The 71,285-nt window shown below is 41.7% G+C and overlaps 2 protein-coding genes across 2 annotated transcripts; one reads left to right on the top strand and one right to left on the bottom strand.

The window, feature by feature from the left end:
- Positions 1–3,305: 3,305 nt before the first annotated feature.
- HSP90AA1 (heat shock protein 90 alpha family class A member 1) lies at positions 3,306–9,409 on the top strand. The gene is made up of 10 exons (XM_062627906.1): positions 3,306–3,494; positions 3,590–3,956; positions 4,414–4,547; positions 5,050–5,358; positions 6,000–6,165; positions 6,446–6,636; positions 6,741–6,888; positions 7,567–7,835; positions 8,154–8,487; positions 8,667–9,409. Exons 1-10 carry the CDS (start codon positions 3,336–3,338, stop codon positions 8,774–8,776), a joined length of 2,187 nt encoding a protein of 728 aa, XP_062483890.1. The 5' UTR covers positions 3,306–3,335; the 3' UTR covers positions 8,777–9,409.
- A 12,021-nt stretch (positions 9,410–21,430) lies between these two features.
- DYNC1H1 (dynein cytoplasmic 1 heavy chain 1) lies at positions 21,431–69,504 on the bottom strand. The gene is made up of 79 exons (XM_062627905.1): positions 69,165–69,504; positions 66,536–66,623; positions 65,752–65,925; positions 65,283–65,538; positions 64,489–64,675; positions 64,037–64,308; positions 63,679–63,906; positions 62,089–63,165; positions 61,625–61,804; positions 60,849–60,998; positions 60,448–60,594; positions 60,161–60,301; positions 59,849–60,025; positions 59,626–59,736; positions 59,424–59,543; positions 58,977–59,216; positions 58,288–58,443; positions 57,804–57,917; positions 57,125–57,235; positions 56,833–57,042; positions 56,316–56,462; positions 55,937–56,103; positions 54,944–55,117; positions 54,057–54,222; positions 53,790–53,978; positions 53,515–53,706; positions 52,559–52,841; positions 52,203–52,303; positions 50,799–50,958; positions 50,275–50,518; positions 49,909–50,092; positions 49,248–49,460; positions 48,830–49,068; positions 48,567–48,723; positions 47,935–48,162; positions 47,470–47,700; positions 47,198–47,338; positions 46,715–46,948; positions 45,940–46,146; positions 45,723–45,844; positions 45,185–45,350; positions 44,793–44,956; positions 44,406–44,535; positions 43,557–43,690; positions 43,156–43,270; positions 42,868–43,029; positions 42,575–42,789; positions 42,283–42,487; positions 41,970–42,143; positions 41,751–41,870; positions 41,513–41,633; positions 40,690–40,885; positions 39,922–40,039; positions 38,748–38,963; positions 37,982–38,194; positions 37,654–37,781; positions 37,084–37,237; positions 36,165–36,311; positions 35,933–36,083; positions 35,473–35,726; positions 35,167–35,301; positions 34,978–35,072; positions 34,711–34,885; positions 29,704–29,779; positions 28,564–28,724; positions 28,191–28,302; positions 28,048–28,108; positions 27,540–27,663; positions 26,650–26,763; positions 26,199–26,369; positions 25,778–25,995; positions 25,489–25,592; positions 24,984–25,195; positions 23,984–24,137; positions 23,042–23,184; positions 22,746–22,914; positions 22,296–22,423; positions 21,528–21,842; positions 21,431–21,490 (listed from the first exon to the last, which is right to left on the bottom strand). Exons 1-78 carry the CDS (start codon positions 69,433–69,435, stop codon positions 21,714–21,716), a joined length of 13,953 nt encoding a protein of 4,650 aa, XP_062483889.1. The 5' UTR covers positions 69,436–69,504; the 3' UTR covers positions 21,431–21,490; positions 21,528–21,713.
- Between the last annotated feature and the right edge of the window lie 1,781 nt (positions 69,505–71,285).

The following is a 71,285-nucleotide window of genomic DNA, read 5'->3' as shown; positions in this document are numbered from 1 at the left end:
CCAATGCGGATACTGATCCAGATACTGCAGAAACTACAATGAAGCAAGCTGTGATTTTAATTCCTTGACAGGTCCTACATTATGTTTTACATGCATACTTAATGTATTTTCTTGTCAGATAATGAGAAGTACTGAAAACTCCCTAAAATACATTAATGCTGCAACAAAACCAAGCCTGTAAGTCCCAATTCAATCAGATTTGCTTGTCCAGGCCAAACTGCAGGAAAATGGATGCTAAGAATGGTAAATTCAGCCTGAGGATCTTTGGTTAAATACATTAATGGACCCAAGTATTGATGTATCTAATTCACAGGGCACACTACCCAGTGTAATTTAGTAGCAGAAGGGCAGTTAGGCATGTAAAAATTTCATTCCCCCAAATCAGTCAAATGTTGAAGTAGACATCACTCTGGGGTACATCTAAGAGCCAACAGAAAATGCCAAGAAGTTGCACCTGGTATGAATTCTTGCTACAGAAGCAACATTTTTTGTTTTACTCAAGCAAGCAAATAGCTATTCCTTAGAGCAGAGAGATTGTCTAGATTCATTCTTACATCAGTGTACAGTTTTAACATGTGGCTTCACTTGATATTTATATCCTCAAAAGTGGATCAGCTCCAACAACGAAGTTTTAGAAGCCTGCTCTGGAACACTGGTGATGCAGATCACTTTCCCAAGAGATGGAAAACCTGCATTTAACTCCCTGCTCTCAATCAGGTCGCTCAGGTTATGAAAATAACACCCCTGCTACAAGCCATAATCAGAGCTACTGGGTATAGTCAGACATGTGCTTTTCCTTTATGCATGATGTATGAACTTATGTATGAAGACGCCTGTAGCTGTGCCCTTTGAAAATCAACTGAGATTTCCCACAGATTAGATAGCCATATCCAGTAAGAGAATCCCAGCAGGCTTCACGCTTTGGCCTGTTAACTGAACAGCATTGGCATCTGACGGCTACTATTAGCACTTAAATCCATAAGTAACTGCACAGCTGTGTACGTCTTCTGAGATTCTTCGATTTGATCACTCGACCTTGCACAAAAATACAGTCTAAGACGTTTTTGTTTAACTTGCAGACTGACATTGCTGGGGGAGACGCGATTGAGTTTTTCCCCCGATCAGGCGAAACGCTTTACCACAGCATCCCTACGCCGTGATTCATCCGGCTACGCCCAGCAGCACAGACAGGTCTGGCCCGAGGAGGGGAGCGAGCACAGCCGCAGCCATCCGCACAACCGGCCTGCGGGGAGCCGCCTGGCGCCACTAATCCAACCGGAGCCCAGTGGGCACAGCCCGGCCGCTGCGGGTGCCGCCCCGCACCCAGGTTCTGGGCCCTTCTCCCGGCGGGTGCAGCCGAGTGCTTTCCAAGCCCTTCCCGGAGCGCCGCGGGGGAACGGTGAAGAAAAGGCTGCGCGGCGCCGCCCGCTTCTAGGACGTTCTGAGAGGCGCAGGGCGGTGGATGACGTCACCACCGCTAGCGCAACCCCCCCCGGACCGCTTCCCCAACCACCACCATAAGCGGCCACTTCGCATGCGCCCTGCCCTCCCCTCCCCCCTGCTCCCGGGCGAGCCGGCGGTTGGACGGGCGGCAAGCGCGCCGCTCATTCATCCGCTTGCCCATGCGCAGAGCGGGCCCCCCGCGGGACGGGTGAGGCAGCGGGAGGCGCCTGCGCGAAACCCGCGTACCCACAGACGCTGTTCACGAACCGCTCCCATTGGCTGCGAGAGCCTCGACCCCGCCCCGTAGCGGCGTGGCCGGAGGTCTCCGCCCTACCCCCGGTCGCCCCCCCTGCCCGCAGCACCGCCCCCTCCCCCTTCCCTGTCAGTGAAGGTTCCCGATGGTTCTGGAAGGAGGCGGGGCCTGGAGTATATAAGCCTAAGCGGGCGGCAGGGCGCGCGCACTAGTGAAGGTACGTCTGTGAGTGTGGTTGCGCTTGCAGTTTCATTGAGATCAGCAGCTTTTCCCCTCTGCCAAGGTGAGCCGTGGGGGAGTCTGTGGTGACAGTCGGTTATGTAGGGGGATGGTTTTGTTGAGGGAGTGTTTTTTTTTTTTTTATTCCAGATCGTAATGGCTGGTGGATGCTAATGCGTGTGCAGGGGGTGCAGGGTTGGGGGATGCAGGCGGCCGCGTGGTGCGGGACGTCTTCTAGTCGTTCGCTTTCTAGTGCTAGTTAAAAGTAAAACGGGTTCTGAGGTTTTTTGGGGCCCGCAGTCGGGGTATGGTTGGAAGGGGGTGATTCATCTAAAGCGTGCATCGTTGATGGTTCTGGTATTTCTGTCCTTAAGGTGGTAAAGAAAAAATGGCGGGGGGGGGGGGGGGGAGGAGGACGGCCATTTTTCGCTCCCAGAGTCAGGTGGGGGATAACGGGTGAAGCAAATTGTTGGTTTCGGAGGGCGCCAGCGGCAGTAGTAGCTCACTCTTACCAGTGGTGCGATGGGGGTGGCCCCCTGTCGCTTTGCTGCGGAGTGGGGGTGGGTCGGAGGGCGAGGGATCGTTCGGCGGGGAAGGCTCTGGCAGTTTCTAGAACCTTTCATGCTTCGCCGGGAGCCTGCAGGGGGCGCTGGGCGGCGGCGCGTGGGGAGGCTTCTGCCGCCCGCGGGCTTGGCTCGGAATCGTGTAAAGGGCATCGCGGTGTTAAGTGCAATAGCTTATTGTTTCTTGTTATATTAGCGTTGTTGCTAGAGATTGCAGTGCTGCGCTTGGACTCGATTCACTCCATAGCGATTAAAGTCGGGTTGTGGTTTGAGAAGTTTTCGGTTTTGAGTTCAATCGCCCGTTCTTGAGCTTTGGCTCATACAGAGGGTAGCCTAGGCAGCAGGTCCACTTCCGGTATTTGTGTAGAATGGGGTAATGAGCTCGGTTGGACCCTGTTGGCACTGGAATTGTGTGGAGAGTGTCTGTATCTAAAGATACCAGTCGTATGAGCAAAATACGAGGTGGGTAAGAGAAAAGGGAAGTACTAGTCTCTGAAATGCAGGAACTTGGATAAGTTTTTTTTTCGCGATCTCTGCTTCTTCTGTGATAAGGGCAGCACGAGTTGTATGTTACTTTCCAAGCTAATGGAGGAGAGGGGAAAATCTGTGTTGCATCAAAACGGTGCAGATCTATAATTAAAATCTCGTTCATGTGTATCTCAAAATTTCTGATTTTTTTGCTGGTGAGAAATCTGATCTAAGTGTTGATTTTTTTTTTTTTTTTTGGTGTTACTGTGCTGTTACAGTTGAAGCAACAGTTAAATGTATTTATCTCTAAATGTCGTTGTTGCTGCTTGCAAAAGGGTAAGTGCACCAAGCTGCTGTGGATGGTATTTCAGCTTGCTCTGTCCTTGTAGATGCCGGAAGCTGTGCAAACTCAAGACCAACCAATGGAGGAAGAGGTGGAGACATTCGCTTTCCAAGCTGAGATTGCTCAGTTGATGTCTCTGATCATCAACACCTTCTACTCCAATAAGGAAATTTTCCTGAGGGAGCTGATTTCCAATTCATCAGATGTGAGTATAGGTTCCCAGCCTGTTTCATGTCGGTAGGGATGCTGGATTTTTTAGTAATGGTCAGGGAATGCTAAAGCTTGTCTCTTCTCTTACAGGCTCTGGACAAGATAAGGTATGAGAGCCTGACTGACCCAAGCAAACTAGATTCTGGAAAAGACCTGAAAATTAACTTGATCCCAAACAAGCATGATCGCACTCTGACGATTGTTGATACAGGCATTGGGATGACCAAAGCTGACTTGGTCAACAACCTTGGTACAATTGCAAAGTCTGGTACCAAGGCGTTCATGGAAGCACTGCAGGCAGGGGCTGATATATCTATGATTGGTCAGTTTGGTGTTGGCTTCTATTCTGCCTACCTGGTTGCAGAAAAAGTGACAGTAATCACCAAGCACAATGATGATGAGCAGTATGCGTGGGAGTCATCAGCTGGAGGATCTTTCACTGTCAGGCTTGATAATGGTGAGTGTCACATTTTTTTTTTCTCAAGCAGCTTTCTGAAGATTTCTGTCAATCAGATACTTAACTCTGTGCATTAAAGAAGATAAAAGTAACACCAGATGGGTAGTACTATTAGTCTTGTATTACATCAAGCACAAACACAGCTGATTCCATTCTTCCAGTTGGGGTAATGTTTGATACATAATGGAATGTGTAAGTAAATCATAGCAAGGCAAGTTAGAAATTTTCAAAGAGACATAAATTTTCAAAGCTTTACATAAGGAAATCCCTGCAGCTATTCTACATTGTGCAAGTTTATCAAAGTACATATTGGGTACAACAAGGCTGAGGAAATGTTTGTGAGGCTGTTCTGTACAGAAAATTTTACATTTTTTCTGATAGAGCAGTGGCTGTTTAAAGAGCAGTGTGTTCCAGAACATCTGATCTGCACAAGTAAAGCATGTAAACTCCATTCTAGGTGAACCTTTGGGCCGTGGGACAAAAGTCATTTTGCATCTGAAAGAAGATCAGACTGAATACCTGGAAGAACGGCGAATCAAAGAAATTGTGAAGAAGCATTCACAGTTCATCGGCTATCCTATTACACTGTTTGTATGTATCTTGCTTGGATTGCTAAACAAGTATTGCCAGCTTAGAGCAAGTGAATTTTGAAAGGGGAGAGTAATGTCTGTAAAGTAGAATTACAGGTGCTACATAAATGTAGCATTTAAATTCTGTTAACTCTGTTTTACAGAGCCATTAATTACAGATCGGTAAAGTTAAGCTTAAATAACAAAAACCCTAGAACTGGATGTGTTTTACAAAGCTGGTACTTACACAGCTTCTGAATTACTGAAAACCTAACTCTGCTGTGATGTATTATTAGTGGTAATGAAGTATGATGAAACTAAATGGCTCAAACTACTTAACTATACAGTCACATGGAAACCAAAATACCCATTGTCGTCGTGCCCAGAAAGGAAGTATTCAGTTGAATGTAGGAGGAAAATCTGATGCCATGTTAGTTCCTAGCTTTGAGACTACAAGGGATACTTCAGGGCTGATGGTAATAGAAATTCTGGGTTTCTGCAGTAAACTACTAATTTCATTATAGGTGGAGAAGGAACGTGACAAGGAAGTCAGTGATGATGAGGCTGAGGAAAAGGAAGAAGAAAAAGAAGAGAAGGAGGAAAAGACAGAGGATAAACCAGAGATAGAGGATGTTGGTTCTGATGAAGAAGAAGAAAAGAAGGATGGAGACAAGAAAAAGAAAAAGAAGATCAAGGAGAAGTACATTGACCATGAAGAGCTGAACAAAACCAAGCCCATTTGGACCAGGAACCCAGATGACATAACCAATGAAGAATATGGGGAATTCTACAAGAGTCTAACAAATGACTGGGAAGACCACTTGGCTGTCAAAGTAAGTCCCTGTCAGTCTTGAGGTACAATTCTGTTTGGCCCTAACTCTGGAGGATCAGTGCAAATGCTGCTGAACTGGATGCGTTGTCCCATGTCTTACTCCGATAGGTTGCTTTGCATTTGGAGTGTGATGGTATGTAAGGATGAGACCTTGTGCTGCAATTATTTTGGCTGCTGTTAGGCTGTGTTCACAACCTTGATCAAATTAGTGCTAAATAAAACTTAGGCTGCCTTCCTAGTTTGTAGCTTAGTTGTTACCAAGTCTAATTGAAAAAGTATGTTTCAGATAACCGTAAGTGGAGTTACTTGGCTTTATAGCACAGTTTTGAAAAGGCCCATGGCTAAATGGGGTGAGTGAGTGGCCTTTTTCTGGGTCTAGTGAGAAGTACTGTAAGAACACCGCTGCTTTCTGAAGCTCAACATGTAGTATACGGAACTGTGTCTTCAAGTTCATCTGCTTGTATGGTAACAGTGGAATAGGACTTGGATATGTCTGGAGAAAGTGCTTGTTCTGACCCATGTTTCATCTGTCTTTCTGAGATCTCAAATAGTTACTGCTTCACTTAGCATTTGAAGAGCTGTTAAATGGTCATGCAAGTGAGAGCAGTGTAAATAGACTAAAATGACATTGTTTCCTCACAGCACTTCTCTGTGGAAGGGCAGCTGGAATTCAGAGCTCTCCTCTTTGTCCCACGGCGTGCACCTTTTGATCTGTTTGAAAACAGGAAGAAGAAGAATAACATCAAGCTGTATGTACGCCGAGTTTTCATCATGGATAACTGTGAGGAGCTGATCCCTGAATATTTGAGTGAGTATATTTCTGAGGAAAGTGTTGCCCAGAATGTCAGAGGAAGTGCTTATTAGACTCGCTGTTCCCCTTTGTGTTTAAAGACATGTGGAAGGGTGAAGGCCAAGTCCTTAAACCTGATAGGATTTTAAAGTACTGCTTGGTGTTGCCTAAAAAGGTAGAAACCAATTCATTACCTCAAAAATACAGAGCTACTTAGGTGGTGACAGTCAATTTCCTTTTCTTTGAGACCTACAGTACTCATTGTCTACAATGTTAAAGTCCCACTGTAATTTTCCAGATTTCATGAGAGGTGTGGTGGACTCTGAGGATTTACCTCTGAATATTTCTCGTGAAATGCTGCAGCAGAGCAAGATCCTCAAAGTGATCCGGAAGAACTTGGTGAAGAAGTGTTTAGAACTCTTCACTGAGTTGGCTGAGGACAAGGAGAATTACAAGAAGTTCTATGAGCAGTTCTCCAAGAATATCAAGGTTTGTAGTAGTACTTCTGCTTTGTAATACTGTTACTTGTTAGATAGTGCTAACACAGTTTAGTGTTTATCTGAAGGAATCGCTAGTTTTTATTATTTTTGTAGCTTGGTATACATGAAGACTCCCAAAACCGCAAGAAGCTGTCAGAGTTGCTGAGGTATTACACATCTGCATCTGGCGATGAAATGGTGTCTCTAAAAGACTACTGCACTCGGATGAAGGAAAACCAGAAACATGTCTACTACATCACTGGTGAGTTGGTAACAAATTGTTCATCTTTCGGGGGGGTAGAAAATGCAAAAAAACCCATGGCAGCTCTTCTTGGAGGACGTGCCTTGTCATTACTTGGTTTGGTAGTCAGGGGAACCTTAAGTACAGTATGATGTCCATGAGGACAACAGAACTAGCTGCCTGCTGTTCGTGCAGGTAGTTTACACATGTGCTTACTCCTAAACATACTTTCTAAAGTATACTTTAGAATCTTTGTGGTGGCTTTAAGATCACTTTGTTCAGGCTTTAGCTATTAACAGCCAGGAGTCTGAATTTTTAACACTTAATGATCAATCAACTTAACTATTTGGGCATCAAATAATTTTTTTTTCTTAAGGTAGATGTTGTACAGGGCTCCTCAGATTATTCCTTGGCAGAAATGTGAAACTTCTGTCTGTCATTACAGGAAATCTTGTTTATTTTCAAACCAGGAAGAAGTGTGTTTACAGGCTGTGAGTGTCAGTTTGGAAGGCTTGGGTCTCTACAGGCCAATCTAATCTTTGCAGTAGCTTGTGATACTGGTTTTGTGTCTGCCTTTTTCCCTGGGCTGCGCATCACATGGTGAAAATGCAGCATAGGCTCTGGAGAATAAACAGGCTGCTATGTTACAGTATAGTGTTGAGGCTCAGACCACAACTGTGGCTGTTTCATTGTGTACAGGTGAGACAAAAGATCAGGTGGCTAATTCTGCTTTTGTGGAGCGTCTTCGCAAGCATGGCCTGGAAGTGATCTACATGATCGAACCTATTGATGAGTACTGTGTGCAGCAGCTGAAGGAATTTGAAGGCAAGACCCTTGTTTCTGTGACAAAGGAGGGTTTGGAGCTTCCAGAGGATGAGGAGGAGAAAAAGAAGCAGGAGGAGAAGAAAGCCAAGTTCGAAAACCTCTGCAAAATAATGAAAGACATACTTGAAAAGAAAGTAGAAAAGGTAATTAGCAGTACTTGGTTTGTCTATATGTAGTAAGTTCAGTGGTCTGAAATGAATTTGCTGCAGCAAAGGCTCAATGTTACAGTTGCCCTTCTGAAGGAGAACAATCTGTGCAAAATGCAGTATTACAGATAACAAGGCATCTTTCACTTCAGCGAAGCTAAGTGGTTCTATTAATTGGCATTGCACGTTTGTCTCGTGAGTCTTTGGACTTACATGGCCTGCAGCTTAACCTTAGTTAAATTGGGGGATAGTAAATCAAAATACACAAGTTCAAATACTAAATTTCAGATATGTTCTTTGTTTGCACCTTCCTAGGTGGTTGTGTCCAACCGTTTAGTTACTTCTCCATGTTGTATTGTAACAAGTACATATGGCTGGACTGCCAACATGGAGAGGATCATGAAAGCACAGGCCTTACGAGACAACTCCACAATGGGATACATGGCAGCAAAGAAGCACCTGGAGATTAATCCTGATCATTCCATTATTGAAACTCTGAGGCAAAAGGCAGAGGCTGATAAGAACGACAAGTCTGTGAAGGATCTTGTCATCTTGCTGTACGAGACAGCGCTGCTGTCCTCTGGCTTCAGCTTAGAAGATCCTCAGACACATGCTAACCGTATTTACAGGATGATTAAACTTGGTCTGGGTAAGTTACAAATGTGTCTTGTCTCCAGTGAATGCTGGGCCTTTGGGGGGCGCTGACTGTCCAGAGATAATCTTGATGCTTGTGGGAAACGGGGAACTCTCTAATCAGTTCAAATTGTGCAAAGGAAAAAAAGATTTTGCATCCTGACCTTGGGAGTAATGTACCTGTTTCCTGCACAGGCATTGATGAAGATGATACTGCTGCAGAAGAAGCTAGTCCAGCAGTTACTGAGGAGATGCCACCTCTTGAAGGAGATGATGACACATCACGCATGGAGGAGGTGGATTAAACGAGTTCACAAGAAGTCATGAATGTTTCGTTGGCTAATAACGAATAAGTTATATTTTGTATATTATGAATGTTACCTGCCAAAAAAAAATCTTAGACACTTTGTCTGCATTCCCTCATATTTATTTTCAAAGATGTTATACCTTTATTTTTGTTACATTGCTTTTTCAGCTGATGTGAGATACAAATGCCATTGAGGGAATATTTTCTTTTAACACTGTACAACCCTAAACAGGCAAGTAAGGAGTAATTTTTGTCTCTATTAGCTGGCTGCAGGTGGCAGGGTTTTTGACTTATTCTTAATTGCCAGAAATGTGGGAAAGAGGTAACAAAGACAGTATGACATCAGGATGTTACAGTTTATTGTGTTACACAGCTCTTGAACTCTAAATCTGTCTTAACATACAGTACCTAGTAACTAGGTGTCTAGGAGAGCTGAAGTAATTTGGGGAAGCTTTAACCCTTTTGCTCCTAACAAGGTCTTGATGTTTAAAGTTGTTTTTTATACTGTTTCAGGATTCTGGATTGCACTCTACCATAGAATAGAATCCACTGTAAATCTCTATTGTGACTTATGCAACTCTGCATGTACAGTTCAAACCTAGAACTGTAAGAATAAAAGTGTTAAGAATGAGTGACGTCACAGACTTGTCTGTTAACAGTGGGAGCTAAATCTGTAATGCTGCAATGCCACTGCAGTGCTACTGCAAACTGGTACTACAGCAGTTCTCAATGTATCTTAAGCCTGTGCTAGTCTCTGAAGAAGTGATTGTTAGCCTCAACTTTGGTTTACCTTGTGTTGATAACTCTGGCAGTTTTCCAGTGGCTCCACAAGCCTGCCTGCTGGTGTTGTACTTACTGAGGTGATGGTATTATGTACTGAATAGTGTTCAGCACAGGCTTCTGAAAAACTACTAGGTTGTGCGTGCTTACGTACTTACGCCATTGTCTTTGAAGCAGAAATGGTAAAAGGAAATGGAGTTCTTAACAGCAGTTCATTCCACCAACTTTCCCGTCAGCTTCTTCCATGCAGGTCACATCCTCTTCAGTGCCTTTGGTATTTACAAACTTAAGTTCGGTGAACTTGAGGAGGGAAGGGGGGGGGGGGCAGGGCCAAGTTCTAGGCATCCTGCCTTGTTCTCTGGCAGGTAATGATATAGTTTCCTGGTCCCCCATCTATTTCATGTCATTTATATATGACAACTGTGTTCTGTTTTGTTGTTCTTTTTTTTTCTCCTGTATAATTTTTAAAAAACATCAGGTTATAGTGGTGGTGTGCAGGTATTTAAAACAATGGCTTCCTACAGACTAAAGCCTGTTGAGAGCAGCACTGCCTTGGGGGTGGGGAGACTTAATTTGGGCTTCATACACACTGGGAAGTGGATACATGGGCACTGGTTGGGTGGGGTATGAGGGGTTTTCAAGCTGATGTTTTTGTGTGTCAGCTTACTATACTGGTGTGCTCACACGTTTACATCTAATGCTGAATTAATTCCTCCAAAATAAATTCAGGGACTGGATATGAAAGTCCTTCACTACTGCTTACTGTATTTCCAAAGGCCTAACAAATGTGAAAGCTTCTGGGTGGGTTGGTTGGGTTTGGGCCATTTGTTTGCTTAAGGCCTTCAGGTGCTCTGCAGAAGCTTTTCTCTGGGTGTTAAGCCACACTTGGATCAAGTGACTCTTGAGAGTGAAGTGAAGTAGGAAAGGGAAGGAAATAGAGACCTCTCGCATTTTGTTTCAGAATCTACATTTATGAAAGCTGTACTGAAGAGTCTTTTGGGGATGAAAACCACCAGAACTTCATTCTCACGGTTCTCAGTGCTTTATGTGCCAAAAGCTTGGGGCCAGGTGCAATGAGCTTACCCACTCAGCCATAAACCCAACTCTCACCCAAGGTGGGCTGTCTTGCATGCGTTTTGTGGCCTCCCTGTTGCTATAACAATGAGTATGGCCTCAAAAAATGCACTCTCATGGCTCTCAGGAGTACTGGCTTGTGGTTTGGAGGATGGATGATAGTAGCTGTGAGACCTTCTGTCTTGGTGATAACCCAAATGGTGAAGGCTCTCAAGATGCTGGAGCTCAGTCTGCTTTAGGTAATTTTTCCAAGGCCTTGCTAGTAACAGAAGCTACTCAGAAGCACGGTACTAAAACATACAAGCAGGTGGATTTTAAAGATACTGTGTGCATTGTGACTGAAACCTAAAAGATCTTTTATAATACTAAAATACTGAGAAAATACCTCCCAATTAGTACTTTGAGATTTAAAATTCACAGTGACAGGATGCTAAGGACAGATTTCCAGTTGGTTAGTGAAGTGATGGCACAAGTCTGACTCGGGTCTTTATCTCTGCTTAAAACATCTATTAGAGAAGAATTCGGGTGAAACTTCCTTTTAATGAGAACATACTGGTGTTTGAGTTGTGCCTGCGTTACATGGGGCAGTTAGACTGTAGATCTTGCAGAGAAGACGAGTGGGTTGTGTTTTGGCACCGAGTGTGGAGTTTGCCTCATCTGCCAGGTTTTTCCTGAAATTTTGGGAAGTCGGGACACTGTTCTCAGAAGTTCTCTTGCTCAGCTACCTGTTGTAGCAATTCATGGTCTTGTTTCTCACATTTTGTGCCAGTGTAACAGGAGATGAAAGCGTTGAGATACCACGGTGGAGTTCAGGGAAGGCTGGATGCCCTTGTAACAGCCTTCTCTTTTCTTGGGCTTTTTTGACCCTGATGGGTGCTTACAGTATCACAGTTGCTAAGCTGGGATGCACAGCAGAGTTCAGTAAAGAGTCAAGTGCTGACATTAAAACATGTTTCTCCTTACTTGGGCTGCAGGACAGTGGAGCCAGCCATTGAGTAACTGCAGTAAAACTTGGCACAGGTTGGTGGTCTGTTTTTTCTTTGCTTCCTTAGAGCCTTTACTGCTGATGGTCAGGAGGTTTCACTGCAGCTCAGTGGAGCATTTTTCTGTTGACCAGTCTTTTGTTACTGAACTCAGAAATACTTAATTCTGCTACTCTTTTGGGAAGGAACCGTGCTCCATACATTACATGGTTTGGGTTTTGGAGCCTTGGGAGCAGACATGCTGGTGCCCTGTTGCTATAATGAAAAGCTCCCACCTTTGCACACTGTGCAGTCTGAATTTCAGGTGGCAGCAGAAAACAGCTTCCTTTGTCCTAGAAATTGGAGTACAACCTGATGAACTTCCAAAGGTAACAAGGAAAGGAGCAGAAAAAAGCAGCCCAAAATACATGGGTAAATGCTCTGCTATATGAGGGGAACTGTTGCATTTGGAAACAAAGATGCCTCTGGAATGTGCTATTGAAAATCCCCACACATAAACACTGTTGTTAAGAGTGGTCATGGCTAATGATGTGTCTTGCTGAGGAAGAGGGGTTTTTTGGGGGTATTTTGCATTAATTTACAGCTGACCATGAAATGTCCATTTATCTGTGGTCTGTATTTGGGGGTCTTAATTTGATAGAAGTCTTGGCAAATAGTTTCAGGTGCTGTCATGGTTTAAAACCAGGCAGAGGGCTTTTTCACTCACTCGCCCCGCTTCTTGCCCTCCCCCTACTCACGGAGGGACGGAGAGGAGAATCGAACTCCCACGGGTTGAGATAGGAACAGTTTAGTAACTAAGGTATAACATCACTACTGCTCCCACCAATAATAATAATGAATAAAAATATAAAAAATAGGAAAGAGAGTACAACACGTCACCACCAGCTGACTGATAACTTCCCCCCTCCCCCCCCGCAACCTGACCAAGCACTGACCCATACTTCCTCCAACCCGCAGTCTCAGCCCTTCCGGCTAACTCCCAGTTACCTCCTGGGCATGACGTGCTGTGGTATGGAATACCTCTTTGGTCAGTTTGGGTCAGGTGTCCTGTCTCTGCTTCCCCCCAGCTTCCCCTCCTCCGTGGCAGAGCATGAGGCTCACAAAGTCCTTGGCCAAACCAAAACATCCTTGTTAGCAGCTTTGTTCCCAAGTCAAAAACACAGCGCTGCACCAGCTACCACGAAGGAGAAAAATGACTGCTACTGCTGAACCCAGGACAGGTGCTTTTCTGCCTATGTGTAAATCTAACTTCTATCAGAGTTTGCTTAACAGTGAGGGCACCCTAAAGAGTGAGAAATTTTAGCTTTATTTATAATTTCTGGTACTTTGTTATGCAGATCTTGTTTAAATGTTCTGCATTTTCAGTGAAGCAAGTGATTTCAGACAGAGATTTGCTTTTCTAGCAAATTGCACAAAATATTTTTTCAAAATGCAGGCTAAAAAAAAAAGACGGGTGAATAAAACTCCATCCAAAATATGGCTGGTCCTAGGAGGAGCAGAGGTAACTGTATCAGGGGAGAGTTCAGTGCCCTTAGCAGCAGCATAACGAAGAGAAGGAGATGCACATTCTTTCATACCAAGGTGCTGTTAACATGGGTGAGGAGGAAAAGGAGGATGTGGGGTTTGGGGTTTTCAGCTTTGCACTGCATGGGGTTCTCCTGATTTGAACTGTTAGCCAGGCAATTTAATTATTAGGGCTTTAAAATACACAGGGATGCATCCCATGTGTATTTCCCTGTGTCATTTTTATCTTGCCTATTTAAAACTGGTTGTAAATTGTTGAGTTTTGTATTAGAAATAAACATCACATAATAGTTTTTAAAGCAAAAAAAAATAATTCAAGTACTCTTTCATTAGTTTTTCCTGAAGCAGTATTTAAAAAGCTGTTAATAGGCTTCTGTTACAAAGAATCATAGAATAGTTGGGGTTGGAAAGGACCTTAAGATCATCTAGTGCTTCACACTAAAGCATGTTGCCCAAGGCTCTGACCAACCTGGTCTTGAGCACTGCCAGGGATGCAGCATTTACCACTTCTTTGGGTAACCTGTCCCAGTGCCTCACCACGCTCACAGTAAAGACCTTATTTATATCTAACCTGAACTTCCATTGTTTAAGTTTTAACCCGTTAACCCCTACAGACCCTGATGAAGAGTCCTCCGGTAACCTTATAGGCCCCCTTCAGATACTTGAAGGCTCCTATGAAATAGTTACATAAAAAGATGTGTTTAGTGATCTATGGAACACTTAACAGTGACAGTCTCCCCTGCAAAGAGCCGCTGGGGTTGTGGTTTCCTCATTGTGTTCTTGCTTTGCTTTTGCTGTTCCGTGTGGCAGAGAATTTTGTGTGCAGGAAGTCTGTGGGAAACCTCCCACCCTAATCTCTGTGATTCCTTTGGTGGGAAACCGACCTGGCAAACCAGAACTCACCTTGCTCATTTGGACTAATTTTAGCTTTTAGATGCTTGTTGTGGCGTCCCAGAATCGCCCAGAGGGATCATTTCGCCCAGCCTGCAGTGTGAAACGCACTTGTGACCATTTGAAAGGTGCAGTAGATATTTTCTATTTAGAAGATCCACAACTTAAACCTGAAAGCTCAGTCCTGCCGGCTACAAAGGCCCATGATGATGTTTGTATGGGAGTGGAAAATGATTTTCAAACACCAATGGAAATAGCTGATAATGAGACAGTTGCTTTTGCATCAAGGCTAGTAGAATCATATGAGCTGTCTCAGAAATCTGGAACTACTGCAGAGACCAAATGGCCCCAGATGCTTGAATGCCCTTCAGCCATGGAGATCAAGCCTTCAAGTTCAGTGGAATTTCTGGAGAACTCTTACAGCTGCTCTGCTATAAGAGGGACAGTGACAACTGAACTAAGAGCAATTCTTTCTGACGCAAGAATGGACTGGTGAAAAAATACCAATAAAACCCTTCATGTGGCCTGAAGTAGGTATGGTGTCATGATGCAAGACCTGAGCCCAAGACATATGGCAATAATAATAATACCCACAGCACTTGGTCATGTCATGAATGTAGTGTGAGATTCCCAGGTGCTCCCAGCTGACATACGAACTATTATTTCCAGCACGCTTTGTCGTAAGAGGTGGCTAGAACACTCATGTTACTCCCTAGCTTTTTAAAGAATCAAACTCCGGATAAAGGCACCAGGCTCCATTCCTGCAACTATACTGTGCAAAGCAAAAAGGGACCAGGTTCAAATGCAGTGCAGCCAGTCCTTGTACTCACCTGCCATGGAGACATGGTCCTGTTCTGCTTGAGAGGAGAGCACGATGTGCATTCCTGACAGTACAAGCAGGATTTCAGGAACTCCAGGACCAGGACAGTATGAAGCTAAGCCAAATGTTAAGGCTATTGCAACGAAGCAAATTCATAAGGGAAGGTCATGCCAGCTCAGCCAAGACATTCCTTGCAGATGCTGACGTAATGCTGTTAATACTGTCAGCATGCACTGTAACGCTAGTGACCAGCTGCACCATTTCAGTCTGAAATTAGATCCAGAGCAGCAGATGATACAGACTGTAACATTCATTGAATGGAGTCATGAGAATTGCTAGGGAGAAGCTGCTGCCTGAGCATTCACACACCATTCCAGGCACACACCCCACCTGAGACTTTAGTTGTTTGAACTGGTCTCCCTGCACAGTGGGTGGCTCAAGTGAGCTACCGGTGCCCCTTTTGCCTGCTCACTCACTTTCAGGGGCACATTGCTGTCCTTTGGACTCAACCCAAGGTTTCCTGCAGCAGAGTCTCAGTCATCTGATTCCAGGTTTTAAGCTGCCTGTGCTGCCTGACCCTACCCATGCTGGTGCTGGCAGCGGGTTCATTGTGCAAGGCTTGGCCTGGTCTCAATTACAGTCAGAATTTCATCCACAATCCATCACAGATGGACAGTTCTGTTGAGCCCTAGTTGCTGGGGCTATGTTGCCAACAGCTGTGGCCAATAAAGCATCTGGGCAGGCTTCTGTGGAAGTAATGACTCCAAGCCATGTGTTTTGATTAAGGATGATGATCATACGTGGTCACTCAACTGGGCTGGCACTGCAGGTACTAACACAGCTCCTTATCTCCCACTTCATGGGTGGGGAGGGTGTTGGATGAGGCTTTTGGCTGCTCTGGTTTGAAAGAGGCTGGAGACTCCGAAGAAGGGAAATAACCATCAGATGGTCCTGTCCTGGGTAGAGAAGGTAAGGAGATGTCAGGGAGGAAAAGTGTGTGTGCTAGGGCCTATCTCAGCTGGGGGCAGAAATGGAGTGTAAGGAGTTTGTGACCTGCTCTGTCACCTCCCTGAGGGTTTCATGTTGGTGCCTTTTCAAAGCATAACCTTGCTGCTGGCTCCAGAGTGATGTCCTTGATTTACTGAGGCTTTTACACTCCTTTTAAAATTATCTAAACCAGTAGTGCCTTCTGCACTCTATGAGAAGATGCAAGAAAGCCAGTTAGGAAGAAAATGGGAAGAAAAGGAATTTCATTCAAAGAGTTCCTGTTTCCCTGTTAAAAGGAGAAGTAAGGGAATGGAGACGTTGCCTTTAAAGGGTGAAATCAGATCTGCTTCTTTGTGAAAAGTGGACCTGATTCATAGTTCTCTGGTAAATCTGAAAACATACAATTCTGGGTGTTTAAAAATTGCAAAACTGTTGTTCCTTTTCTCAGCAAGCAACGGCAAGTAAGGGTGGTGGTATCTGAGTCCTCCAAATCATGAATGATGGATTTTAAGTGTTTAAGCAACGCTTAAAAGTGCTGTGTGTCTGACCGCAACTGTCCACCCAACAGATGGGAGATCCTCTGCTGTAGCAAAGGGCAGGAGGAAGCCTCTGTGACTGTCCTGGCTGCCTGTGGTCGAGTAAGGTGTTTTTCCTTTGGCTGTTGACCATCTTCTGTCAGCCTGAAGGTTGCATGGATGAAATAGAGCTACAAGAAAGTAAATTTCCAAGAGCAGAGGGGGAACATTGTGTTTCTGGCCACCAGGCATTGCAGGCCCAGCTGTGGATGTGTGTGCTTGTCTGTGTATGCATGTGCTTTATACACATAGAGAAATGTAGTGACTAGAGGACTCGTGCTGCCATGCCAGTTTGTGCATGCTTCTGCTGTAGACCTCCATGCAGTTGGCTCTGGTGAACGCATTGGGAAGAGCAGTCCAGAGCCTCTAGCAGTGGCACAAAGCACTTTTTCTTTGGGACTTTCCTCTCTTTTTCCTTCACTCCCATCTTTTTCAACGGAGAGAGGCAGCCAAGCAGAGCATGTGTGAGAGGCTGGGGGGAGGTGGGGCCAGGCTATAAAGCTGTTGGATGGTGAAGGTGCTGGGAGAAGGATGGCCTCCGAGAAGAGGCAGTGGTGGTGGAAGCAGCCTGGGGCTGGGCAGCCCATAGAGGGTACAGGAGGAAGGGAGTGCCCTGTAACAGAGCCTGGGGGGGGTTGAGGGAAGAGGGGGTTATGGAGACTGAATGCTGGGGTGGGGGGCTGGGACAGCTCTCAGTATGGCTTTGTGTTGGAACTACTCTGGTCTGGTTTGATGTCTTGAGTAGCAGTATTTCCTTAGGGGCTCAGAAGGCTTGTGGTTGCTTTTAAAAAAGAAAAAAAAAATCCACTTTATGGAGTATGAGCTTTAAAAAAAAGTATGTATTTTTCTCATGCTGCATGAAAGGCCTGTGAACCAAGTCATTGTTCTGGTAGAAGACAGTGGCTTCTTGTTTGTTTTAAACAGAAGCTGCCTTTGATTAAGAACTTAACCGACCAACCCCTCTAGCATAAAGGGAGTTACCCTATCTGGGCAACTTATCTATGAGAAGATTTCCCCTAATGTGCTCTCCTACCTTCTACCTGTTTTAGTAGACGCTCAGGCAATGAAGGATTCTGTTAAAAGCCCAGACTGCATAGAAGGACTGGCACATAAATACATGGTAACTTTCTTCTAGTTGCTGCTTCTCTATCTATTAAAATATAAATTCAGAAAGCGTTAGTTGCTTTGTCTTCAGCCTGCAGCCAGCTGTGCTGGAAAAGAGGGCATGAAGAGCAGGTGTGAATGCATTAATTCAAGTGGTGTCACCTGCAAAGAGACAGGGAGTGAGGAAGCTCTTCCACTTCTGTGCTGCCACCTGGGGAATTCGGGGGCTGTCCTTTGGTGAGGTTTCTGTAAGGGTGTAGTGTTAGTTATTATCTGTAGTTACAGTTCTGAGATGTAGGGCCACCAAAAGCAAAGAAACAACCAAAACCTCACTGCAAGTCAAAAAGCATTTTGTAAAGTTACTTACAAACTTGGAGTAAGCGCTCCTAGCAAATACAAGGTATGTTCTGGCTAGCTTCCTTTTATATTTTTTTGGGGGGGATGGAGATGAACTTCTATTTTTCCCTTGTGTCGCACACAACCCAACCAGCAGCACAAATGTGGGAAATTTGGAAGGACAAGCTGGTTTCTGATGGGAAAGCTTTGGAGAAACAGTGTCTGCAGTTTGTACTAGGATTTCAGCTTCAATCTGGAGCCGCAGTAACTTCTGCTTGAGTAGCATTTCTTTTCCTTCCTCCTTTGCAGCAGAAGTGCATAGTAGAGTCAAGTACAGAGTCGGAGTCTGAATCCCGTGTGGAGGTAAGAACTGACTCCCTAAAGCATTTTGATGGTGATGAGGTTCCCTGATGGGTATCCAAATCTTCCTTCAACCTCAGCAGGGAGTCTTGCTCTCAGTGTAGCATCAAAAAAATAAAATCTAGGTGGGAATGTGTGGATAAACTGAGAAACTTCCATAGCATGTCTGACTTCTGTTGAAAATGGTTTTAAAGGCCAGTGTATGCAGCCTCTTGCTATTTTTTATGGACTAATAATCACCCACCATATTTAGAGATCTATTTTAGTTTTTAGATCCTTATGATGGTGATTCAGAAGATGAATCCATTCCTTCTGACTGCAGCTTGAATACTTTAAATAATCTAGAAGTTGCACGATGGGCAAAATGTGCCCCAAAGGCAGCTGCTTTGGAGGATGCTGCTACTTCGGAAGGAGAGTCTTTCCCTGAACCTCCAGACTGGATCTGCCCAGAAACGAAAGTGATTGAAATTCAGGCAGTAAATGACTGTAAAGCACCTCTGGAACTTCCCTGCCAAGAGAAGGATTTCCCAAGAAGCCTGTTGCAATCATCTGAATTGCCTAGAGCCACAGAAACATTTACCTCCATGAGGCTAACACATGAAAATTCCCTGATGAGTATTAACCCTTCAGCCTCTGCAGATGTCCCTGCAAGCTCAGATAACAGTGCTCCACAGCCCATACTAGAAGCTGACTGTGATGGCACAGTGGCCAAACAGCCCCTACTTAAAAGAAAACAAAGGGTTCCCATTCCTGAGGGTGCTAGTGAAAAACTAGGAAGAAAGAAATTCTGTGTCTCTTGATCTAAGGTATGAATAAATCATTGGACAAGCTGTTCTGAATAATGCACCTGGTAGAGATTTCTTTTGCAGATGTTACCAGACCTGCACAAGCTTTAAACAAAGAAGCGCAAGCCTCGCTGTGTTCTGTAAGCTACAATTTATGAAAGCATAATGATATCAACCTTGAAATACGTTGGTACCAGCTACTTGGGAAAGCATTAATTCTGTAAGACTGTTTTTAACGTGTAGTTTCTTTCTTAAGGTGGAAAGCCACCCAAAATACTACTGACCACCTAGCCTTGCACCCTTCCACCACCAGCAGCGTATTTACTTTATTAAAACAACTTTGCTTTCATTCGTATCACCTATGCGGAGATATGGAGATGTTTTTTTAATCATCTTGGAAAAAAAAGTGGGTAGAACAGTAAAATTAAGATGCCTTTGTTTTAAGCCATAAGCTGCTGTGGCTGCTTACTGACTTGTCCCAGTGGCAGAGAATGCTGAACACTAAGAAGCTAACTGCAAAAAAACCTCCTTGCAGGTGTAGATGTGGGTGTACTGCAACAAGGCCACGGGTCTTGCTGGAATTAAGACTTATGGAAAGCTTCAAAAATACAATATTGTATTGGCCAAAGCCATGTGTCAGGGAGGTCATACCGTGTCTGCTGAATGGTCTTCAACTACCTCATCTGAGGCTAACTAAAACTGAATTACTGCCCTTCAAACTTCAGCCAAGAACCCTAACCTCACCTAGTGAGGCTTTCACTTAAACAGGTTAACACAGCATAATGAAATATATAATTCACTAGGAAAAAAATAATACAGGGCAGAAATAAGTGAAGCCCCAGAAGACAGTACATTCTCAGACACTCAAAGTTTCCTTATTTGGTATGAGAATCTAACTGTAGATTAGTCACTGGACTGAGAAGGCACCTTAATTCAGGCCTCGTGCACAAGTTAACATTTAGATAGCTGAATAGTTTGGGAAGCTCTAGCTACTTCAAGCATATTTAAGACTCTCTTGCTCTCATCACCAGTACTTGCTAATAGACAGAACTGGTTTAACTGAAGTTTTTATAGTAGCTGTAAGCTGGTCCCACATCCCAGGTGCTGAGGTATGCATAAAAAGTAGCTACTGAAAGGTGCACTCGGCTGAGCAGCTAAGAGCCAGATCTTGTACGCATTTAAGCTAATGCTTTCCCTTGCAATTGGTATACAGAGCACACTGCTAGCAGGAGATTTTACTTCCTTACTGTATAATGTCTGAATGTATGAAGTTCTGGTGATGGAAAGGGCAGCAGCTCCAGGAAGCTGAAACAGAACAAGAGCATTATGTATGGTTAAAACTCATCTTGGACAATGGATGTTGGATATAGTTCCCATCTGTTCCTCACAACTGGGATATGAGAGTTACAAGCAGCAAAGATTACATGATGCACCAGTCTAGGATTCATTCTTTACAAAGTAATAAAACCAGCCAGGACAGTTCAACCTACACGGATTAACTATATGAACAGTATGGTGAGAGTAGTGAGCAAGAATTCTCTATTTCAGTAACTAGTAAGTATCAGCTGAAACAAGTATGTGGAGTATGTAAAAACAGTCTTTCCTCCCAGCACAAGTGTGTGCTCTAGAACCGCTTACCACAGAAAAATTAGTTGATGGGGGTTCAGGAAATCACTGCTTTCATAGGAGAAACCACTAGAAGGACGAAGCTCTTGAGATTTTAGTTTTCAGGTTGAAAAGCTACACACCTGTATTCTTTGAACACTTGGTATTAGCCACTGCTACAGTGGCTGATAAAGGTAAACTCAGTTGTTCTGACAGGCTTGGCAGAAGTTTTTACCCAGTTAATTTAGGATCAGAGAAAGCAAGCAAATATCCAAACCATTACACACTGGTGCAAGCAATTAGCAGAACTCTCAGCTCCTCTAATTTGGTAACAGCTGGTCATGTGTGTCTGAAATGGCATTGTAACTCCTTGTTCAACCATTTAATACTACCCTCCTGGGTTTAATGAGACATGAAACTGGAAACTTGTTTTGTCACAAAAGCAGCTTAAGCAAGAGGAAACCCCGTGTTCAACAGGATGAGAGAGTCTGGCTTGGGATACTCTGGCTTCTGAGTGCATCTCAGCAGCTGTGTAAATGCAGGTTACTTGAAACAAGAGGCAGTTCTTTGAAAATAATTCATGCAATGGCACCAGATGTCATAGCACATGATGTCAGGCTTTGTGTGTTACTTCACTGAAGACTTACATTCCAAGGTTCTTGTTACTAGAGTTTAGTTGAACCAGCTGCTGAGCTGTGTGAAGGTTAACAATATGCTTGAATACTAACTTCTCAGTTCTTATTCTCTGAAAAGATCACAGGTATAGTTTTTCCAGACCATTGAAATAAATTACTGTAAGAATTATATTTCCATAAACAGAGTCAACAGTCTTGCTACGAATTTTATTTACTATATGATGACCCATCAAATACCACATCTACCCATTACCTTCTAAAAATCTTAGCCAAATACATCTACCCATTACCTTCTAAAAGTCTCAGCCAATTTTCCTTAGAAGAAATCTAGCCTATTGGCTTTCCAGCACACTGCTCCCTTTCTTTTTACTCAACGCAAATCCATCTAACAACATAACCAGGTGACAAAAGTACAGGTGAATACTACACAGAAGACTGACAACTACTGCAGCATTAACTAGTCAAAACATGTATTTTCACTCAGTGCAGAGAACTGCAACACCACGTTCATAGAAGCTACGGGGGTCTTCCTTGGTAGCTATTTCGAAGTCAACCGTGAAAATCAGATCAGCACGAGTGAAGTTCAGATAAACTGGTAAAGTCACCTGGGGAAAAACATAAATATAGAAGAAGAGTTATGTAAGGCAGCTGAAGAGTGTTAAGAAGTTTCTGTACTACAACATAGTACTTACGAGATAGGATTTTAGTCTCAGATAACTCAATACTCAAAAGAAGAGCAAAAAGCCCAGGCCTCATATATCTACCTGAAGTGCAGGCACCTTTAGAGGTGTAAATTCAACTTTTGGCCTGAACAGCATTAAGACTTCTGGATACCTGTCATCCTCCTTTCCTTATCTAACTATAAAGGAAAGACCTAGTCAAGACTAGGTCTGTTTGCTGCTAGCCTGGAATTCAGGTACCAGCTGTCTCTGAGAATGCCAATAAAAACCACAGAATGTGGTGCACAACAGAAGTATTCATAAAGCTTCAGGAAAAAGTATTGCTAGGTATATGTAATTATGAGAATTATTTTAAAAATTGTTTTTATCAATACTTACAACATTTGCTTTTTTATCAGCGTTTGTCTGCTTGATCCAGCGAAGCTGTGTAATGGGCAGTACAGTTGAAATAGCATTTGAAAGGGACAGCTTGTTGTTACTGCATGTAGCTCCCTGAAGCTTCAGGCCTGGAAATTGAAACACACTTTAGAGTTCTAAGACTTTCATACATTCAAACAAAGACTGTATCATTTAATGACTAAGTCCACTAAATGAGAGGTAATTCATACTACAAAATAAAAGAGGTTGTAGCAGATGTTCTATCCAATACCACTTAAATACATACTGCCCTGAGTCTTGAAGTTTATTAGCATTGTAAGTACTTCCCTATTAAGTAAACAATTTCAGAAAGCTCTTGCAATATGATCTTTTTCATCTAATATAACACATTTAATACCAGAAGTTTCTGAAAATATTTTATATGAAGGACCCCCTTCTGGTTGAGTTTACCTGTAACTCCAAAACTGCACGCATCCAGCACTGCATTCTGTGTAGTTGTGACATTGACCTCAAGACAGAGTTCTTCAAGGGACCAACTGTTTGCTTGTGCAACGTACTGTCTTGTAGCAGTAATATATGCCTCTGGTACAAACAGGCCACCAAGGCATACGTGGATGTTCTATTTGGGGCGAGAGGAGGAATATAAAGAAAAAAGGCTATCAGCTGCAGTATTAATTAATGATTATCACAAACATTATGTTACACAGCTCCACCAATGACCTCTAGAAGAACTCAGCACTACATACCTTTAGTTCTTTTGCTCCACCAGAAGCAGCTGCCTGGGAAATATTCTGCAGCTGTTTAATGCGCTCACTGAAGTCAGACACCCACTGAATAACCGTCATACCAGCTGGCACTGTGTAATGAGACCAGCTCCGAGGCAAGATGCCTATGAAAAATGTGATTTGATTCAAGTTTTGTTGACATATAAGTGGGAATTATGCACTATTCTGACACTTCATTTTTTCTTCCAATAGCCATTTAAGACTTGGACCCAGGATATAAGCCTCTATCTTAAAAGGCTCCTCAGTAAGTGAAAGATTTTTCTCCTCACTTTGAAAGATTACAAAGCAAAAGGCCTCCAGTCTACTATTTGTTCAAAAAGCCATTCAGTTACCAACAGCAACCAACAGCAACTTCAGTTACACACAGCTATACACTCAGCTACACACACACTTCAGTTACACACAGTTACACTCAGCTATAACTGACTGTGTTATCTGTGAAGTATCTGTGTTTCAGGAAATGCTTTTGTTCTAAGCAGGCAGAAGATGACCGTGTATTGCTAGAAACAAGATGTCTGAAAATTCCATGCTTATGTACAATCCTGAAACAGAAGTTTAAAGAATTTGAGTATTTTCTAGGAGCAATATTACTCACTTTGTAGTATAAATAATTTTGTTCACTCACAATTCAGAGACTGAAAATTCAGTAAGATTTCAACTTAGAAATTTAGCTGCTGATATAAACTGTACGAAAAAGGCAGATATTAGCTACCTCAACTTGAAATCCCAAACCAAACCAACTGGAATTTTATTGCCTGACTCAAAAGTATTGTTTGTGTCAGATGGTGAAGTCACCGCAAACCTTCCTGCAATTTTTTTTTAAGCTGCTGACCATAACAGCCTCTAACTTATAAGGCGCAAAAGGGAAAGAGCACTGGGAGGTGCTAATTTGAATTACCATACCTTTCACCAGTTCATTTATAAGTGTACGCAAATAGTTGGTTTGTTTCTTTTTTCCTTCACACACTTGAACCACATCTGCAAGGTCCTGACGAACATCTTGAAGCAGCTTAGCTCCCATTTTCACCTCTCTCTCAAAGAATCGGAACAGAGGATCCTGATGGTCAAAACATTGAAAGCAAGTTGCAAATCTAAGTTCTTGCTGAAAAACTGCTACAAAAAGCAACCCCAAAATCCTGGATGGGCTGAGCAGTGACACTGACTACAAGCATTAAACATGAAGATGCAGTCTTCGGTGCAGAAAGTAACTGCGGAGACTGTTTACAAGCAACATCTCCCCTCCCTTGGAGAAGTAAGGAAGTAGAAGTCTCAGCTGAACAATCAATGCAGACTGCCTGCTGCAGCTCCTTCCCATCAACTCTGGATTTATTTTAGTCAGCAACAAAAGGTTCTCACCTACTATGCCAGAGTAAGTCTTTAGAAGCAGTTAAACAATCATGATTGCATTCATTTGTGGAGCTTATTCCCGAGTCAGAGCTTAGGGTACTACTGTCTAGATCTCAAGAGTTGCGCCCAGCCCTTGCAACTTCTGTTCCCAGTTAAGAGAAGCTGATGCCCTATCTCCCCTCACTAAATCATAGCAGTATTTAATGTGCACTGGCTGTAGAGGCAGTATCAAAACTAGAAGTCAGTGTGCTACAAGTACAACAGGAAGCACTTGCTTCTTGCTACCTGATCACAGAGAAGCTTTGAAAGTGACACCCTTGACAGTTTGCCATTGTATTTCTTCAAATAATACCCACAAGACATAAACCAACTTTTAAGAGCATTTCAAGAAATCCAGAGGGGCTCTACATAGCTATGGCAATCAGAATCAGCATCAATACAGGTTCCATTTCCCCCCAGCAGTTTCATCAGTATCTGTAAATCACAATGCACTCATTCCAGTGCACACAAACTTGCACACTTCCCATGCCCACATCAGATAAAACCTGGTTCTTACCTTAATGTTTTCCACAGTCCGCTTCAGATGGTTTAGAGTTTGTGGGATAAGGTGAAGCCAGTTAGAGGCTGTGGTATGCAGTGTTCTCATCCAGGCTGGGCGACCATCTGATGTAGAATCAGTTCTTGCCTTCTTTTCAGTTTCTGCGTAAGCCAGATCATCCTCATCCTCTAGCATCTGCATTTTCAGCATTTTACTGATCATATCTATGCCTAATACAGAAGATATGCTGTTAGTCAGAGCAGTGGCATCAAGATGAAAACATCCTGCTACATGCAAGAACTAGGACTTATATTTTTCCCTAGTCTAGGCCTAAAATTCAGAGCTACTTAGCAGTAGGTAGCTCCAGAGCCAACAATAAAGCTTTCCAGGATCAGGATGGGAAATTAAACCAAGTATGTTGGGGGAGGAGGGGAAAGTCATCAACTGTTCAGTCAGATTTCTGCTTTTTAGTTAATGGCAGCCTAGTAATGTATGCAAGACATTGTTATAGTTCTGATTCTACCTTGTGTGGTTAGAAGAACTTTCTCTGCATTATTTGGCAGGCCCAGCCATGATGGGGTTTGTGTATCTGGCAGCATCTCAACCCACTGGACAAATTCTTCACGTCTGTAATTAATAGTTTTAATATTAGAAGGTTTCCTCTATTAAAATGGCAAGGTAATTCTTTGCCCAAGACAAATATTTATGCACTTAAATCCCACCACAAGCATACAGGTTAGGGTAGAGTTTTTTTAATTAAAAAAAAAAAAAAAAATTTTTACATACAGATCAGGATAAGGAAAGAACGATACCTGATTCCATCTGGCATCTGGATATCTTTGTGTCCATCAACTTTACAAGCCAGTTTAAATTCACTATCAAAACTCAAAGTAGTGAACAGACGTTCCAAGAAAGTGTTCAACAAACGCTGATCAAATTCATTATCGATACGACCTCCATAGATAGACTGTGCCATCAGTGTCTTTAATGCAGACCACGGGATTTTATCAGGTGAAATGTTTTGGCGACCCTGTAAATAACATGCAACGTAATTAGCAGAAACAAACCTTTTAACATTTACTCTGATTGAGGAATCAAATTCAAGAACTCAGTTAAATTGCCATCAGATTATTTGTGCCTACCCATTCAATTTAGTAAATGTTTCCAGAACCGACTGTTTCAGTGAAAATCTTCAGTAATCTAATAACCTGTATTTAAGTACACAATACTTGCCTTTGCTGTATCATCCAGCCATGTATCTACTGTGTCACAGGCAGATCTCAGATCAGATTCTCCAAATTCATACTTCTTGGACCAACCCAAGGGAGCGTAGCGCAAGCGCTCTTGGATAATGGCATGGAACCAGGCAAGGAGGAAATATAGACGAGCACGCTCATTGGGAGACTAGGAAGTGGAGAGAAAAAGGAGTATAAATAAACTGTTGCTCAAGTGATCTGATAAAAATCAAAGCCTGCTAAAAGAAAACATCAGATTTAGTGCCAGATTGCTACCAAAACTGAACATATTCTATCAACAGAAAAAGCAACCACTACTTTACTTCTGTGAGAAAAAAAAACCCAACATACTATGTGCATTTTAGAAGCTGAGGTTTTATCATCTAAAGGTAAGATTTTAATGAACACATTCTCCCATTTTCTTTCATCTATGCATACTGCAGCCTTACCTTGCACATTCTAGAAACTGGAATACTACTGAAAGTCCTCAGCATGTTTGCCTTTACACCAGGAGGAGGTTCAAACACAAAGATTCGACCGGCACGTAGCAAATTCACTGGCACCTAGAAAAGATCGATAAACAGCTCCTTTAGCCTGTACTAACAGCACAGTTAGCCCTCTAACAGCACAGTTTACATTATCTTCCAAACCTCTTTGTGAGCACACACACTAACAACCTGCCTTTCTTTTGGAGGGTAGGGGAAACAGCAAAAGGAATCATAGAATGGTTTGTAAGGTACCTTAGAGATCATCTAGTTCCAGGAAAGTACCTTAGAGATCATCTACTCCCAGTGCCCCTGCCATGGGCAGGACATCTCCACTAGAGCAGGTTGCACAAAGCCCCAACCAACCTGCCCTTGAACCCTGCCAGGGATGGGGCATAGCCACAGCCACAGCCACAGCTTCTCTGGTCAACCCGACCCAGTGTCTCACCACCCTCACAGTGAGAATTTCTTCTTAATATCTAATCTAAATCTACCCTTTTTCAGTTTAAAGTGATTCCCCCTTGTCCTGCCACTACATGCCCTTGTAAAAAGTACCTTTCCAGCTTTCTTGTAGGCTCCTTTAGGTACCTGAAGGCTGCTCTAAGGTCTCCCTTGGAGCCTTCTCTTCTCCAGGCTGAATAAGCCCTGTTCTTTCAGCGTGTCTCCATAGGAGACATGCTCCAGCCCTCTGATCATCTTTGTGGCCCTTCTCTGGGCTCCCTCCACAGCAGGTCCATGTTCCTTTTATGTTTGGGGCCCCAGAACTGAACACAGTACTACAGATGAGGTCTCACAAGAGTGGAATACAGGGGAGAATCACATCCCCTGACCTGCTGACTTCAAATCAATGTTACCTTTGGATTTATCTCCATGGTAAGGAAGAGTCTGAAACAAGCATGGGGTTGTAGGGAATGCAGCTTCTTTTCCAGTTGCATGAGCCAGCCAGGAGCCAGGTGAACATTCTTCAGCATTACCCACCTGTGAAGTTTTGAAACAGAACAAGTGCTTTTTAATGTACAGCTTATGGATCCTGGCTATAATCACAATAAAGAGTCACAGAATACAGCATCAATGTTACTTATTTTTCTTCCTCTTTCAAACCTTTTACATAGAATCAGTTACTGTGTACTGTAAATGGGCTAAATTCCCTGTTCTGCAGATACAACCTATTTCTCTTGAAAATATTTATACCAAATAGGAATTGTGAACAGCTGAGCTTCAGTTACTACAAATTTCAGTTCAGAATATGGTCCCCATTCTTTTTACTCAATTTTATCTATTTAGCCAATAGATTAGTTCCTCCTTCCCCCTGTTTACCTTTCTACTAGACAATATGCTAGCTAAAAAGGAGACAGAACTTACCTTCCAGATTTCACTGCTGTGTTTATTGCTTTATCTGCTTGGTTAAACCCTTCAGCAGAGCCTGAAAGACAGACAGGTTGCTAAAGCTCTTACTGGTAACTATTTCATTTATGCTTAGATGATGAAATAAGGTGTGTTCATACCAATAGCAATAGAAGTGATCTGTGTATTCTGCTCAGCTGCAAGATCTTCCACATGGCCACTGGCATCATAACCAGGCACTGAACACATCAGCACGGGGGTATTAGGTTTCACCTGGTTTAAAAGGATACGAATCAGTCATTACTTGAATATGAGAATGCAGTAAGCTCAGTCTTTTTTCTCCTCTGGCCAGCTAAAGACTTTATGCTACTTTAAGTTTTACATTAACAAATAGGAAAAAAAAATACCATCATTCCATGGTGACAAGGATAAGTGAAAGAAGTGTTCTGATGGGTAGCTTTACTCACAATGGAAAACTCATGCAAGATGGAACTAAGGTAAAATTACCCAGCCTTTCAAAAACAAGTGGGTTACCTCTGTATCTACGATGTGTGTCAGATCTAAAGGCTGCTCCATAATGGACATGAAAGACTCTCCAAGATTTGTTGAAACAAATGTATGTGCCATTGCCAACAAACGATCTGGACGGAAGGCCTGGATGAGAAGTAAGCGATGAATGGCCTGTCCAATAGGAGCTGAAAACAGGAAAGAGGATTAGAGGGACAGGTAAGAAAACCATCCTCAACACTTCCCTCAATTCTCCATTCCATTTTTCCCATCTTATTATGAAGACTAGATATTTAGAAAATTAATTATCCCTTTGAAGGCTCTGCTGCAATGTCTTAATGGAATGATTATATTCTATCTTCACTCTGATGTCAAAAGAAACTTACCAACTTCAGTTGGCTTGTCTCCTGCAATATTTTAATTACCTGCTCAATTGCTCATGTGGTAACCCTTTAAAAGCCTACCCTGACAAGATGTTTTTGGATTGTACTGAAATACTACCAGTTCCCGAAATCTACGGTCCAGAAGTACTGCAACTAAGGGATTCTAACTTCCAGATCTCTCCTTCTCATTCAACCATTTGCTGCTCTGCTAGATTTTGAAGTATTACATACTTGTCTAGTATGGACAGATAAACTAGGGTTAATATTAAGCATTAACTCTAGGTTAAGCTTAAGTTAATAGTCAAGCAGCTTTACAGTAGCTAGTAAACACAAGCTTAGAATCCTTAATTTAGAAAGCCACCTATGGGAATAAGCCCTGAATGATCACAGATGGCAAACACTTCCTAATATTACCTTTCAGACAGGGGAGAAACTGAAGAGCAATAGTTAGACTTAAGCTCTAAGTAGATTTGCCCTGTCCTGTCCTCAGAAAATGTGTGTTGGAGGTTTCTAGAGTATTGAGCTGCCTCCAGATTTGCAATGAATAAGGTTAATCCAAACTATTATGTATTCTAATGAGACTGCAGAAGTACATTTCATCCACAGCAGAAGACCTGAAACCAAAACCACCAGACTTGAAGTTCTTTGAAAATCCCAACTTGATGATCTTCCCAGGCATTAAGGTCCAAATTAAAATTCTACTTCAGAATTGCTCTTAAATCACAATAATTCTACTTACATCAGTACAGTAGATTGGTGTGGACAATAGTGCAACTTAACTTACTTGCAGGCTTTTCTTCGCTCCAAAGATATGGTACAGTCTGCTCTGGTGAACTGCTATCCAGCCAGATACAGAATTGCTGTATTGAAAGAAAATGCAAAGAAAATGAAATGGCGTTTAATGGCATCAAAAAAATATTCTGCAAGGTGCAGGTCCTGTTCATGGTGCAATAGAGATGTTCAATCTCAGCCTTAAAATCTAGAATTTAATGTACTGCAGAAGTGTTCAGCTACATACCAACTTCCACTAGGAAACAAAGATTGCTAGGGTAGGGTTGAACTAAGTACAGTCCAAGCTTTACTAGGCTTGGATTTACAAGTATTTTAAAAAATCTAGTAAGTAGTTAAGTGTTTAAACAATGAAATGTACAAGTTCATAAGATTTTTCCCATTTGATGCTAGTACCTTACCATCTATCTTTAGAACAAAAGGTTTGATTAACTACCAGCTTCAGTCTATGAGTAAGTCTTGAGAAATAAGGCTAACACTGTTAAACAGAAGCACTATTATGTTAATGAAATTCAGTCATACATTAAACTTAGCCCCCAATACTGTTCAATGCTCAACATAGTCTGGTCTTTTCAAGACTTTCAGATATAGAATCATAGAATAGTTAGGGTTGGAAAGGACCTTAAGATCATCTAGTTCCAATCCTCCTGCCATGGGCAGGGACACCTCACACTAAACCATGCCACCCAAGGCTCTGTCCAACCTGGCCTTGAACACTGCCAGAGATGGAGCTTTCACAACTTCCCTGGGCAACCCATTAAAGTGCCTCACCACCCTAACAGGAAAGAACTTCCTTCTATCCAATCTAAACTTCCCCTGTTTAAGTTTTAACCTGTTACCCCTTGTCCTATCACTACGGTCCCTAACGAAGAGTCCATCCCCAGCATCCCTATAGCCCCCCTTGAGATACTGGAAGGCTGCTATGAGGTGTCCACACAGCCTTCTCTTCTGCAGGCTCAACAGCCCCAACTTTCTCAGGCTATCTTCATACGGGAGGTGCTCCAGTCCCCTGATCATCCTCGTGGCCTCCTCTGGACTTGTTCCAACAGTTCCATGTCCTTTTTATGTTGAGGACACCAGAACTGTACACAATGCTGCAGGTGAGGTCTCACAAGAGCACAGTAGAGGGGCAGGATCACCTCCTTTGACCTGCTGGTCACGCTACTTTTGATGCAGCCCAGGATACGGTTGGCTTTCTGGGCTGTGAGCACACACTGCCTGCTCATGTTCATTTTCTCATCAACCAACACAGCCCCAAGTGCTTCTCTGCAAGGCTGCTCTGAATCTCTTCTCTGCCCAACCTGTAGCTGTGCCTGGGATTGCTCCGACCCAGGTGTACGACCCTGCACTCGTCATGGCTAAACTTCATGAGGTTGGCACCAGCCCACCTCACAAGTGTGTCAAGGTCCCTCCAGTGTATCAACTGAACGACACAGCTTGGAGTCATTGGCAAACTTGCTGAGGGCGCAACCAATCCCACTGTCCTTGTCCATGTTGAACAAAACCGGTCCCAAAACCTACCCCTGAGGTTCTCCACTCATTACTGGTCTCCAGCCGGACACTGAGCCATTGACCACAACTCTTTCCGTGCGGCCATCCAGCCAGTTCTTTATCCACCAAGTGGTCCATCCACCAAATTGATGCCTCTCCAATTTAGAGACCAGGATGTCGTGTGGGACAGTGTCGAAGTCGAATGCTTTGCACAAGTCCAGGTAGATGACATCAACTGCTCTACCCCTGTCCATCAGCTCTGTAGCCCCATCATAGAAGGCCACCAAATTGGTCAGGCAGGATTTCCCCTTAGTGAAGCCATGCTGGCTGTCACCAAGCACCTTGTTGTTTTTCATGTGCCTTAGCATGCCTTCCAGGAGAATCTGCTCCAAGATTTTGCCAGGCACAGAGGTGAGACTGACTGGTCTGTAGTTGCCTGGGTCATCCATTCTCCCCTTCTTGAAAATGGGGGTTATATTTCCCTTTTTCCAGTCCTCGGGAACTTCACCTGACTGCCATGATTTCTCAAATATGATGGCCAGTGGCTTAGCAACTTCATCCGCCAGCTCCTTCAGGACCCACGGATGGATTTCATCAGGTCCCAGGGCCTTGTGCACGTTCAGGCTCTTAGGATGGTCTGGAACCAGATCCTCTCCTACAGTGGGCCTAAGGTTTTCATTCTCACAGTCCCTGCATCTGCCTTCCAAGACTTGGGTGGTGTGGCAGAGCATTTGCCAGTGAAGACTGAGGCAAAGAAGTCATTCAGAACCTCAGCCTTCTCCAAATCCAGGGTAGCCAGTTCTCCTTATAGCTTCCGGAGAGGGTCCATGTTGTCCCTAGTCTGTCTTTTACTTGCAATGTACCTGTAGAATTTCTTCCTGTTATCTTTCACATCCCTAGCCAAGTTTAATTCTAACTGGGCCTTAGCTTTCCTAACCTGGTCCCTAGCTTCCCAGACAACATCCCTGTACTCTTCCCAGGCTGCCTGTCCTTGCTTCCACCTTTTATAAGCCTCTTTTTTCCTTTGAATTTTCCTCAGGAGCTCCTTATCCATCCAAGGAGGTCTCCTGGCCCTCCTGCTGCACTTCCTTCTGGTTGGGATGCAACATTCCTGAGCTTGTAGCAGGTCATCCTTGAATATCAAAAAAACAGTTTTGGGCCCCGCTGCCCTCTAGGGGTGTATCCCATAGAACCTTACTAAGCAGGTTCCTGAAGAGGCCAAAGTCTGCTTGCTTGAAGTCCAGGGCAGTGGGCTTGCTGCACGCTCTTCTCACTGTCCTGAGGATCTCAAATTCAACCATCTCATGATCGCTGCATTCAAGGCTGCCCTGGAGCGTCACATTTCCAACGAGCCCTTCCCTGTTGGTGAGCACAAGGTCAAGCATGGCACCTCTCCTTGTCGGCTCCTCTACTACTTGCAGAAGGAAGTTGTCTTCCACACAATCGAGGAACCTCCTGGATTGCTTGTACTGGGCTGTACCGTCCTTCCAACAGATGCCAGGGTGGTTGAAGTCACCCATGAGAACAAGGGCCTGCGAGCGTGAGGCTTTTCCTATCTGTCTATAGAGTGCTTCATCCAGAGTCCTCTTGACCAGGTGGTCTGTAACAGATCCGCAAGGTAATCTCCCCCATAGCTGTTCTCCCTTTAACCCTCACCCACAAACTCTCTGTTAACTGCTCACCTGTCCCCAGGCAGAGTTCCATACTCTCCAGCCTATCCCTAACATAAACAGCAACTCCCCCTCCCTGTTTGCTGGGCCTGTCTTTTCTAAAGAGCCTGTAACCTTCCATTCCAACACTCCAGTCATAGGAGCCATCCCACCATGTTTCTGTGATGCCTATTATATCATACCCCCATAGATGTGCACACATCTCTTATTCCTCTTGTTTGTTCCCCATGCTATGGGCGTTTGTATAGAGGCATCTGAGCTGAGCTCCAACTGAAGCCAGCTCATTGGCTGGAGCCACTGGAATATCTCTGCATTGCTCCGAGCATTTATTATAGGTGCTGGCAACTGACTGGGACTATTGGAATGGAATGATGCCTCCTCCCCCAACATATCTAGTTTAAAGCTTTCTTGACTAGCCTGGCAAGCCTCCTACCAAAACCACTCTTCCCCTTAGACCAGCTCCACCAGCCCCCAGTAGACCTGGCCTCCTAAATTGAATCCCATGTTCTAGATACCCAAACCCATGACTATGGCACCACCGTTCTAACCATTTATTAACCTGGCCAATCCTCCTAGCCTTTTTAAGGTGCTCCCCTGTATCCTGGAGAATTGACAAAAAGACTATCTGAGCTCCAGAGCCCCTAATCACCTCTCCCAGGGCTCTATAGTCCTTCTTTATGTTCTCTAGGCTACTGCTCTCTATATCACTAGCACCCACATGGATCACTAGAAGTGGGTAATAGTGGGATTTACTAGACCAGGCAGCGTCTCTGTAACATCCCTGATCCGTGCCCCTGGTAGGAAACACACCTCCCTTGACACTGGGTCAGGGTGACAGATAGATGCCTCTGTTCCTTTCAAAGCAGAGTCCCCTATCACTATGACCCGCAAACATGCGTGGCTTGAGTGTTTCATATATAAATGGTTTCAATGTTTCCCTGAGCAAGACTGCAATTTGACCAGCATATTTATTAAGTTCTGGACTCATTTTGCTTCAATGTATTTCAAGCAAAACGTTGCTGCTTGTTTCCTTTTTTTTTTTAAGAAAAAAACACACATAAACCTCAAATTATGCTTTGTCTATTATGCTTTCTTTAGACATGTACAATCAATTCAATGATCTCCCTTAATTCTGCATTGCCGCCAACTTCCCCTGGGTCTACAGATCTCTACCAAGCTATATGTTCTTTTACACCTGAAGGCTGAAGAATTTGAGGAAAATTAGAGGTAGCAATGTCTAATTCAAAAGTAGAATTCAACTTTTAATATAAAAAATAGGCAGCCAAACAGATATTATTTCAGATAATTATTATTATACTTATATAATTATATAATAATTATTTCAGATAATGTACAGTTTCACAGTCAGGACACAGATGCATTCTTATAACACATCATGAAAAGGAGCAAAGCGTCCAGAAGCAGAGCACTACCCAAATTTATTTCAAATAGTCACGTCCAAGGCCCACCATAATGATACTATGTACGGCTAGGACTGCTCTCATCTACTGCATCATTATCACATTAGTGATACAGTAAAAGAGACACAGTATCACACTTCCTGCTATCATAGGATCCAACGCTGACCTCAAAGTTAGGTGAATGATGAAACTGCTTCCAAGGCCAAGTGATGAATAATACTGGTATTTACAAGTCAAGTTTCATAGCTGGATTACAAATGAAGTAGGGGCATTCATTTCCACAACTGCAACTAGTTAATCTGTAAAGCTTCCCTTATTGTACTAGGATTACTTACTTGTAAGCATGAAGCTCTTAAAGCAGACACTGAAAATGCTTAAGCAGACAGTTTAGTGCAGAAACAAACCATAACTGACACTTACCTCATCAGCTTGAACTTTTGAAACAAGGTCCTTAAATGCCGGAAGGCAGCTCAACCTCATCATTGCTTCTGTTTGCTCTACAGTCAAACCATTGATTTTTGGGAGAGATGCAGAGTTTAGTACAATCTCCTTCCCTCTCAAGAAGTGCTGGAATTCTGCATCATATGTAGGCTCCCTAACGGTAAGGAAAAAGAAGAGTTGAGCTAGGTGTATTCAAGACAACTCTCATTTTTCTAACTAAAGTGAAGAGAGAAAACAAATGTTTACCCAATAGTGCCTTTCAGTTTAATGCGAGCCAACAACATAGCAAACGTTATATGATCTTGATGCAGCATACCACGTGCCACTCTATTGAAAGCCACCTACCAACAAAACAGTGAAGACAGCAATGTAAGAGGCCTTGAACTCTGACTCTTCAATAATATAGAATTACATTTAGTAATTAAAAAACTGAACCTGAAAGAGATCCTTTGTGATGATTGAGAGACGCTGAGTGTTCTCTGTAATTCCCTTCAGATTTGGGTTCTCATACAAGACATTGTGATAGATGTCCAAGAAAAACTGCAGAGAGTACTGGTACAGGAAATGTATCTGAAAGACAAAAGAGTTTGTTTTTTCTCCCTCGAATCCTGCTGTTTGACAGTCAATGGTTTGTGTCTACCAAACTGTAATATGGCAGCTAGGGCTGGAATTAGGCTGTGCCTATTTAGCTTTGAACTGTAAACATATGAAGCTTCTGAAAGGAAGAACAACTCACCCTACCTGTTTCAGTGACTCCATAGTAAAGTAGATACTACTGCATGCTGTAGAAAGAGGCAAGTACTGCTGAGAAACAGTCTCCACTTCTTGCATGACAATATCTGTCTCTTCTACTTTTCTGGTGACCTCTGCTGCTTCCTTCTTCAGGTTCTCAAGAGTAGTAATGATGGTGTCATCGTCCAGGATACGTCCCTTCACTTCATTAAGCGCCTGTAGTAGGGATTTTTCCAACTGACGCAAGCGCAGCTGAAATTCACCTTAATTAGAAGAAAAATTAGGTTACATATGTAGAGATGTATTAGTTCCTAAGAATTACATGAATTCTGCATGCTTTGTCATTGGACATTCTAAAAAAGCAAGAGTATCAGCTATAAAGATATTTCACTGTGTATTTCTACAGCTACAGAAAATCACTGCACTGTTTTGGAACAGGAGGAAGTCACTTTAATTTTGGTAAGCTTACCTTGAAGCTTGAGGAGGTCAGAGCGTTTTTCATCAACATCTGGTCTTTCAGCTTTCAGGACTTCATTCAGACACTGGCTCTGTAAACTGCTGCGAGTAACTGTGAAGTTCACAAACGTAACACGAGAGCAGAGGTCTGGTGGGAATTCAACCTGTCACAGGAAACATGAAAAACTCTCTCAGTTCTCTGACATACCACTTCTATAAGCAGGATAGCCTTTTGTTTTACTTACTGTTGGATCTCTGGTGGAGAGGAAGATAACAAAGGATGGTGACAAATCAATATCTTGGTCTCCAAGAGTAATCAGAACTCTGCCTCCAGTTCTCCGGACTTCACGATTCAGAACAGGATTCAGAACTGGATCATAGCTCTCCACATCCTAGAAGCAGAGATTTGTTAAAATATTCTTTTGCTTGCAAGTGTCTCAAGCTAAAAAATCTGATCCAACTAGGGCATAAAGTTTGGTGAGCAATCAATTTACAGTTGGTTTGGAATATGGATCACATTCAAAGGTATTTCTAGTTTATATCTGTAGCTGAGCTACACAAGCACACAGCTGAGGCTACTACAACACAAATTCTTGGAAGGGGGGTATTATTAATGGTCATAGTTGTGTTAGTTCTAATTCATAGCAAGACCCTTTCTAAGCAGCACAGGCAACAGTTACTGATCCCATCTGCAAGCTAATCCTTTTTCTTCCTCACTTCCATACTATGAAAAACATATCCATCTGAAGTCAAAGTCACTATTCCTACCATTGCCCATTTCTTTGTATTACTGAAACTTCTTCCTGCTACTCAGAGTAGACTTAGTTCTAGATAATTAGCTGCAGTAGGTACTATTATCTATGACTAGAGATAGCAAACAGAAACAAAGGACATACAGACAGGTTGCAAGTCATTTTGTAAAATGGAATTAAAGATCACTTCAAAATAAAAGCATTTGATCTTGAAATGGTGCGAATGGACTCTGATTGTGTATCTCACCATATTGTTCTAAGGAGTAACACCTCATATATGACTGAGTACTAGTTTACTTGTTAAATCATGGTTTGAAAATAAAGTTGTTTGCACCTTAGTAACAGAACAATCATAAAGTTTTCTAGTACAAGGCAGAATTCTTAGTAGTTTCTACATCACTATGCAACTAACCTGGACCAGAAGTGGGTTACCAAATCTCAAGGCGCTTTCCAAGTTCTTCCTGAAAGCATCATCCAAGAAACTAGTACGAGTTATCTTACGGTCTTTATATTCATTCATGATAAACTCTGTAGCTTGCCCGGAGGGATCAATGATCAATGGATACCTAAGTTGGTAATAAACCACTGTCATTATTTGGGTTTTGACTGCAGACAGCCTCTAAGCAGTTTTATGAATTTAGGTTGTGTTAAGTCTCAACTCTAAAAGCCCGTATGTTGAAAGAATAAGCTGGCCAGGTTCAGTGACTTAGTTAAGAGTTCTGAAAGGTACGTCTGTATTTGGGCAACAAAATAGCTTCAGTTCAGACCAATTTATTTTAACAGCTATGCATAACAAAAAAGGCAAGGAAAGATGAATGAGCTTTTATGTTTACACACAGTTGAGAAGCTTTTACAAATACTGTAAGTTCTCACAACGGGGAAATTTCTGAAGCTGCTTTGAGAGAGTTACTGTGATTCTTAGATAGGTGCAAAGCTCCTGTGAGAATGTTGGTTTAGAATTCTACGTCTTAGAATGAAATACCTATTAAACCGCTTGAGCATGATGGCATTCTCAGTGCACAGGTCATCTGCAGGAAGAGAACTTGCTTGCCAGCGAAGCCGCTCATCTGCATTGGAAAGGTACTCTGTCCTTGCAATGTCTGTACGGAACTACAAGAAGTACATCCAGTTAGTACTTGACTGGAGATTCTCCAACTAGCTGGAGAGGACATTTTAAGTAAATGCAGTTCTACAAGGTATTGTTTTCCAATAGCTCCATTCTTTACTTACCAATCTTAAACCTTCTTTACTATTTATCATTTACTACGGCAGTAAATGCATACATAGTTAACTTATAACTGCATCTTTACCTGAATATTTGCCTGCTGCAAATGATGAGACCACGTAGTGAACAGATTCTGACGCATCTGCTGATCAAAGTAGCCAGCATAGGCAATAAAAGCTCCTGAAAGCAAGCAGTCTCCAGCAATAGTGGACATCTGGTTCTTGAAAGTTTCACTTGTCTTCTCCCATCTTTCACGTTCAGCGGAAAGACTCTTCAGAAGAGCTGTGCTGCGGTTTACCTAGCAATAATTGGTTAAGTACAGTCTTCAGATGACAAATTGTTAAGGCAGTCTTTCAGGACATCTGAATATTAACTCTAGGCCCAGTTAGATTTAAAGCTCAGAATGAAATCAGTGCTTTTACACTTCAGTGTTAATTTATTATGTTGTTTTTAACCGTTATCTTGAACTTAAAAGTGCTAAATATTAGCATAGCAGTATCTACTTGCTAATTGTTGGATCAAATACACAGAGAAATTCTTCCCCTTCCACCCTCACAGAAGCAGCACGGTTAAGACATTACAATTACTCTACATCCATGCCTTTTTCCAAAGGCTTTCTACTTAGTTTAAGCCTTATGTGAACTGTCTTGTTAATCAACCAGCAACATGAGTTGGTATTTCCAACTCAAGCCATGGGTTTCAGTAGTTTAAGCTTTGTGACATCCAGAGATGAAACAGCTCAAATGCACTGCACAGGGGAAGCAACCAAGTCTGGTCACAAGTACAAAGAATGGTTCAATTTTCTACTGTCAAAGATTAAAGAATGGACAATTATTATATAGGAGTCTTACTTTTGCTTCTACGGCAGCCAAATCTGCTTTAATAGCCTGAGCCTCCGAAATCAGCACTGCATATTCTTCTTTGTAACGAGCAATACTGGCCTCAAGATCACGAATCATCTGCTCTACTTCATTTGCTTTCTGTTGGTTGTCTTTGGCATCATCCTCCAGCTTCTGCAGTTCATTGCGTAGAGGTTCCACTCTTTTCAACATATCAGCATAGTTCAGCTGTAAACAGTAAACAGGCCCTTTATACTTTTAAACCGGTGTTAATAAGAACCACAGCATTCAGGTATATGTTACCAACTGCATCTTTTCAAGCTTAGAAACTTGCGACCAGTATGACAATGAATAGCTACTTAACAGAAACTTAAAAGTTTATCAGTACCTAAGACTTTTGTTTAAACCAAGCATAGACACCCAAGTAATTGCTTTCTGCAAGATCCTTTTACTGCTCTGTAGATAATACAAGAAGCAATCTGAAAAGTTGAGACCACATGAAGTAGTATACAGCACTGTTCTGCATAAATACTTGACTGCGTGTCCATGCCAGCCACTACTGTGCTAATCTCACTTTCCTAGTAAGGAACTGAGTGTACCTAAGCCAAAACCAGTTAGGATATGGCCTATTTGCAACACTGAAGCTAAACAGTCTCTCCACATCATGTCATTCACAGCAGGCACAGCTTTAACAAGCCAAGCATTCTGTTGCATTGACCAACCGGCAAGTAAAACCATTTTTCAGTATCTCAGTCTGGGGACATCTTTCCAAAAGCCTATTCCTTTAGGAAGCTAGTCAAGTATTTAAAAGTCTACCTGAAAGACCTTGACAGAGCTGCCTTTGAGTGATGCTCACTTTGAGGCAAGACAAAACTTGCGCAGTCTCTATTAAGAGGATGCATTGCATTTTCCAGTTGTGAACTTCGTCTTGCAGAATGACACTACATACAGAAAAGGTCTTGTATACTGTAAACCTGAAGTTTCTCATGCAAAATCTTTATCACAATTGGCCATTAGCTCTCTGGCACAGTACTAGAGAGTCCATAAGCATAATCTACTGATTTCTCTGAAGCAAACCAGTTTGTAATATTTAGTTGAATAGAGGCAAATTCAGAGCTTTCAGACACTGTTATACACCTTCAGGGTCACTCTTTTCATGTTTGCTTCTCCAAGTTACTGACTTTACCTGTGCAATTGCCCACTTCACCATAGGTCCACAGGCCAGTGATGCTCTGTTTACAATTTCATAGTTGTAACTTGGATTCGACAGGTAGTTTTTCTTCATCTTCTCCCGGATGGCATCACTGCAAAGGAAATGTTTTTAGACATAGCATGAGTGCACTGTATGTCAGCACGTGTGCAGTACTCCTTTATCTGGCCTACCTTCCACACCTGACATGCACACTGCCTGGCAGTTTTGCTGACTGGTAGCTGGGATGTTTTAATTAGTTCAAGATGCTTGTTTAGCAATTACAGTTTACTAGGGTTAAAAAGCATTTAACAGTATTTTAAGATTAGTCACTCATAAATTGCTAAACTCTGCTCAGAAAAACTTGGAGTTGGAAGGGAATTCAGTGTCTCCATAGTCTAGTCTGACCTTCTACTCAGATTCAGAGCCAGCTGGGTCAGCCTGGATAAAACTTCAGCCACTTGGTCTGTTATTGCTACAAAACTACCTGCAACTAATGATGTAGCTTTGAACAGCAACACACTGCTTTACAACCATGCCTTGAGGTTACCCGGCAGCAGCTGTTTTGTCCCAGTCTGCGTAAGACACCTTTGCTTCAGTAGTCTTTTTCCTGTACTACCTACACATTCACTGCATGCAAGAATAAACTGGTCTCAAAAGAACTGAAGTGCTACCAATGCAACTGCACAGAGAGAAGTCCAGTTATGACCTTCTGTATCTTTGTGAATAGATTATTCACATAAGCAGCTCACGCTTACACTTTACCTGATTTCCTCAGCAGAAAAATTAACAATGGTTGGAATGAAGTTCTCTCTCATGATGATGGAACGTATTTGTTTCCAGTCAGTTGTACTTTCACCTAATAGCAGGCAGATGGACTCCAGTGCTAACTTAACAGCTGCAGGTGGATTAGCCATAGAACGGACCTCTACCAGGTGCTGTTTCTTTATCGACTTCACAGCTAACCAGTGCCAGAAAGATGATGAACATTGATTAGGAAGAAAATAAACAGTTAGCTAAGTCCACTGAAGTACCTTGGATTTGTAAAAGCACTTCAAGATTCTCAAAGGGAAGTTGAGACTATTAGAGAAGCAGATACTAGTGGATAACATTCAAACTACTGTATCACAAGATAAACTTCTGTGAATGTCAACTTCCAACTGGCCACAATAAATGAATCATTTTTAGGCAACTTATTCTGCTGCCTAAAAATTATTCACTTAAATCAGTGATTCCTCTATCCAGTTTAACAAATGGACAGCTTGGTTGTATGCTGTCTGTGCAGCAATGAGGCATCAATGAGCTTTCTGATCATAAGCTTTTTAACGAATAGAATACACAGACTGAATAACTAACTAGTGCTGATCTGCTAGAAAGAAAGCCACAGGCCATAAAAGGAGTATCAGGTATCAGACCAGTACTATAAACAGCTCAAAGACTAGGAATTTTTTCAACACTGTTCAGCTACATATTGAACAGAGCCTACACTTCTGTTAAGACAGCACCAGCTCAGACCACAACAAAACACATTTCCATAGACTGCAGCTTTAGATCCAAGCCCACAGGGTGATCTCAGTTGATAACATACCATTCTGAGCTTCAATGACAGCAGGCTCCACCTTGTCAAGATCTTCTTTCACACTCATCTGCTTGTCTGCAATGACCTCCTGCTGCTTGTGCAGCTGTTCTTGAATCTCCTGGCTCATGACCTAGAAGGAAATTACTGCTTTTTAGAAGTTGAAATTCTTCCAGTACTTGCTCTGCAGGCTCTGTTCTGTAAATAAAGATATTTACAAATACACAGATAAAAACACAAATATTTTTACCTTTTTCTTCTCAGCTTCCTGCTGATCTTTCACCATCTTTTTCAACTTGTCATTGGCTGCTGCATTCTTCACTTCCAGTTCCTGACTCTTTATTCTTAGGTCACGCCGCAGTTCTTCCACCTGAGATAGATTGTAAGATGGGAGAGAAAATCCATTTAAGCACAGAGATCTATTTAATCACTCCAGCCTTACAGAGGGCAAAGTTTTAAAGATATGTACCTGATCAACTGTTTCCTTGATTTTTCTAAGACCAACATTCAAATGCATTTGCTGTTCCTCCAATTCACTTCGTTTCTCATTGAACAAGTTGGCATAATGGTTGATGAAATCTAAATAGTGGCGTGGTGTGATTGCCATGGTTCTGCCTCCCCGTTTTGCCAGACGAGCATTAGCCTTTAGGCAAGAAAAAGTTGTTGATTATGCATTGTTTCTAAATCTATTTGGATGCCAAAGATTGTACTTTTTAGGAAACTGGTACATGATGCTGTGGCATAAAGATCAATAGAAGTTAAGCAGTGTAATAATAGCATACCTGATGAAGAGTCTGATGAACGAACACACAACTATTAACAATAGCTTCCCTGTGCGTTGGTGGTTGGGGTAGCTTATCATACACAACTGGCATGTAATCGGGCACAATATAATTTGGTTTCTCAAGATCCATTTTGCTTGTGAACTCTTTGCCCACTTGGTACAGTGCCTCAGTTGACCAGTCTCCAAACCAGTTCAATACACACCTGAAATACAAAGCATCTGTGAAGACTTTCTCCCTAAGTAGTGTTTTAATAATACTTGTAATACATGCTGGAATATATAGCAATTACCTGTTGAAGAGCGCAGGAGAGGTAGCTGCCCTGTCCTTCAGGCCCTCAGAAGATGGATTCATAGTGAACACAACATGGAGATTGCGAATAACTTGGCTGGTGAACCATTTGTAGAGTTCTTCATGTGAATCTAACATTAAACCTTCTTTCTGTGCTCCTTCTTTACACTGAGTCATAAGGGTGGCATATTCATCTCCTTCAAAGAGACCAGGAACCTAATTCAAAAGATAGTTCTGTTGTAGCTTATAATTGTAAAAAGGCACTTTTAAGTATTTACTTAAAAATCTTCTTACCTCTCCATTGGCTAGGAGAGTGTTCATTCTCTCCAGGAATCCAGAATCCAAAACATTTGATTCATCCATTATGAAAGCTATTTTTTCATTTTTGCAGCCTGAACGTCTCAATACTGTCCTAAGGTCTTCATCAAAATCTTCACCTGTGTATTTTCTGTGAACCTAGTAAGATTTAACACTGGTTATTAGTATTTTGCTTTAGATTTTAATGCATTTTTTTAGGGGTCAGTATTTAAGAAGTGTGAGCTTTGACTAACAGGGTTTTTAAAGTTAAATTAGCATGCCAACCTTAATTTGGTAGACACTCAAACCATTCATCCAGGCAACAAATCTTGAAAGGGTTGTTTTTCCTGCTCCACTGACTCCAATAAGCAGCAAGTGGCCCTGTGGCTGACGGAAGATTCTGAAAAAGAACATAACGAAGTACATTTGGCAAGTGTTATCAACTTACTAATGCTTTTCTTTGAACAGCTAAATTTCCAAGTTAGTACCAAAACTGACACGCCTTTCCAGATAGGATCCTGCTATCTGGAAGCCAGCAGTATATTGTCTATGGACAACAACAGGATCATGCTCCATTCTCAGAGTAGCCTGACTACAGAGGAAGTAAGAATGGAGCATGATCCTTTTGTTTTAGAAAAAGTCTCTAAATACTATTTACACAATCAGCAGCTGAAGTCCCAACTTACCGGTCAATTCTTAACACATGATCCAAGACCTCATTGAACAGAACAAGTGGTACATCAAGTTCTTCTTCATAGAAGACCTTAAGCCTAGCCTTCACATAGTCTCTTAATTCTTCTTGATCCACTGGAATATAATCCTGAAAGAATCAGCCAATTGTATGGAATTTAAGATTACATAGGTATCAATTTATGAGTAAATGAAAGCAGAACTATTCAAATACTTACTTAAGTAACAATGCTTTACAAAAGCTGTACTCATTTAATTTGCTTAGGAACATGCCCACAGACTAAACTGCCACAGATACCAGCACAGGGTTTGAATACTCTATCTACTGAACCTATCACAGCTTGAATCTGTGCTGCCAGACACCAGAGACTTGGGAAGTACCATGGCAGACTTACTCCCCTCCCTTACTTCCTCAGTTTATTTTAAACAGTCTTTCCTAGCCACCTGCTATTGGCAGCAGGCTAAATGAACTTCTGCCTTGACCCTGGAAGATTTCTACAGATTGCACAGCTGTACGACTTCAGATAGCAACAAACAGTCCACCATAAAGAGTATGACATCAGCATTATCCAAAGCATTATCACTGCCTTATCCAAGAGATTCCATAAGCAGTAACTGTCATCAACTTTCTGTAAGTGTTTTACTGTTCTTGAGAAATACTATCTAATACTGCTTGTATGTATTGTGGTAGATCTTACAATAGCACTTCAGATAATCACAGTCACAGCTTCTCAGAGATCAGCTTAACAAAATGAAGGACACCAAGTACCCTGTTAATATACATGCAGATAGCTTGTAAGAGCTGCATCACTCAGTTGCTCCCAAACTTTTTCATTTTTACTTACCTTTGACAGCCAATTGCTGTATAAGATAGGCCTGCTCATAGCTTTTTCTTTGTCAATATTGGGGAAGTGTTTCAGAGCAACCATATCAATGTTCTCATCAGTCCAGCGTCTCTCCTCATCTTCCACAAGTCTGAATAAAGAAACAAGTCAGTGACTACAAATCCTCTGTAATGGGGAGATATACTCACATCACAGGGCAGTGCTATGACTGAAGTATGTTTCTGCTTTGCTCAGATACTACTCCTTAGAGTGCAGCGTGAAGGGAAATTCTATTGTATTAATGCTATTTAACACGAAGCACACTTCGGTTTGGCCTTCTAATGAAAGTTATCAAGGAGTAGGGAAAATTGATTTTTTTTTTGGTTTCCCATCTCATGTTTACTTTACCTGTCCTGGAAGAGACGTAAGGCTTCATGGGCCCAAATCCTGATCAGGCCTTCAACTGGTAAGGTTTCCAGTGGTCTTAATGCTTCAAATATGCCTCTCACCCATCGAGTCATTTCACGAGGTGAATAGATGTAGTGTGGCTGTGTGTCTTGAGTGAATCTCTCCTAAAAATTTAAACTTCATTGGTTAGTTCATCTTAAATTCGTATCATATTTTTTACAGGCCTTGCCACTGCAAGGTATTATTTTGTTACCATCATCCAGTAGTTTTCACGAGAACTCTGTTAGTCAAGTTCCTGTACAATTATTATCCATATGAAAGACAAACAATACATATTAAATGAAGGAAGATTTCTAATACTAAAAGGATTGGGGTTGTATTTAACAATTTACCTGAGACATTGTGTAGAATTCCACCATAGCAGCAGTAAGAGGTTCTGCATATGTGCGAAGTGATGGGATCAGCCTTAGCATTGCACGATTAAATGTTCCATATATCTGAGTGAGTGAAGCTGGTCCAGGGTAGTCCACATAAACCACAGGAACATGTCGTAAAAATCTGAGGATTAGCAGATTACATAGTCCAGAAAGTCAAATTACAGCTTGTATTACTTTCATTATGTTTTGCCAAAACTAAATTAACATCTTGATTCAAAATTATTATTAGTAAAAGAAGTTGGTTTGATTGCTCCTTGGTGACTCAGACCACAAAGCATTCTGAAGTATCCACAGCACTTCAGACAGATCATTCAAGGAATGTAGAAGTGAGTCCACTGGCTGGCTGTCATAATGAACCAACTAGCAGTTCACAAGTAAGGAACAATTTTGGCACAACTGGCATTAAACAACTGTATTAAGAACAGATTACATAGTCAATGCTTCAATTTTGACGTCTATTCTGTTGCTATATGGAGTTTACTAGACACATTACCTATGTGAGAGAGGTTTTCTTCCAGGATCTGTGGGTGGATTACATGCACCAACAAACTGAATTCTCTCCAGTTTCACCCACGTCTGGTCTGATGTACGATAGAATCCTCCATGTTCCACCATCTGGAAAAAAAAAGAAGTAAAATAAGATCAGTGGAACACTGTTATTTCCTTGAAAATAACTCTTGCAGTATAGTTGATTGCAAAGAAAGACAAACCTGTCTAATGAAGGATATGACTCTTTGCGTGCCATACTTATCCATATCTGGCAAGTTGATTTCATCACAGAACAGCACCAGCCACTTTCCTAACTGCACAGGAGCCAACACCACTCCATTAGGTGTACGCCTGTACTCACAGTAGTGATCAAAAGTTTTCAAGAGCAGTTCTGGAGTTGTAGCACTAGAAAAGTTGAGTCCAACCACCTTAAAAAGAGAATATTGAAAAGAAATAGTTAGAATACACTAAGGCTTGAAAAAGAGTATACCAAGAGGCCTGAAAACAGGAATACTTTGCTATCTGTGGTGGAAGTATATATACTATCTATATTTCAGGTAAGTCTGTATTATGACTGTATACTGTTGGCTTCTCACTGTATGTTCTCCGTTTACCATGCAGCAACATCTCCTGCCCAACCTTGTACATAGATTATAGCTTCATATAACTGTTACTCTATCTAAATACACTGAAGGATGAGAGCTATTCTTGAACATTACCACAGGTTTTTAATTACTAAATGAAGGAACGCTCCTGTACTATTGAAGTAGCAAAGGAAGTAGTTTTTAGATTAAGGACTTTGAGACGTAAATTTAGATTCTGCTCAACAAAATTTTTGGTTTTTGCTACGTATACAAGTGACTGACTGAGGTGGAGGTATCACTGAATTCTGGTTAGAAAATTGTTTTCCTGCTAAATCAAGACTGCTTTAATCTTTAAGGAGATTAGAGACTTGCTACTAATCTGTAATTCACATGTATTCATACACACTCATACCTCCATGTCAGGCAGAGCTCTCAGAGCACTGAAGAGGGTCATGGTCTTTCCAGAACCCGGTGGGCCACACAGGACCAGAGGTTTGTGTTCTGCCAGCCAAGTATACAGCAATGCTTCATGACGAACTGTATCTAGGGTTGGTACTACAACATCAGGAGCTGCAACTTTGTGTGTTTCAACTTCAATTTGTGGAACCTTCGATTGCCATGGCACCCATTCACCTGTAATGGACACCTAGCGGCACAAAAACATGATCAGACAATTTACAACAGGAATATAGCTCAATCTTATGGTTTTTTTTAAACCACAGAATAGTTTGTGGCATCAAATTTAATGTGTTTATTTAAACAGGCAGCTTGATAGCTGAACTGAGACTAAAATTTAAGATAGCATAGTGTTTTGTTTTCCAGTTTCATCACCAAAATCTGAAGCAAGCTCCCAAGAATACAAAAGAGCAACACTTTTATCCTAAGAAAGGTTTACCTCATAGTCAATTATAGGTATGTTGGGTGCAGTAGGCAGTGGCACAGTGGTGATTCTCCTAATGTATTCTCCCAGTTCTGTTCTCATTTTCAAACGACTGTCTCCAGAAAGAGACCACAGTATTGCATAGACCAGGTACCTCTGTAAAGAAGCAGTAAAAGCAGCTATTGGTTTAACAGCAATGGAACAAACCCTAAGGAATAATCAATAAAATCCAACTGCCACAGTAACACATCAAACACAGCAGCCACTTAGCAGCATATTATATTTACCTGGATGTAGCGCTCTAGTTGATCTATCTGCATTGGAAAGTCTGGATGATTGGCATTGTACTGGGCTACGTTGCGGCAAGCTTGATGCAACATGGAGAACAGAGAACCAAGACAGCGCAAGCGGGTAAGATCCATAATATGCTCCAATTTGAAAGCATGTTCAAGTGCTTTAGTTACCAGGCCATTAGATGTGAAATATGGCTGCATTATTGTTGCAGCATCTCTCTGAATCTGTTGGGAGAGACAAACACTGCTCAAAACACTTGCCTCTCATTTGATTACTAGGCAGCAGGAAATACTTTTGAAATACTTCGTATTTTAATATTCTTTAAAAAGAAAAGAAGTATGTTAGAGAGGATGTCAGCTCTTCTGTGACAGGCTGTCATAAATTCTAAGTACACCGTACTACTACTTGTAGTACAAGCATTCTTACTACCTTATCCCAAAATGTAATCTAATTTATACCTGCAACATTGGGGATGCTGCTTCTTCTCCTTCATCTTCTTTGCCTTTTCGCCTTCGCTGAGCTTCCTCCTCACCTTCATCCAGAGGAATGCTTCTTAGTCTGGCCAGGAAGTTATTGAATATCATGTCTGTACTGAGAACATCCTCACTGAACCAGACCATGCCACACCTTGACACAGTAGCCAAAGTGGCGTATTTCAGATCCTGTACTTCAAACATGATACGCACCTGAAGAGCAGAGATTCAGAACAACAGTTTGAAGTAAAACTAAACAACCAAAAAAGCAAAACAAACCTAAACCCCTCTCCCTCCACCCAGAGACCTTTTATAATAAGTTGATTTGTGTTTAGCCTCTGAATAATCAACAGCAGCATTAAAATATCCTAGAGTAAGTTCATCATTGATGGTTACACTAGTCTTTTATATAACCTACAGAATTTTTCTTACAAGATCAGAGTGATTATAATGTGAAATGTTTGTTTCCACAAAAGATCCTAACTCTGGCAAACTACTACCCGAGTTCAGTACTACTCTGGCTTGTAATGAGAAAGAGGGACAGCACTACGGATTAAGGTAGAAGCAACAAGTTTATAGGACAGCACATAAGCATCAGGTAAAAAAAGTAACATTACATTTGGTGGAAGGCTGAGACGTTCTCCATTTGGCAGAGTCAGTAGCTTGTTGTCATCCAAAACAGAGTTCAAGTTCTCAACCCATTCAGGGTCTACATCACCGTCAAAGATGATCCACTGACGTTTTTGTAGTTCACCTCTCACATTGTCTATGATTCTACATTAAAGGAAATAGTTATTGCAGTAGGGAACAAAGAATAAGGCCAGCTTATTCATGGCACAAATGTATTAGCCATTTTTCATTTGTGCTATTAAAGACTCACTTTCTCAGGACATGTGTAAACAAGCCATCTGTCCATTCTCTGGTGTTCGGATCCAAAGTACCATACAGGTGATCTTTGCTGATTGCTTTTGGATCTATAATATGAGCAACACCTTCCACACCCTCCAGCCGTTCAAGGGCTTTCAGAAGTACTCTCCAAGCCATGCTCTTTCCACTTCCGGAGGGACCAACCATCATCAATCCATGATTTATCTGTGTAATCTGATACAGCTGAAGAACCTGTGACACAAGAAATGATGCAGCAATTAAGTCTTAACTTCAGTAATCAATCTGAGCTTCCATGTGTTGCTCACTTCAGACAAGAGAAAGGAAAAACCTTTCCAACTTTTCATAATAAAACAGGAAGTTTAGTCTTATACATGAACTTTCAATTCCACATTTTCAGTTTCATGTTTTACCTTTTCAACCCACATGCCACCAACTTCTTCTCCATCACCATAGGTAAGGTACATTTCCTGGCACACTTTCTTAAGCTCCTCTCGCAAGGCTGTCATCTCCCCACGATGATACTGTACGCCAGGGAACACATCAGAAAGGAGACTGAACAGCAATGGAATGTCTTCTGCAACCAGTTTTGGTACCATAGTTTCACATACACTTTGGATCAGGATCTGCAGAGAAAGTCATGTTTAGGTTAAGATTTTTGTTAAGTTTGCTCTACCTAATGTGTTTGACAAGGAATACTTCAACTACATGCTTCATTGATGAAGCACTAGACCAAAGTGGTCTTAGTAAAAACAGCCATTAATGGGGTTTGAACTTTGAAACTACACAATGAATTCCTATTGACGTTCAGTTTATACAACTGTAGTTTATCACGCCTCTCCCTTCACTATGCTTTTGGTGTTAACTGCTGAGGAACTGAGCAGCAGTAAGTATAATGAACAATTTATGATTCAAGGACTCCTAAGACACGTTTAACTAGGTGCTTCTAAGTTACCAAATTACCACTTTCTGTAACTAGCATTACTCCACTTGCACGGCTTAACACTAAACAGTAAACACTGTGAAGTTACTTCTTTGTTTAGTGTGCATCCAGTACTTTAATACACACATTACCTCTTGTTCTGGTAAGTTCTCAGCAATTTCTCCTTCATCAACAACTTCACCACGCTCTTCTTTCTCCCGCTTTATCCTCTGAATCCTCTCTCTTTTCACATTACCTGCACTAACCAGCACACTCTTCAATGCTCTCAAGCCAAAGTCATAGTGACTTTGGGAAGACAGCTGTTCATCACAAAGCCTAAGAAGCAAAAGAGACAAAATATGGTTTGATTCTGAATAGAGACAAACACAAGACTCAGTAAACATCACTATTTTCTTGAAATGACATTGCTGCACAATGTGCTTAGTGAGATACAAAGAATATTATAGCTTTGAACAATAATTCTACTTTTACTGACTGGAGCCAAACTTGTTACTTACTTGAAGAATGGTACTATCTTGTTGGCAAGCACTTCAGCTGTACGGAAACCCTGGGAGTACAACATGACCTGGGCAATCAACTGGCGGTCTGGTTTTGTCATTGCCAAGCTACGGAACAACTTCTTCAAATTGTCAGGCAGATTTGATCTGCCAGCATATCCAGGATTCATGGTGATGAAGATAGCCATGTCAGGGCTCACTTTGACTTGTTTGTTCAGCAGCTCGCAAGTAATTGGTGTTGCAGCTGAAAACAGAGCGCATTTAGTTACACCTGAGTCGGCAATCAGTCGCCCTGAAAACAGAAATCATACTTTATTCTGTTTCATTTTCCTACAGTAATGGACAGTAGGTCCACTAGTACTGCAACTGAAATACAGATTTCTACCAGCTGACAGCTGACTTCAAATTTTTAAGTTTTGGTTGAAAGTGCCTTTGTACTTGGCAGAAATGTAACTAGGCAACAAAACACCATGAAGGACGTTAGAGGTGCTATATAACACTATTACAAATGAACAATTACGTACTCTTGTCATAGTTGGGGTTGGAATGTTCTCGCAAAGCTTCCTGGATGCACTGAACTTGCTGGGAAACAGCAGAGAGCATACGCTCCTCCAGTCTGTTGAATTCATCAAAGCAGCCCCATGCACCTACTTGGCAAAGTCCCACAAAGATGCGTCCCATTGCCTGCACATAGAGGGCAAAAGTCACTGAAGTTGCATGATCATTCTTGCTTATGAACACGCAAAGTCAGCAGAGAAGAGCACGTTATACAATGCATCTATGGTAGGAAGGAGCTGTATTTCTGTGTAGGTTGCCATCTCTGTAGTGCTGCGAGAGCTATTAAATGGGTCTAACTGACTTTCAGATGTTCACGGCTTCATAGAGTCACAGAAAATGATCGCAGCTTTCTATTAGTACATACTGTATTGCAGTGTATTCACAAAACAGTCAATATAAATCCACTGCATAATGTTTTGTTTGCTGATTAGTTCCAGTCCTTTATTGCAAGGAGGATACTAGAACTACAAAACATTTCAAAAGGTATGGATTTAAGGGCAGAAACGAGTACCTGGTGAAAGGTTCACTGAAGCATGAATAGAGTAACCCATTTCAGTTTGGGACCTCCTGTTCTCTAAACTGTCAGAGGTAGGAGGGTACTGGGGGCAAGGAAGGAGTAACACACACTATCTGTGATGTTACTGCTCCCTAAGTATCTTCTCACAGTCACCACTACAGGCTAAATGTTGACTAAATGGACCCCTGGTCTGATCAAAATACAACTGTTCAGAAAGAAACCCAAATAGATGGGCAACCTGGCAGACTACTGTGATTCCTTGACAATGTTTTATATTGTCTTCTATATATACACACCCAACCAAGGTTTTTATTTTGAGACATTTGCTGTGTTATAATTTACAGAGGCATTGCATGAGGTTCTCAGCTGAAAGATGTCATTATTTTTGAAATATCTATATTTTCTTAGTTTTGAAGAATACCTCACATGCTGAGGTACACTCCAGAGTTATGTTGCAAAGGATAATTTGGTAACAGTACAGCTATTTTAGCAATCTCAAAGTCTCATTTGTTCTCCATTAAACCAGTACTATCTATGCAAACCAAACAGTTTAAGTTACTTTCCTAAAGCTACTCTTGTGCCACCACCCTGTACTTCCTCTTTTTTCCCCTCCATGTGCTGCTACTGAACTAAAAGAAAAACCAGAACCTTCCCCCATCCAATGTTTTTCTCTGCTTCTGCTTTAGGCATTTTTTGATACAGAGCATCTGCATGATCCACAGATTCCAGCTCAGTTAAGACTTAAATATTATCATCCTGAAAATAAACACTGTTGGCTGTTTCAGAGTTTTGAAGAGACTCTTTCAGCTTATTAGCAAAGATTACATTTTTTTTTAGTATCAAACAGCTTTACCTGGAAGTCAAATGTTTCATCACAGTTGAAAACCAACACAAAGCGGCCAAGCTGATGTCCAAGAGCCTTAACAGATTCTGTTTTACCAGTACCAGCAGGACCTATTTTTGAAGCAGGACAGACATGTCTTAATATTTAATCATCTGAGGTACTCACTACCTGCATGCTGATTCTGATGGTCCCTGCCAAGAGGGTTCAGTGAAACCTAGACCTGTTACAACTTCTCCCAAAAGACTGTTCTGTTCTTCAGAAATTTAGTTCTAAGTGTGCTACATGCTTACATTAAAGCTATATATTAGAGATAACAAGTTTATATACCTGTCTCAAATTTTTATTGTACTTCAATACAAACTTACCAAATGGTGATCCTCCAAGTCTTGCCTCCAGAGCTTGAGTCATCGTCAGATAACAGCGGTCAGTAAGCGGAGTCTGTACTAGCTTATCCTGAACACCAAGGTACTCAAAACCATAGTTGAATTTGGCATTTGCCATCTGAATGGAGAGCTGCTGCAACACGTCTGTCTGCTTTGGGTCAAAGTAGAACCGCATTTGGCTGAGCCACTCAAAGGATTTGGAGTTGTCAACCTTGCTTTTGATCAGTGATCTTGTAACATCTCTCTGGTGCACCAACTCTGTGATCTGGAGAATGAAGTAACTCCTTAGACCACTGCAATACAATCCATTGCTAACAAAGCCAGGAATCCTACAGCTTCTTGGATTACCACAGTAAATTGTCATCACTTAGAAATCATGACCTACCAACAGTCTCTGCCTTAAAATCTGTTGCTACAAAAACGGAACTAACATTGTTGACTGCTCTTGTTAAGGACTTCCATAGCTTTCAGCAAAGCACTCTGGTACAGTCATTCTGTTAACCCACCACACTACTGTGAACTACGTATTTTCCTTGCTAGAAACTACAAAGACAAGTACTCCTAAATCCAGGATGATTTTAAATTCTTCCCCCCCCCCCCCAATTTTTACCCATAAAGCAAAGCATATAATAATTACAATAATAAATGGCTTTATGAAGTATTTCATGTTTGAATAAAGAAATCAGTAACTTTCATACCTGAAAGCTAGTCTGAAAAATCAATTCAGCGATCCTGGTCTGTAATACGCCATCATACATTAAGATGACTATAATAAAAAACTACCACCACCTACAACATCAGGGCTTGACGTAGCTGCTTAAATCGCACAAAACTTTCTCCTAGAGGGAAAATAAATCTTAAGACTAAACAATCTTTTCATTAAACTTTAAAAAATCCTCACTTAAAAACCCAGAAGAGGAACGTAAATTTTTACTTACCAAGTGCTCCAGTTTCCTTCTGCGAAGAGGTGGCTGCTCCATCAGCACAGAGTCTGCCAGGACATTGAGTGTGACCTCAACATTAGCTAACACAGACTGGAGGGGACTGTTGCCTCCAGCTCCACCTGTATTGAGGGCTGACTCAACATTCTCAGACCACGCAATCTGGGCTGACAGGACAACGAGCTGAGCCTGTGTAACAAAAATCCACATCAGACAGTCTTCCTCACTGAAGTAACCAAGCTGCAGTATGCTTAAGTGTTCCATATTGATACCTGGTACTTGTCAATCCAAGAGATGTAGACTGCTGGATCAATTGAAGTTGCTTTCCCAAAGATTTCCACTTCAGTAACAGATTCTGCAAGCAATTTAGCAAGGGTCACTCTCATTTCTTTTTCAACAAGAGTGAGCCACTCATTGATCTTGGGATGTTCTGTTATAGAGACAGGTGTTTTGAACAGCACCTGAAAGAATTAGGTTTAAGTCAGCCCATGTTCACTTATTTTCAGAATCTTATTTAAAAAGAAACACTGCAGCCATACCTCCTCTCCTTCACGTGAGGATATCCCAAGAACCACAGAATTGTCTTCATTGAGAATAATGCTAGAAACACCAGCAAACATCTTCTTGAAGTGTTTCTGCAGCTTAGCAACATTTTTGCTGTTTCCAATGATTTCAAGCAAGTCTTCATCACCAACAAAATAAAACCTAAAAATCAGATAAATTTAGATCTGTATCAGAACTCCAACTATCAATTTATTTATGCTTCACAGATGGCCACTATATGAGAATAACTGACATTTACTTCCCCAACACTGCAAGAGTGCACAAACCGCAAATTTGTCAGAAGTTACATTTCAGTTCTAAGATTAACTGTCATTTCATGTTGTCTGTCCCATATAAAAATGTATAGATGCTCCACACTGTGATCTTTTTCTTATCTATCCATCCCTGATATACCCACAGTAGAGCCTGAGACTCAGTCAGGTCTATGAGGCAGGGAGAACTCCCACTCAGTACCTCCCTCACCATTACCCTCTCATGCTAAAGTGACAATCCAGTTAAGGACTATAGGTAGGTCAGAACCAATGACTTAAATAACAGATTGTGGTAGTAAAGACACTGTTCCTTCAATCAAATGCCAAAATTAGGCTGTTCAAAATGGAACCTGTAGGTTTACAGAAAACAGCTGCAATGGCTCCTTAAGCGACACCTGAATCCTGCAAGAAACAAGTAAGGGAAGTTTGAATTCAGCTTCCTGAGAAGCAGCTGTAACTAAATTCTGTATTGAGACAACACAGATTTAAATAGTCATAACATCTTACGTACACGCAAAACAAAAATTTACAGAGGCTTTACAGAACAGTACACCAATTCCTGCACAGAAACATCAAATCACTTCAAGAGTCAACCGAAGTCAACTTCATACCGAGGAAAAGAGGACCGCTCCCTTTCCAAGTATTCTCCCAGTGCCTTCTGTATCTTCCCAAGCAAGTCTGCCAGTCTCTCTAATGACCTCTGCACACCTTGGATGTTAAGAACATCCATCACAAGTGGAGATTTAGACACCTTTTTCATGAGTGCCAAAAATTCAGTGCTGATGCTGAAAGTAAAATAACACAGTACATTACAGAAAACTCAGTAATCACAGCCTGCAGAACACCGCAGTTATCAGTTTCTAAATGACCACTGCCTCTCTAAGTTCCGCAGCAGTCCTAGGGAACACAAGGCTAAAGTCCCAAAATAGCTCTTCATCTACCTACACAACAACATGACCTAACTTCTTTCCAATGTTCAAGTTACTGATTCAACTGCTGAAGGTCTACTTGTTCTCCATTTCCTGAAGAGATGCACAAATATGATTCTCTGATCTGACTGGAAGTGTATAGAATGAATAAGGATGACCAGGGCAACTTAAAGCAGAGCAAAAAAATGATATTTGAAGGGTAAGATTGAAGGCTGCAGCAAAAGAAATCAACCTGCTTGCAAGAAAAATCCCAGAAGCAGCTGACCAGAACTAGCAAGAAAACCTGACTGAATTCCTATCATCTTCTAAAAACTGTACATCAGCCTGTTTATTACAAACCTTTTTCTGTCATAGTTGTCTACGTGCAACTTTTGCTGTATCTGTTTGATGAACTTAATGTATACAACAGGGCTGTAATCCACCTGGACCAGAGAAGTATCTTCATTTCTCATATCTATCTATCATCTATCTATCTATCTATCTATCTATCTATCTATCTATCTATCTATCTACACACACACATGTATATGAGATATATATATTTCATATGGACCAGTTAGTACAGAATACAGTTTATCAACTTAGAGAGTGCTACAGTGAAATAATGATTTTGCAGGCCTGTCCACCCCGTGCCCCAAGGGAGGCAAGAAAAGAACAAAGCAATTAAAAAGTTACCTCTGGAACCGCTGGGTCTCCACAGGGAGCAAGTGCTTGATGTCTGCACTACCAGTGAAGATACCCTCCAGGTAGACCCATCGCCTTTGGACATCTATCCAGACATCAAAGAGTGCCATGATCCGGTTGAGCTTATCTTCCCAGCTAAGGGCGTCTTCCTCAAACACCTGAAGTTTAAATGCTGCATTAAAACTCATTTTAACAGTATCAGGAGTTTGACTGCCACTTGTTATTAACAGGAACAGTTGCTTGAGAATTACAGAATATGCATGTGCAATTACCTGTCAGCTTAATCAGCCCCTGACAACAAATACATAAACTGAACAAGAGGTGAAGGCAGAATTAAATGAAGGCTCTTCAAGCCCTGTTCTCTATTTACCTTGTAGTATGGCGACAGCTTCATAGCAGACACACTGTTAATGTGCTCTTTCACTTTGTTGAAAAGGTCATCCCATCCACGAATCAAACGACATTTGTTCTGGTAATTAACCAAGTCCAATTCATAAGTGTTCCACACTTCTCTTATCTGAAGAAAAAAAATGTTTAAGATATGACATCAATTTCTGCTCCAACATATTACAAAGGAGAAACTTATTAATCATATTTTACTTTTTTTACCCTGTTTTTTTGATAGAAATATTGAAAATATGATGTATTTAGATAAAACAAACCAGGCAGAGTGTCTGCAGTCATTATCGAGAACTGCATTTCCCAAATGATGCAGGTTTCATCAGAAGCTTACATAGCTTTACTCTGTTCCCCAAAACAGAGCACTCATGGAATCTCAGCACTTTTATCAACAGCTTAGAATGATTAAGTTTAATACACAAGTGTCAGCCACCATACAGCAAGCCTTTGATTTGCTATAGCATGCATACATGCCAGTTGATACTAGCCTGTTTCAAGAACTCTTCCAAAGCCATCTCTCCCTGAGCCACCAGCAGCACATCTTTGACGATTGCTTCATTTCTTTGTAAATCGACATCCCAGATCTGACCCAGGGTCAATTCTGAGACAACCCAGTTGACATGAAGCCTTTTCATCAGCTGTTTCCAGTGACGATCTTTAAGTGCCTCAGATTTCAGTTCAATAACTAACATGTTTATCTACAGAAGACAAGAAAGCAAGTTACATCCTTGAACTATAAAACCCTTGAACCCATGCATTTTAGAAATGAGCATAAGTTACCTTCATGTAGCCCTTCAGGAGTCTCTGGACATACTCATAGGAGGCATATTGTCGCAAGCGGGCAGGGAAGTTTTTCAGTTGGTTCAGCAGAGCATCTAAGTTTTGTCGAAGCTGTCAGTAACATAAAAGCAACGAAATCTTCTGCAAGTGCTGCATACACAGTTGTACAAGTTTCAAGCAGCGTATTTTTACAAAAACCTCTTACTAATGAGGTACTGGCAGTACAGCAGTGCAGCTCTTTTAGCATTAGACATATTTGCATAGTATGACATGATATTGTCATAGGCAGTTTATGCCTTAGTGTTCTACTGCTGTCTACCTCCTGAATACTGAACCAAAACTGATGCTGTTCTTTCAACCATATAATGAAGTTTCCATAATAAGGTCCAACAGCCTACTTAAAAAACAGCAGTTTCTCCTCTGTCGATGCAGTTCAATCTCAACTTCAAAACTACTGGAATTACATAAATCCCCATCAAAATTACTGAAGTTGTGACAAACCCTGTGAATTAGTTTATTTTATTAGCTTAGCATAAGAAATAAGCTAAAAACATACTGAAAAAGGTACCTAAACACTAAATACAATCTGGAATGTGACAATTGAGCTTGTCCATTTTAAGAGGTCCAATTCCTAAATTGCATATACTTGCAATGATGTTGTTTATGTATACAGAAGTACCTTGCGAGGCTGTACTGAAACCCAGGGCTGTTCTTTCATTTGATCAATCTGTTCCCAGACCTTAGAGAGTTCAGACCAGACACCTTTGAGATCCTGCAACTCTTCAAGGGCAACCTATAATAAAAAGTATATCAAACATCAGCAGTTATTCCTAATTTCTTCAAAGTCATGAGTGTGGGGAAGTTAAACAGAATACTTGAACATGTAAAAAAACCTTCAGATAGCTTTCCAATTCATATTGTCAAGAAATGCAATAGCAAGTGACCCATGAGATATTTGCACCTCAGGCCCCATACTAGCTTCACAAGAATAAGACAGGCAAGGAAGAGATCACAATCTTTTAAGGCAAGAAATGAAGAAGTGTGGAGGTTGTGTCTTGACACTAGTACACTGCTGGTTACAAGTCACTCTCTTAAGGAAGAAAGAGATGGAAATGAAATGGTTTTATCTCAAATGGACAAAATATTGTTTGAGCAGGTTGTACCTGGACACGCTCTTCACTGCCACTGAGTAGTCCTGTATCTGTTAGTTCCAGAGCTTCCTTGGCCTTTGCACACTTCTCACGATCATCCTTCAGCCTACTGAACTTTCCTTCATAAATGGTAAGAGCTTGAAGAGCCTCTTCTGGACGCAGGTTACCCTAAAGGTTGCATGGGATACATTAACCCGAAAATCCTACAACCAAGTTGAAGCCAAGGTAAAAGCAGTAAGTAAATACTAAATGTTTGTTTGTCTCAGTATTTTCCCATTTCCAGTTTGCTGACAATAAGATTACATACTGACGCAGAGTTTAAGTCTCATACCACTTTTACATGCAGTTTTTGGCTTTCCTAAATAGCACTTTGGGAAGAAAGGGAAAAAAAAAAGCAGCTTGCTTCTAAATACCCCTACATGCATGCCTCTGACACAGCCCTTGTTTCAGCAAAAGCTTGTTAGTCACTTGAGCTGCCTAGGTTTTTGCACCTAATAGAGGCCTGTGTTTTAAGAGCAAATTTCCTTATGCCACTCCTCCCTCCATCAACATATTGCCAAGTTATTATAGAGCCCTCAAACAGACTTTTACCATCATCTAAAATGAAAACCTACAAAAAAAGCATATAAATAAACTGCCTGCTTCTTACTGAATACAAAGAATCTACCACATTTGCTGAATGAGTATTAATCATGACTTACTGTTACAGGCTTTGTTTTCTCCCAGTCTGTTAGCAAGTCAGTTGTTCGGCTCTCCACTGCACGATCCTCTTGAACTATTTTCATCTGCAAATTTGCTACTTGTTGTTGAATGGCAGAATCCTTTCTACGCATAATGTCATTAAAGGCACCCCATTCTCCTTCAATGTTGTCAATGTACAGCCAAGAGGACGGAAACTGGAACCTTTGTTTCTCAAGCAAGCGCTGACCATTGCGATAAAGCTACAAGAGACAGTGGTTGTAAGTTAAAAAGACAAAACTAAGTTTAAGTTGCAAGGCTAAATACTCACTGTATTTTAACAAGTGCTCATTACAGAATTCACAAGTTGTGAAGCTCACATCTGTTAAGAACTTGAATATTATGAAGCTATATTTTTAGAGCTAAGCCTGACATTTACAGAAGAAAGTATCATTACCAAAACAACATACCTCAACTTGCTTTTCAAACTGCTTGATTTTACGTTTCAAGGACTGCACGTATGTGATAAAAGTCACTGCATCTGATGTGCTGGCAGTGTCCACTGAATGCTGCTCCAGTTCTTGACGGGACTGTTTGGGGCACAAATCAGTACTTCAGAAGTCTAGAACAGTTGACTTGAAAGTGAAAAACTGGACTTTGGACTTGTCTTACCTTAGAAATTTGTGAATGAAACTCTGTCATATTCTGGCCAAGCATTTGGCCAAATTTGCTGAGCACTTCCTTGTGCCAGGAGTCATACTTCAAGTTCACCTTTGATTGTACCTATGATCGAATAAAGTCACATAATCGTAATGTGTCAGCCTTGCTATTTTCTGCTATACAGTCAATCTGAAATTGAATCCATTTATAACACAGATCAACTGCAATTTCTTACCTTGCCATAGTCTATGACAACAGGTCCAAATTCCTTTCTGGTTTCTGCATTGTCAAATGTTCCTCTTGCCTTTCTTATCTGAACTAAAAGGGCTTGCCACTTATTCAGGTCTTCTCCAAGACGGTTGTATATGTTTTCAGCCTGCATATCCCACAGACACTGGTACTGCAGCCAAACCTGATTGAGGTATTTCACAATGTTCAGAACTTCTCCAGCACATTCCAAAAGATGTGTGTGTCCCCAACCCTCAGGAAAACAGAGAAGGGTCCACTTTCATTTTAGCTGTAGCATTATGTGGTGTCAGCCTCCTACCTTGACATACTGCTCCACTTCAGTCACAATTCCCATGATAGCAGAGTATGTCTCCTCTAGAGCCGCAGGGCCATCAGGCATCCTTGTCAATGCATTACGATAGAATTTCTCTTCCTCAGAGAGCTCATAATGCACTCCAACCTAAGAATCACAATTATACGTGTGATATATGTGAATTTCTAGAGCACTCAGGTTCACTCCTAGAGCAACACATTAAGATACCAAGCACAACTAACTGTAAAGTGAAAATACTTGCTTAGATTTATATACAGCTTCCTTACACTTACCTGGTATCTCTGACTCTGAATTCTTGGTAGAGACAGGATTACCGTCTTCCAAAAAAACATTTCTTGATAAAGTTTGTACCTACACTCTTCAATTGGTGGATTCAAGTATATCACCTGGTTGGTTATTCTTAGTTCATGTACGATGTTCTGCAGAAACAGTAAACACAAGTTTTACTGACAGATACTCCTACATATAGACAAGAATTCTGGACTTCAAGAAGCAGCAAACACTGCTGAAAAATCAACTTGCAGTTAAAGGGGAGGCAAGTATTCCTCTAAAAACAGATGCAGAAAAAATATCTGTCTCTCATATAAGCCTCAGATATAATTCTTGGACTAACTGACAATAAGGTTAAAAAAAAAAAAAAAAATCAGCAGAAAACTTCAACAGCAAAACTTACTTTGATCTTGGGTTCACCACCAGGCTTATGGCTCACTTGAGGAGCATCTGTATCCATGTCAACTTCTGCTTTGTCATCTGCTTGTCCAAGAAGAACTTGTGTCCAGGCCCTCAGTCCTGCTTGCAAACGAACACCCAGGATTCTTTCAATCTAAAGGACATAAGACACACTGGAGGAAACAGCTGTATATTCACTGCATAAAGATCCCCACTACCGATATATTCCGACACCACACATACTATGGTACCTCAAAGAACCAAGTGCTCCTTTACTAAGTCACTAAAGAAGTTTAGGAGTTTTGGTAAATTTTTATTGAATAAAAGTTTAAAGCTTCTCCTGTCCTCATGGACTTCAAAGGAATTTAACAATTTTAACTGCTCTGAAGTTAGCTGAAACCTAAAACTTTACTCAGCAGCAGAACCAAATAATACAAAGGCAGTGGGTCCTGCTACCAGCACAGAAATTTTTCACCACCCTTTAAAAGAAAAAAAAAAAAGCTGGCGACCTGCTTGCTCACCGGCAGCTTCTAGGCAGTCAAGCTGTATCAAACTTTTTGTCTTCAAACGACAAAACTCCCCTTGAACCAGTCGATCCCAAAAGTCAACAGCAGAAAATAAACAGGCCTTGCACCTTCTGCATACAAAATGCACACAAAATTTTCAGCGAACTGACAGAATTTTCCTTGGATGACCATGAGGAATATAATAAAAAAAGGTTTGTACCCAATGAAAATGTTTTTTCTCTAAATACATACTAACTCCTTATCTCAAACCTACCTCTATATCCAACTTATTGACCCAGATTGGCAAATTTGAGTATGAATGAAGATTTAAGTCATCCACAGCTTTCTGAACCCTGTTCAAGATTTCAGAGAAAGTCCTGTGATCATACATGCATGTTTCCAATGATCTCACTTCCAAGTCTATTTTCTCTTCAATAATGAGCAGATCATCCACCTAAAATGGTTTAGGAAAAATGGGATGTTTAGTTTGACAGTTAGATAGAGGCAGCAATATTGTGCAGTAATGGTTAGTCACTTCTCTTTATTTGGATTCAGTTTGTCTATCAATTTTAGTAGTACTAGAAGAGCCATTTAGCTGGCCGAGTTGTTACAACCCTATCAGCTACTTAAACAAAGAGCTATAGAATAGCACATCAGCTATCCCATTCCCCTTTTGGTTAACCACATTGCTGAAGTATCAATGTAAAAATTTTGCAGAATTTGCAAGATAAAACAAACCTTTTCTTGGAAACTGAAGACAGTCTCAGCTAAGCGCTGTACATATGGATCAAGTTTGTACGATTCCCACACGAGGGCGATTCCTTCTGCAATCAAAGCCTGCACCTCCTTCTTCAAGCCAGCAACCAGAAGTGAGATAGTATTACGCTCTTCTACTTTCTCACATGTTCGCTCATATGTACGGACACTTTCAATCAGAGAAATAGCAAATGGGTAGAGCTGGTTTGCTTGGTGAGCTTTGTTGACAATTGCTAGGGGAACACGGAAACCAAGCCACTTCAGGTTTCGGACTTCTTTTGAAAGTGTAATTATTTCTGGGAGGAAATTCACTTTCAGTTTCAGGACGTTTCCACTTCGACCTCTAACACGAGTGCTTTCAATGGTGAAAATACGACCAGACACACCAAGATTGCGCTGCTGAACTTTTCTTGCCCAGTCATCAAAGATCTCCTGTGTGTTGAGCTTCATGCGAAAGCTATCTCCATCCTGCTTTAGCTTCTGACCTTCTACATGGTTCTCCCAGCCTTTGCCAAGGACATCCTCAACACGCTTCATGTAAGCAGTGAGCTGTCTGTCAATCTGTTTTGCCCAAATTATAGACCCAGACACAGGAGGTAAGTCACGAACGTGACTCATTTTACAAGCTTGACTCTGGGGGTATTGTACTTTAAATTTGTCATGAAGAGACTCAATATCATCTTTTACGCGCTGGATCAATTGCGTTTGATATTCACGAATGGCACCGCGAATGTGAGGTCTGACAAATAAGGCATTAAACCTGGAGAAGATTCTGAACATCTCATTGGCATTCTTCGCTGTACCAAGCTGGTCTCTCAAACGGGCAGTTATTCTTGTTTCAACTCTATCAATTCTTTCATCATACCGTTTCATTGCTGCCTCCCACGCTTCTGTGCCTTCTTTTGAAACATCTAACCCATCTACTTCCTTAACATTCTCATAAGCAAGATTTACTTCTTCAATTGCATTAGCATCTGCAGCATCAAAAAGGACCTCTGCTACTTTCATATCCTGTGGTTCAGGTACCTCTCCTTGATTTTGTTGGGCAACAGCCGTCACCTGCATTAGAATCACATTTAAGTGAGTTGGGTGCTTCAAAATTTACCTATAAATAGTCACAAAGTCTGTTATAACAAGCACTGAAAAAAAACCCTATTCGTTTACAAACAGGTGAACAAATTAGTACCAAATCTTTAACAAACTTGCAGTCATGTTTAAATTTAAGCTCCATTATGAACAGGGCAACACTGACTTTACAAACTTCCACTACTGTGCAGCATAATCTCATTTTCCACTGTGAATTAGACAAGCTCAAGAATTTACACTCTTATTAATCTCTGCTATGTCTGGACTTGCTATTTTTGTTAACAGGTGCATGGCCATGTAGTATGTGATGTAAGTCAGAATAAAAGATAAACCTATCAAAAAGGGTTCAAAACTAAACTGGTTTTGGAAGCAGATAGTGAAACTGAGTGTTACATTAGCTTTGCGTTGCTAACTTTTTAAAGCAACAGTGAACATTCTTGAAGAAACCATACAGATTTTCTGTCTGATAACAACCAAGAACATTACCTGAGGTCGCAAGACTCTCACAATAACTGCCCTCAGCTGCTCATGCTGACGCCTGAATTTCCTCATTTGATCAAGACGACCCTGAAGTTTCCTATGAGCTGGATTGATACGCCAAACCATCTTCAAGTTCTCCTCCCTTTTTCTTTTCACAATATCTCTCAGCAGAACTTGCAGCTTCTCATATTCATCATCCCAGGTCTGGAATACTTCAAAGCATGCAACCATTACCTGAAGAGAGTTTTACAACATGGACTTTAGCTCCCAAATGAAATTCTTGCTGAAAGTCACTACTCAATGCAAAATACAGCCATACCCTATATCCATACCCTATATTCTATATCACAAAACTGTAACATACCTTTTCAAACTCTTCATAGGCAACATGCATCAGCTTTCTGGTTCCCAACACTTTAAGTAGCTGAGAGCTCAGATCTCTTGAAATAGCCTCCACTAAACGCAATGCCCTTTGGATTGGGTATTTTGTGTTTCTGATTTTTCTCAAATGGGTAAATATTGCAACAAGAGCCTGCCTTATTTTGTCCAACTCAGTAGCAGACAGCAAGTCATTCAGTGGAAAGTCTTTCATCAGTGGATTATAGTCATTCACTGTCTCCAGAGCCTGTTTCAGACCTAAATGTAACAGGAAATATCTTTAATACAACTTTTAATTTCACTAATCACATCTATAGCTTTAACTAGACCAAGGTTACTCTAAACAGCATTGTTCTTTGTACCACAACGTTCAAGTTCCAAAATAGCAAGTTTCTGTAGAACATTTGTAAAAAAAAAATTATTGAACAGACATTTTACCTGTGTCTGTATCGAAGCTCACAGTTGCATGAAAACGTTTGCCATGTTTCAGGATATCCAGAGTCAGAAGAACTTCTGGACTTTCACGTTTTTCCTGAATGCGATACAGAGCCCGTTCCAAATTTAACCAGAAGCTTATCTCCTGTAATGCAGTGCCTGATGCAGGATCTCGATCTAGTTTGGTCACCTTAAAAGTGATAAAGAGAAGGGAAGGAGAGAAGCATTTAATTCATATGCGTCAACTGTAAAAACTTGTTCGATTACTAAAGGTAGTTGAAACATGTAATATCTCCTACATTTTAATAACTGAACCTTAGACATTTTGGCACTCATTCTCTGAGAAGTGTAGGAACTGCAGTGCAACAAGAGTCAAAGTTTAATTCCAGTGGCCCTGGAAGCTGGTTTTAGCACCTCGTGTGGCATCTTCAGCATAGCGTAAAAAAGCTTGATCTCTGTTTGTATTCTGGTTAATGACAGATGAGCCAGGAAAGAAAACAAATGTCTTATGCTCTGGAGTACAAAAAGGCACCACTGTTCAACAAGCAATAGGCATTTAATGTGCCCATGGAAGAAAAAAAGCCAGAGTAGTATCTGAGATGCTATTTCTGAGTAACAGCAGAATAGCAGAGCTCTCTTGAAAAGTAAAAGGCAGACATACAAGAGATTACAGGACAGTACTGGAGCAACTGTTCTGAATGCACCTGCATAAATAACAAGCCAAACCAACAAGACCCACTTCTCTCAATTTACTGTGAAGATGAGTGCTGTTCTGTTGCTTGGCTGTGTTTTTTTACCTTTTGTATCTCTCTAATCCAACGGTTGACTCCAGATTGTAGCTGATTGAGGAATAATGGATCCTCAGCCTTCTCACCAAAATCTGTAACCTTTGGTTTTTCTCCACGTTCGTAACACTGCTTGGCAACATTAGTAATAGTTGCATGAATTGGCAGACTAATCTCTGGAATTTCAATATTCTGCTGCAGATGCAAGAGGCCCATTTCAAGTTCTGCAATCTTTTTCTCAACTGAAGGAGCCATCTTATCTCCATCCCTGAAAAAGCACAGATGTTTCCATGTAAGAGGCCAAACATAAATGACACACATTAAAGCCATATGAACTATTTCCCTGGAGTCAGCAACAGCATCAGATACAACTGTGTGCTTAAACAACTTCACATGACTTGCCTTGAACAGTTACTTTTTTTTTCATTAAACACCTACTTTAATTCATTAGCAGAGAAATGCAGCATTTATACTGAATTACCTGTCTGCTTTGCCAGATTCCCTGATATAGGACTTGAAAAAGGGAGCAACAGCATTGCTGATGAAAGAATGTAATGTTTCATATGGAGAATCTTCACTGAGAGTGAGGACTCTCAGCTGGGAAGACACTGGCTTGTCGGCATCAATCACTGGTGTACGCTTTATGAATGCCAGGCTGCAGAACAGAGAAAAGTTACCAATGAAACATTTGAAACTTAACGTGATGGTTAGAATAGCTTAAATCTACTGCAAGTTCAGGTCACAGGAGTCAAATGCTAACCTGCATCATTATACTGTACATAATCTTTCTTCTAAAAGACCTGAACACAAGTCTTCTAATAACTACATCTTTAATCAGTAAACAGCCAAACATAGGTATCAGTAAGCAGTGTGGGCACACTAAAGAGGCTTACATCTTAGGAAGCTTCACACTCAAAGATGCATTAAGGTAAGTGACAAATATGTAAAGAGTCAGACATAACCAAGTATTACTGAACCTAATGAACATACTACTGTGTATGCTACTTTTGCATGTACACCAGCTTAGTAAGACTGTCTCTTTAACCTCAGAACTAGAAGTCCTAAGTCCATTCCTGTCAGGCTCATGACACACCTTTGTTTTATCAGAGCCTCCACCTTAAAAAGCTATTCCTCCGCCTGAATAAAACCACTGCACAAAGCACATGGCAAACTGGAGGTAAATTTCTAGGTAAAGCAGGTAGTTCTGCTTGTAAAGGCTTTGCATTCATAGGGTAGAAATATCAAGATCTACTTTACTGACTCACCTGTTTGATTTTATTCCATAATGAATGTCAGTGCTGATACTGTAAGAAATGAACTCTTTTTCCTCTTCTCCTTCATCTCCCACATCCTCTGCAAAAAACATGCTATGTAAGAAGTATTTTATTTCTAAGGTTATCTGCCACACTCTCTCTACCAGACTATTTTCTAACCATTAATTTCTACATCAATTTATCTAAATTAAGTTAAATTCAGCTTTACAATGTCACTCAGTTTCAGAGTGGGGTCACTGCTCTTCAACAAAACTCTACTGGCCTTTAAAGGCTGCTATAAAAGATGATAAAGCATTACGACAATCAAATTCTAAATCGCATTCTAAGAGAAATCTTCTGCAATACAAAATGTACATTTATTTGTAGAGATATGCTACGGAACGACTACACTTCAGTACAGCAGAAAAAACCAGCTGCTTTTTTCTTTTAAAGGCTGCTTTGTTGTTTTTTTTAACCTTTTCTTTGAAAGATATTTGGAAATCAAGTCTCTGAACAAAGAAACCTCCTGACAAAGCAGAAACCCAAGCCATGGGAAGTACTCAGGCATTACCAAAGCCAATATATCACAGATGATGTAATCCCTGGGAACGCAGGCAGTCGTGCTGCAATGCAGTCATTTTAGTGCAGAAGGTGACTCCCCTGTTGGGGGACATGCATGGACCTGACACAGCATTACAGTGGACTCTCGTCCTGCCCTGATTTTATTTGGCCATTCATGGGAGGTACACCCTAGGGTGTCACATTTGTGATCCTTAACACTAGAAGCCAGGTCACAGAACACCGCACAGTAACCTGTATGAAAGCCGTTGGCAGGCTGTGTAGGTCATGATACCACACAGCAGTTTTTCATTAGTCAGAAATATGGCTTTTGTTTTATTGTATTTGTAATCAATAATTTACTTAGTACTATCTGGACTTTGTGTGGACTAATAGTCCACACAGAAGTTTCAATAATAATATTGCTTTTAACAGTGTTAGAGAAAATAAGATTTCCATATGCTGTCAGAGGTACTGAATCTGTTAAATCTGAAGACTGGCTGTGAATCACGAAATCCACTCTCCCTAAACAACCGCTATTAAAACAGAAGACACTGATGGAAATGCCTTCTGCCCATAGTAAATTAGTATTTAGCTTCTGAAACATCTAAATGTCTCAATTTGGTTTTTAACCATACATATGTAACAATACCTATGCAACAAGCCTAGAGCTAACTGATCACTACTCTTTCATTACTTCCAACCCGGACTAAGGATAATCAATCTCATGAGCCAGACAAGAAAGATTCGGAAATCATCTGCATATTATATTAACATCCACTGTGGTAATGGTGTAAACACTGTGTCATGAATTTATAATGATTGTTGTTCTTTTTTTCCCCTCTAGAAAATTCTGCTCTTATTCCTGCTGAAAATCTCAAACTTTGGAGGAAAAGGAGGATAATCAATAAGTAGAAATAGGTGTAAGATAAACAAAGACGGTATTTGAAGCAACATTTTGGATTCAAAGTGACTAGACAAGGAGTGGAGGAATCTTCTTCAAGTGTATCACAAGTTTCTATCAGTGTGCAGCAACTGCAGGGCCTATGTCCAGTATCTTACACTGCAGCTGCTGTCCTGCTAAATAATGTATTATGAAGTGTGAATACATTAAAATTTGACATAAATCTACTGGGACTGAATCAACAGCGTAATAGCAGCGGAAATCCAGAAGTTTAGTACTAAAATTCTGCAAGCTCACACTAGCAGATGTGTAGCTATATACAAATTGTAAGTCTTGTTTAGCAGTAAAAGTCTGTGTTATTAACGAAGCTTTGTTTTAGTCTATTATTGTTCATTAAGCTGGATTCTGTGACAATTTGTTTATTTAGAAATTGATTTCTTGACAAAAGAAAGTCATTTGCAAAATAAATGACTCAGTGTAATCATTCAAATAACAAAGATGTTTTTCAAGCCAAGAGAGTGTCAACTTTGCTACAGCATTTAATGCATCATTTGATGACGTTTCCAAGAGCACCATGGCCACCAGCCTTTGCAAATTAAACAAGGACACTGCAGGGTCTACATCCTGATTTATGAACCGGAGTCTCGCTAATGTACCATGGAATAACGCTTTCTACAGGCTGAGATGACTGTTTGTGCTTTTCCGGGGGGGAGGAAGAGATGTTTTTATTTCTCAAGGGCTGGTTTGGTTTCGTTCTCAGCGAGAAGCGCCTACAGCCCACTGACGAAGCACTTTCGATGTCTATCCCAGCAGGACGGGCTACAGCCGCAGCACACAAAGCACCTGCGCCCACGACCCCGCCGTTTATCTGCCTCGAGGAGCTTCAGCCCAAACCCCAGGCATGGAGAACAAAGAACGGGCGAGGCCGGGCCCGGCGGGGCTGACAGCTCGGGCCCCGCCCGCCGATGCCGGTCCTCGCGCGACGAGCGGCGGGAGTGCCTCGACCCGGCTCTCCAGGCCGCTGCCGCCGCGCGGCAGGACAGCACCAACCGCACTGGGGCCGCGCCTGAGGGGGGGACCCCTGCAGCCCCCGCGCCCCTCCCGCTCCGCGGCAGGGCGGCGGCTCAAGACAGGCGGCGCCATCTTGACAGCGCGGCACCCGCCCGGCTCTCGCCTCACCTTTGAGGGTGGAGCGCTCCACCAGCACCGTGTGGACCTGAGGGTCGGAGAGGAACTTGCGCATATGCTCCACGGCGCCCTTCTCCTCCAGTGCTGCCTCCAGCACCGCTGGGGCTTCGCCGCCGTCCTCCAGCAGCAGCGGCACCAGCTTTCGCAGGTGCTTCTGCAGCACCGACACATCGGCCACATTCTGCACCGCCGAGCCCGACACCTCCATGCCGCCTTCCTCGCCGCCGGGGCCGCCGCCCCCACCGCCGCCGGAGTCGGACATGCTGAGGCAGGAACAGCGATAGGCACGCCACGCTCCGCCCGCCCGCGGTGCGGCAAGCAACGCCCCGCCGCCGGGGAGCCTGGGAAAGGCAGCCCGCCACGCCTCCCTGGCCGGCGCCGGTCCCGCCCTCGGCACAGCCCCTGTTGGCGAAGGCGGTGTTCGAGTAGCTTCTCTCATAAGAGCAGCGCGGTGGCTGAGCTGCCAGGGGAAAGTACAACACCCACCCACCCACCTCCAGCTCCCTTGCACCAGCAGCCCGAGAGAGAGATGGGTGCTGCCGGCCCCTTACCGGGAAGATAAAGCAGCCCAGGGGCTCATTTGTTCAAAATGTTTAGTTTATGTGAAAAATAAACCCAGAAGCCGTAACAAGGGGAGAAGCAGACTGGCTTCTCTGGTGTAAAGAGCAATCCCCTACTCACCTCGTACAATAGGCATGCTAGTTAACAGTTTATGAATGCAGCACTTAAATCATGAATCCCATACTTTCATATCCCATAGAGAACGGAGGGGGGAACTGAAAGCACCTCAGTGAGAAGGGGACTTCTCCCTGAACATAATTTAAAAAATTGTTAAAGATCTTTTACAGCAGCCCCAGCCCAGTGTGTATATTTGATCTAAGAAACCAGTATATTAGCTCACTGCCACCACTGCTCCTCCTTGTCTAAAGTAGTCCCATCCCTCCCCTGCTCCTGGGTGGTATTTGCATGTGCCTGGGAGAGGAAAGGTGACAGCAGTTCCAGAACCATTCCACTGCCTCCCAAAAATCACTATTGGTGCCCCACTTTTGTTTATATACAAGCAGAGAAGGGGATGGCACCCAGAAGAGAAAACCAAGCAAACTAACCATACAAAACTATCTCTGAACACCAGCCCCCCCCCCATTTCCTCAGGTGGATACACAGGCAAATGTAGAGACCCTTAGGCCTAGAGTCTGTTCAGATGTACATGTAAGCAAGCTGGGATGGGATATCCTGCCTGCCTAAGCAAATGCAAGCTTCTAAGCCACTACACAAGTGTTAACTCAGCGTTAAAAGTGATCTAAGTGTAAAAACATCCCTTTGGAGGTTAGTTCAAGCTATGGTTCCAAGTGCTTGGCATGCTTGTTCTTCTAAAACAGCTGTCATTTGCTGCACCAAAACATCAGAAGATTTTTGCAGCTTACAAAGCAAGAATCAACATTACTGCAAAACTGCTGCCAGGAAAAAATATGAATAAGGAAAGTAAAGTAAAGAATTAAGGACAAGAAAGAAGGACAAAGACAGGAAATAGGAATTCAATTAATTATATATATGCATTGCTGCCAATCTGCAGAGAAAGTAGGGTCAAAAAAAAGCCAACACGTCCCATTACTGTCAGTTCTAAAAATACTCCATGTGTGACAACACTTTATCGTATAAAGAACAAGTCAAGGATTCTGATATTTAAGCACTGGACTACTTGCAACTGCAAGCCAGTGTAGGCAAGACAGTTGGTATTCCTTCTCCAGCCTTGTCTGCTGTGCCAAAGGTAACAAGAAGATCTTGTAAATTAAGTTAAAGGAAATCAAAGCAAAGACAAGATAAACTAGCTTTTTTGCACAAGTTCTTACGTTCAGCTAAAGAACATATGCTCTCTCTATAGAGAAAAGGCTTTAGCTTTCTCAATATGGGTGAAAAATCATTTGCCTTGATCTACCCCTAGTTAATCATCAATGGCCTTTTCTTGAATACACAAAGGACCTGGCCCTTCTACAGGTATGTGAGAAGCTGTTTCAGTCAGCCATCCAAAAGGCAAAACTGCCAATATGACACACTTCACCTCTAGTTTAACTAAAAATAAGTATTTCAGAGAATCAGAATAAGAGCTAGGAT

The sequence above is a fragment of the Pezoporus occidentalis genome, unplaced genomic scaffold (genome assembly GCF_034315485.1).
Source record: "Pezoporus occidentalis ecotype Australia unplaced genomic scaffold, CSIRO_AGI_Poc_V1 ctg31, whole genome shotgun sequence".
Classification (NCBI taxonomy): Eukaryota; Metazoa; Chordata; class Aves; order Psittaciformes; family Psittacidae; genus Pezoporus; species Pezoporus occidentalis.
This window is presented reverse-complemented; position numbering and strand designations above follow the sequence as displayed.

Bases quoted from the DNA above. Each gene is read 5' to 3' on its own strand.
- HSP90AA1 (XM_062627906.1), top strand. From the start codon at position 3,336: ATGCCGGAAGCTGTGCAAACTCAAGACCAACCAATGGAGGAAGAGGTG. The intron at 6,166-6,445 runs GTGAGTATATTT...GTAATTTTCCAG, and splicing joins GCTGATCCCTGAATATTTGA to ATTTCATGAGAGGTGTGGTG. The intron at 6,889-7,566 runs GTGAGTTGGTAA...CATTGTGTACAG, and splicing joins ACATGTCTACTACATCACTG to GTGAGACAAAAGATCAGGTG.
- DYNC1H1 (XM_062627905.1), bottom strand. From the start codon at position 69,435: ATGTCCGACTCCGGCGGCGGTGGGGGCGGCGGCCCCGGCGGCGAGGAA. The intron at 60,302-60,447 runs GTAAGTGTAAGG...TGTGATTCTTAG, and splicing joins TTCAGAGTCAGAGATACCAG to GTTGGAGTGCATTATGAGCT. The intron at 53,707-53,789 runs GTATCAATATGG...TTTGTTACACAG, and splicing joins CTTGGATTGACAAGTACCAG to GCTCAGCTCGTTGTCCTGTC.